Below are 59,487 nucleotides of genomic sequence, written 5' to 3' on the forward strand. Positions count from 1 at the left end.
GCACGTTATAATTATGTATAATGCCAAGTGCTGCATTGATTTGTAAAGTTCCCCTAGGCCTTCATCTGGAAATTCCATGTTTTCCATAAGTTTTCTTTTATTTGTACAGTATTCTCTTGTTTTACTTAAAAATCATGTCGAAATACCATCGACATTAGACTACACAGATTCATGTTGCTTTATAGTTCTCAAGAGTTAACATGGAATGCGCCTCGGGGACAGATATTCAGGCCCTCAAAATTTTACAACTTTGCTGGTATGCTTCTTGAGTGAAATTCATTTAAGATGAAGTTTTTACCATCTTGTTTCTTGAGTGAAATTCATTTAAGATGAAGTTTTTACCATCTTGTTTCTGTGAATATCGAAAATGTGATTTTCTCACAGGGAGCGGCCATTTTGAATTTCAAATATCGGTAAATTGTATCATATGTTTCTCTTTTAGCAAAATTGCTGGCTTTGAGTTTCCTTAAACGAAGTTTGAACACAAGGTTTTAGTGTCAGTTTGGAGACGCATGTTTGCTTAAATTGTCACTTCTGTGGTCTGTGTCAACGAAAAGCTTACCGACAGAGAGGGGAGCTCTTACGCTGGTCATGGGTTTGGCGAATTCAAAGAATGTCTTATTGACAAAGCATTGCACAAGCAGGTGTAAAGCAATAATATTGTAATGCAAGACTCATAGATCTGTAAAATCACCAGACCAGACCATACAACAGCCTTGTACCAATTGCTCTTTTCACCCGGCCAGTGTAGAAGATCAAAAAATAGTACTTACTTTGGTGAACGTTTTTTTAATCGCTTGAATTTATCAGCATTTAACATTTGTAGCTTTTCTGATAAACAAAGATTGCATATCTTACTCGTGTTAGAGCAACTCTATACTGCCTATACCATTGAGATGATTGACCTGCAAAACCAATTCCTAGTTATTATGATTGTTCTTCAGAGTTTAAACACATTTTTGTGATTCCCTACTGTTGCCTTGCCGGTAGAATACATACATAGATGCACAGATAGAGAGATAGATAGATAGATAGATAGGTAGAGAGATAGATAGATAGACGGACGGACAGACAGACAAATACATACATACATACATACATATACATATATATATATATATATATATATATATATATATATATATATATATATATATATATATGTGTGTGTGTGTGTGTGTGTGTGTGTGTGTGTGTATACATACATACATATCATACATACATACATACATACATACATACATACATACATACATACATACATACATACATACATACTTCAAATTAATTAATTAATTAATTAGCAAAAGTGGGTTTTATTGAAAGGCTAAGAAAATCTAAAAGATTGAAATCAGTGAGCGAACAAAGTGACTCTGACTAAAATGAAGTTGTCTTTATATGCTTTTGGAATTTTCTATGTGCCTGCTAGTCTCATGCAAGAAAACGACACTTGTGAAGGTCGTTGACTTATCGGAGTAATCAGTATTGAAATAACTTATTTCCGCTCAGTTCTGGACGTTGCCATCAATTTCTGTTGCGCTTATCGAATGCTAAGTATTCGTTATCTAAAACACGCATCCTGTCCCATAGTGTGTACGGTTCATGGTAAATAACATGGCTTAGTTTTTGACAACGTCAGGTGATTCAGATATAGAGCTCAGAAATAAATAAATGACAAAACAAAATAAAAAAACCGCCATATTTATAAAATTACATCTCTTTACATAACCAATATCATAGCTATGAAAATGCCACCCTTCAAATCAATCAATCATTTGCAGATTCTAAGAAACAAAGAAACTAGTTTGCATCTGGGTAAAACTTTGAAATGAAAATTTGCAAAACGGAACGTCATCGATACATAAATAACGCACATGATGCATAAAGACGACGTCTAAACTTCAAATGTTACAAAACTATACTGAATCTGTGATGTTAGTTTATTGATGGTAGTCGAGATAACGTATCTTGCCAAGACGGTAAGGGTGTCTTGGATGAATTTTGCAAATCGAACTGTGCATTGAAGTGAGTGGCAGCAACAACTGGTGGCGAAGTAGCAACTGTCTGATGGAAACGAGAATACATTGATTGTTGATCTTCACAATAGAAACCATCAACACTGAAAAGTCCTCTAGGTAGAGCAGATGCAGCTGGATATGACATCGGGACGAATGCGTTGTATGGTGACGTCACATTGTAGTATGGATCAGGAGAATTCATTGACATATAGCCGTAACCATATGTTGTCATAGTGACCCGTTCTTGGTCGCGATGACATTTACGAACTCTTCGTCGAGCTCGTCGTCTACGAAAGTCTCCCTTTGAAAAGTCCTCCTGACAAGCTGGGTGAATTGACCAAAAATTGCCTTTCCCATTTTCACTTCGTCCGTTCTTCGTAAAACATTCATTTAGCGAAAGGTTGTGGCGAATGCTGTTACGCCAACTTTTGTCCTTGTTGCGGTAATACGGAAAGTTATCAGTGATGTATTGATAGATGTCTGATAATAACATCTTCTTCTGTGATGTGCTCAGTATAGCCATGGAAATCAGGGCTATATAGGAGTGATTTGGTTTCTTATATCGTTCCGCTATGCTTCTCTTGCAATCATGGCTTCTGTGAATATTGTTGTCGGTCGTGATGGAAAATCCTGATGGATCAGATTGTTCTATACCAGAGTCTAAAGATAACAGTACATGGGCAATATTTTCTGGAGAATCGCTTCTTGTTAACTCTGCTTGGTCCTTACATAACTCTGATGGGTACGAATGAGTGGACGTCTGATTATAGGTTTTACAAAGGCCATCATATACTAGCGGCTCACCTGTCAAGCTTCTGTCACCCGTCAGGAAATCAGTCATCGTCTTGATCGATATTGCACAGATAGAGGGACTGTGCACAGGACAATGACCTTAGATCGCTTAACCGTAAACAGTTATTCAAAGCGAGCGTGTTTTAAGTACATAAGGCACCCAGAGAGTGAGGTAGCCTTGATAACTACTTGTATCTGTGTATCGGAATGTCACTTCTACCTTCACTTCATCGGTTTATATAGGAAAGCCATCCCATGGTTACAAGTAGTGGACACCTTATAACAACACAATATTGATCAAACTACTACAATTGGTTTTATAAAACTATGACGGAATCGAATTGTTCGGCGTTCAGACATCAAGTTGAGTAGATCAAACAGTTTAATCAACGGGTGTAATAAACCCTCCATTCATCTAGAATCATCAGAAGTGCCTTGGTCCCAGCCATGAAAAGGTCTTGAAGTCACGTGATGGTTTACTTTGCTTCAAAACAGTATATCCAATCAATGACATGGGTGACAACAAACATAATAGTTTCTATTAAGACGTTTTGTATTGGATTTAGACTACATTTGATTGACATCCTGAACACCGACTGTTTCTCATATTGTCTTTTTGATAGAAACTGAAAACATTGCACAATAAATCGTAACCACTTGATGTCCTCACACAATAGGTTCCTCATTACTGAACTCCACCTCGCTGTCAGACAAACCCTCCCATATATTTTGGAAGACAATTTACGCCTTCTGGAATTGTACCAACGTATGATAATTTTCATTGCCTTGAGAACTCCCTCAAACAAAATGTTTTCTTAAACTCATCAAACAAAGTGACGTCCTCTTACAGAGATATTCACATCACAATATTGTGAAATTATTCATAACCATATCTCTCCATCGCAGACTTTTGGAGCATGCCGCAATTTGCTAACTTGGATACGAACTCATTACAATACTGCCCTCTTCGTTATGGTTGTTTAAAAAATGCATTAGTTTGGATAGAGAAAAATAACAGCCTTCTCGCTTTTACTGACCAGATCTATCTTTGTACTTTATTGTATTGAAGATGTTTCATTGGTAACAGCAAGGAAAGGTGACAGTGCTTTTCGGAAAGGTGTGAAAACGCAGTTCTCAATTATCTTTTATCATTGGTAGTATTTTTCTCCTTTTCACTCATTTATAGTCTTCTATATTATAGTTATGTGATTCTGACCGTTTAAGTGAACTTTGACTGGTTCAATCTTTTCTCCCCTAGTATATGGACCGGTGGCCTCAAAAAGCAATAAAGTTATTAAAATTATCATAATATTTTTATCCATTTCCATTTACAACAATATGTCTCTCACTATAACTCTTTTTTATTCCAGAGAAATTTCGTACTCTGAGTGGTTGTTGTTTTGAACTTGTAGCAAATACAGAGCAAATGATGGTTTCATATTATTCATATTCATTGTGCAAATAAATAATTGGAGCACTTGCGTAATGAAGGCTAAGTCTAAAAACAAGAAAACGAGACTTTTTGTAGAAATTATAAAACTCGTCTCAGAGTGCATCAGAGAATTTACATGAGTAAAATAAAATTATCTTGTTTTTCATCACTGCTGTTACAGCAGGGACAGATTTGATCCATAGCGATCGTAGTTTGTGTAGAAGATTTAAATAGAAACTCAAGAGTTCGTTTATTTATAACCACCTTGAAAGGCAAGAAGTAGGTGAAGACCAAGGGTGGTTGAAGCCGTATACTTTTATATAATACTTTCCGTCCAGTAGTACTGGGTCTTCTTGACTTTGGAGCGTTACTTTGATATATTTTCTGATGAGTTCATCAGCTCTAATAGAATTACAGCCACTATAAAAATTGTTTGCCTTTACTTCCGGTGTTTCGTAATATTCTAGTTCTGACAATTTGGATGAGAGATATTTAATCATGAGCTCTGTACTTTCCTTACTGAACCTTTCTAGCATTTATAAAAAAATTCTCGATATTACTGCGACTTACAAGTTGGTAATTATGTACGCTGTGTGCAGCTTGTCCCTCAACTCTGCTGTGTCTCTGAAACACGATGGGGTGTCACTTCTGCATATGACCCGCTATACACTCTCTGCTTAAATTTACTAAGTTGAAGAGCTAGTTGAAAACTTCGACAGTCACTCTTGACTTGACTACAGACAAATTGTGTTGACTCTAGATCTCATTCACCATATCACGTGATGTGAGTTGACATAGAAGACCAGGCGGGGTGCATGACAAACATAAAAGAAACGTACAAAGTACGTAAATGTTAAGCACGTTAATGTAATTGTTATCGATTTTGAACTCCATGTGTCAAAGCAAAGTGTTTTGACCCGTCAATCAATTTACACAACGTATGCGTATGTATTACAACCACATTAGCTTTAAAAAAGGAGGAAAAAAATTTAGACCTTCACAATGTAAAACATTGATCATTATGTGATTTCAGTTTGCTTTAAATATGATTAAACATCGTTTCACAATGGAAATTATGTTGCAATTGTTATTTCGAGGTTGATTCGTTTCCTTTTCTGCTTACTGATAACCGATTGGGTAGGGAATTGATAAGCAATAATCCAGAGTTTTAGAAATTCCTAAGGGAAATATTAAAAGTTTGTTTTTAAAGGTTAAAACATTATCTCAGAGCTTGCACCCAGACATTGGATAGTCTCCTAACAAACAACCTTAATCAGTCTAATGGTACTCTTCTCCTGCGTAAGCTCCTATTCAAATTCACCAACCACAAAACAACCTTCATGCGATTTTTTATTCAATTACTTGCATAAAAAAACTTCTAAATGTTAGAAGATATCAGAGTAGGGTAAATCCTCGAAGCGTTTCAGTGTGTCAATATTGACTATATAAAGTATGCACCTGACTTAATTATGGAAGCTCTACCCTGTTTATATATGTTCACTTGGTTTTTTTTATTAATCATAGGGCAATTATCTACATTTTTCGGGGCTATGGAGCTAAACTAATTGTGTTGCTGCAAATTTCATGGTTTTCCACCAATATAGATATTTGATATTTCTCTAGTTCTTGCGAATATATAATATTTGATATAGTAATATAAATATAATTAAACTGGAAAACTGAAAAAAAAACAATCATTTGGTTCCCCTAAAAATTCATAGGCAACTTGCAAGGGATTTTAAGCCACATTGTTTTGATTTCTATCAAAACTACCATGGGGTGATTCATAACTATTAGTAAGTAAGCTACTGTTCAATTTATGAGATAATACGTACAAAATCAGTATCTTCATGTAACTCGAAAATACTGCTGGTAATTTCTAAATGTTGCAAAGGACTGGCTTTTTTACCTGTATCATATATATTAAAAAAAGGTCAAATACGATATCGAAACTCGTTTATTTCAACATCATTTGGAATGACATTTTTCTGTCTCAACATTTTATGGTTGTAAAGAAAATGTACAGTTTGTGTATCATTGGAACACATCTACTCATGTCTTCCTAAATAATTCAAGTCTGAGCATTTCTGAACTCATGTTATAAGATACGCTAAGCTCATTTAATGTAGTTTTGAATCTTATTTCGTCCTTTGTGTTTCCTTTAACCCTTTCACCACCAGAGTTTAGCCCAAACCCATTGTTAGCGATGGTGATTGTGGACCGTTTTACAGGGAACAGGTTAACTGAGCGACAACAGTTCAATAACTACAAATGGAAGGCATAATTATCCTTGACGCTATTTGTCATCACCAAGGAGATCTAGGAAGACTGTCGTAGTATTTCAGAGAATATTAGGAAAATAATATAAATTTTTCGGGCAGTAAAAGCAAAACCAGGTGATAGTTTGGTTGTTATCTCCTTGTGAATCCTTTGATTTGATCAATGCCTTGGTAAGTTTGAACTCACTGAAACTTTGTCGATAAAAAAAGCTTTACATGAAATGGAATGGCGTCGTACTGTAAAGGATTTGGTCCGTCCTTTATCTGTCCTGATCTTGTTTTGCTGCCGTCGTAGAGATGAGACAAAAATGGAGAACAGCGATAAACCGGACAGATTGAGTCGGGGCCAATCTTGTATATATCTTTGTATACGACTAGATTAGACCAAACATAAGTTATTTTTCGAGTATTAGGCAAATAATTCACCATTTGTTATCATAGTTGTTTGACCCTTTCGCAGTATTCACAGTTAAATGATCATTTATGCCACAAATGTCTATGCTGAACAGGATTTTGCAAAAGGCAAGAATAGCTTCGCTCCGAAATGAAAAGCTTTTTATCTAGGTAATCGCGATGGGTGGTGTTGCTAAGACCCTGGTTTCAATGATCAGAGTCTAAATCTATTTTTGATGGGACAGCTGACACACACCGCCCGCTGACACTATTCCGTTAGTTTAACACGTCGTTTCCTATGTTTCTATTGTTCAGGAAGGGACATGGCGTGATATATTCGTTACAGAACTCATCTCAGCGGGACTTGTTTGTTGTCATTTGAAAAGTAAGGGGACAATGCGCACTAAATACTAAATCTGGTCGCATTTAATTTGCTTCATATTGAGTCCTTTCTTTCGGTGAAATGTCAAGAATGAACACGGGCATGTGTCAATAATTTGTCAACATTTCGGAAACGGCATGTTTATCCAAAGTTTAGTAGAATGAGGATGACACGTCTTAGTAAGGCAGCCAGGTATGTGACGAATTGTACGTCGCTTCCAGTTGTCCTAATCGATTACGTTTAATCTACTTCGAAGCTCAGATTTTCTCCATAAAAATGGTAAATAAACTAATTCATCCAAAAGCTTGTTCATTCATAGAAAGTGTACTTTTTAGTGCTGTATAATGCATTCTATCGACAACAGCTTTTAATTTGTCTTTGTATTTCACTTTATTTTATATGTTTGTCACGCCTTTGAATTCTCATGCAAAGTTTCACATATTTGAATATTGTTGTGACGTAAGCATTTCATTTTAACTAGCAGAAGTAGATTCATAAAAAAAATCATTAAAAAATTCACTATGTCCATACAAAGTGGCACACAGACCTGTATTAAATGACACCTCTTTCAATGAAGTGCTTAACACGTCCATCGCTGCATTATTGCTAGCTGAATAATATCCGCCAACACATGGTACCGGGATCATAGCACCGCCAAACATTTTCACTGACAAATGTGTCAAATCACACGATCTGATGGTGGATTTTTCAGTAAAGTGTTTCAACACGCGATCTTTTGTGATTTTCGTTTACAACTTTGATAGAGACTGTCACGTGATTCAATGAGATTTTGGAACACTCCATAAAAACTTCAATTTGACATCATTCATCATTACATATAGGACTTTGGTGTTTGGGTGAAATAAGTTATTCGATTCCGCGCATGTTGCTTTTGATTACAATGACGAAATTAGTGTCACAATTTTACATGACCTTACCCTAGAAAATAACCTACTTAACCTGTATAAATATGTTTACCGGTAAAACGCTAATGAAAATTAGAGAATGTAAATGATCATAAACAAAACACTTAGACAAACCTTTAGTCAAATTGCTTCACTGAAGAAATAATAGATACTCTATCTTTTAGGAATTACACATTGTGCATTTTTATAGTCAGTATTGATAAGTTGAATATAGGAAATGGCTTACGTTAGTATTGATAAGTTGAATACAGGAAATATGCCATACATTAATATTGAGAAGTTTATATAATAGAAATGTCATACATTAGTATTGATAAGTTGAATATAGGAAATGGCATACATTAGAATTGGTAAGTGGAATGTAGGAAATGTCATACATTAGTATTGATAAGTTGAATATAGGAAATGTCATACGTTAGAATTGGTAAGTGGAATATAGGAAATGCCATACATTAGTATTAATAAGTTGAATGTAGGAAATGCCATACATTAGTATTGATAAGTTGAATATAGGAAATGCCATACATTAGTATTGATAAGTTGAATATAGGAAATGCCATACATTAGTATTGGTAGGTGGAATGTAGGAAATGGCATACATTAGTATTGGTAAGTGGAATGTAGGAAATGCCATATATCAGTATTGATAAGTTGAATGTAGGATGAACAATATGTAACTTTTCACAACTTAAATAAACAGTGTAGATAACACCAATCCACTCACTCAAACAGTATTGTTTTCAAATTGATTTATTGACCACAGTGGCAAGACTGCTGCAGGGTGTTCATTATCTTGATTCTCTGATTTTTCGAGTTTTGTTCTGTTTTAGGAGAATTATACAATATGTTATTGCACTTCAAAATCTTAAGTATGCCTACAGACAAAGTCGTCACTGTCCTGACTGGACAGATTCATGAAATGAATTCAATAGAAATTCACGGACGTACGCATATAAATATGTCATTTAAACGAGAAATTTAAGAACGTTGGCAAGAACTCTGATCAAATACATAATCACGCCCAGCGTAGATATCAGGTCATGTTCAGGAAAAATCTTACAAAACATACAATACGACTCAACTGACGAGTAATTGTGTTTTCAAGTTCAGGAAGGTAGGAGAGAGCCAGAATGTCACGTGACAAATGATAATGTTTAAAATGTCGTTTGAATAGACGGCAGATCATTTGGGTTTTTTATTCTTGTAACACAGTAATGCCGACTCTAATCGTTTAATGTGCGAAGAGCGAAACATTTCTCACAACTGACGAAAAACATTGCAAGGTGCGCACTTACATTCTTGAATTAGGGCAGCTGCGCATGCCTGTTAATATCAGTAAAGTTCAATTGCAGGAAATTTGACATAATAGCTAAGTATTCATTTATTCAAAGTGTATCAATGAGTATTTAGGTATGTTAATCTGGCGGGAATGACTCATTATCGATGGACGATGTTCATGTAACTTTATGTAAAGGGTAAATGTCTTACGTACGCAAGTAGTTTCTCACATTGGTCCGAAAGCACTGTCCCTCTATCCATAGAGGGACTGTGGTGAAAGACAGGAGGCCTAGCCTGAGGTAGCGATGTTCACCGGAAGACGTGTCGTTCTCAAAGAGCCTTGAATCCGATCGAAAAAATTTAACAGTTTAATAAAGCGTTACTTGAGAGTTTGGATAAGAAAATATTTGCAAGCATAATATTCCGTCTACTGTTGTAGACCGATAGCTTTGGAGATATTTACCGTTTTCTTTTCCCTGTGAGCAGTATAGCATCCAATGTTTTGTGCATTCTATACAAATTTAGTAAAGTCAGCAAATGTCGCCATATGTTTACGTTTAGCAATACAAATATTGTTTTGCTACAAGTATCAAGTAAAAAAATTACCTACATGGACAGATCCTTATCACCTTGTGATATCCACATACATAGTGCCTGTAAAGTTTTCGACTTTTCATAGAAAAGATTACTCTTCGTCATCATTAGATAAAGTGTAACTGTACCCTAGGTGGTGTAAGTTTTGTGAAACATTAATATCAGTAATTTTCTATTCAATGCACATGGTTTTACGCCCAGAGTTAATCTGTAACCTGATGGTAACGTCTAGTATTGCAACCCTGTATGACATTATCCAGTGTGTCGACACAACAAATCCCTAAGTCAAGGGCAGCTGAAATACTGATTTATAATACTAAGAATAGCATGCTTCGTCGTTCGTTGGCTCAAATGAAAATGATAACTTTTCAGGTTGCCTCTAAAAAGGATACCCGGGCACCCTAGAAACATGTCTGTGTTACAAAGACCTCAGCTGATCGACCTGAGAACATAATAAAGCCGTTGGATATCGCCCTCTTACGGCATTGACTGGAGAACAGTGCGACTTTTAGTAGCACTCTGAAAATAATGTGTGATTTTCATTCAGTCGATAATAATGCTGCATTCGTGTGGATAAAGAAAGATGGTGAAATTATGAAAAAGCTTTTGAAAACTTTCTTTAAAACTTTGACTGGAAAATAATAATCCAAATAAAGAGTAAGGCGATGCCTGTTTGTTGTCATGCGCTTGACCATTTAACGCTTGAATTGTCCTGTTACAATTGTGCTTTGTTCCTTTTCCTTTCCCATGGTTTTCTTAAGATTTTTGGAAAGAGATTTGTTGCCGTTTTGAATTTATAAGTAGTATTACATGTAAAGCCTGGCACGTTCCTACATCATGTATATCATTCGCGCAAATGCAACTGGTATGTGTTGGAGATATACATGTGGGTATCTCTCCACAGTTATTGCAAAGTACCGGGCGATGTATTTCCTGCAAAGTGAATATAACAGCTGAATACGAGTACAGATTTATTCCTATCACAATAACAGCTGCAACCATGTTCATGAAAACGGCTAAAATGACAACTTACTTTGAACGACTTTCAGCAATTTTTCGAATGAAATTGGTATCTTTGCTCTTCTCACGTAACGATATTGGATGGAAGGCTGAAAATCTTATAGTTTTTTCTGAACGACGAGCAGTTGCAGGCTGCCTTGCAGTTCGACGCCCTGTGGCTGTCTTTATCAATCAACTTTGAACAGAATTAGTCAAATATCTGTTCAACTATACAAAATCCAGTACTTCTATGTCATTACCTTTTTATTTTGAAATACACTGGGATATTGTGTGCACCGTGAACAGAGTACAGAACTGTCAGAAGTATTGTGACATGTATTTTAGTCGAAACATGAATTTGGAATACGCATGGGCTGTTTTTGTATCAAGCTCAAACGGTCTCAAATATTCTGCATCGATTGCCCCGCAATCCTTAAACACTGGAAAGCTGCGCCACTTTAATATCAATAATAACCAACAGTTGATAGTCAAATTATATTTATACATTATCCTTTGAACTCTCTGCATGTACACATCCATGCGTGACATTCGACTTCTTTCTGCTCATTTTTGACAGTGAAATGTCAACGATTTGTTGTGTCATTTTAAGGCAAATGCCCTAATTGCTAATACAAATGCCAACTTCCTACATTTTCCAAAAATCATTCTTATTTTTATGATTCGGTTTAGTGTCCTACACGTAAGTGTCTTACAGAAAGGCAGTGGTCTATAGATCCCCAGAAAGGCAGTGGTCTATAGATCTCCAGAAAGGCAGTGGTCTATAGTCCCCTATCAGCATGAAAATGCGCCTATAAATGTGTGTGCTATATATATTGAGTGGACAATTGTCTGCCAGTAAAGCTGACCATAAATTCGGACAGTTTTACAAGCTGGCATTCGTATCACTGCTTTGAATGGTGACAAAATTATGTCGAAGACAATGATAACATGCACAACATAGCTGTAAAATTGGCAGCCAGAGTTTCAGAATTCTGTCCTTTCATCGAGAAATCGTAAGACATATAGTAAAGAGTACATGACGTCAAGACACGGTGACTGTAGAGGTCCAAGGGCGCCTTGGATTATTGTAAAATGTGGGCGTGCCAAGTGTGATTGGTGATTTGACGAATTATGGTCTACCTGCTGCGTGGAGAAGAATGGAGATAGCAACTCACGCATCGAATGCATTCAATGATTGGCACCGTACATCGATGAGGTCATTGTCTACAGATTTCAAAAGAATCTTTGTGTAAGTGTTTTGTAGATGTTTTGCAAAAGGATTTTTCGAAGACGTCAATACATTGCACATGGTCCCTACCATCCTGATCAATTGTTTGTACCAAACAATTACTGTAGTTAAATTCGCCGTAATTACTAACTCCGCCTCCCTGAGGCCTCCCACAACTGAGAATTGTTTTGTCTCAATACAGTGCTTGTACGGCACAAATAAACATTACAGCTCTTTGCTTCAGCCATGTCTAATGGTCATCTTCAGTGCTCATTGATCGACGATGGCCAATGTATGTCAAAGTTTTATAATATTGGTTTCTATTGTGAAATCAAACATAGAAAAATAACATGGATACAAACATGTACCATATAACACAACTGTATGCAGCTAATTAGAAACCTTGTACAGAGATAGAAACGATCATATTCAACAATGTATAAGATTATACATCGAATTGTTTGTGAGTGTAAATGACTTTCAAGTTATCAAAATAAGATTTTCAGACAAGTTTTATTGAGAACAATTGCATGTGAACAATTACATACTTGCCTGACACAGTACCTGAAGTACACAGTACCTGCCGTTGTATGTTCATCTGTCTGGCACTGACCCTGTGTGCCGTTGTACGTGCATTTGTCTGGCACTGTGCCTGTGTGCCGTTGTACGTGCATTTGTCTGGCACTGTGCCTGTTTGCTTGTTTGCTTTCTGAGAACAAGTTTGCTGAATACGCGCCGTACATGAAAACAACTTTGGATTTTTCAGCTGATGCCAACTTAAATGTGTCTATAAAGTGTAATGCCCTTCCTTGCTTTTTGTCCATGATGTTTTCATCAAGTAAATTGTACAAACAGGGCTTGCCTTCTTAATTCTTAAAAACGTTTCGTCAGACATCTTGCATCAGAGAAATGGTAAATGAAACGAAGCAATATGTATGAGTGTTAATGCGGTCGAGATGCATGCACCAGTCATACGTGTGACCAATAATTCACTAAGCGAGAGTTGTACACAAATTGAATGCAATGAGTGTTGCTCAACGCGTCTACCGCCCCCCCCCCCCTTAAAAAATCCCAAGTCTTTCATATTAAAGTCTTTGGCTTGGTATATGCACATCATTTCAATTCATCGGCTTTGGTCTTCACAAGTCTACAGTCCAACACCTCGCATAAGTGATGTTATGCTTCAAGTAAAATCTCGGCAACAGCAACACCTAAGTGATACATTTCATGAGGGTAAGCTCAAACAACTCAAAATAATCATCAGCTTGTTTACGGTACAACAGAAGAAAGGAACCTCAATGCTATAGCCACTCACCTTATTAACACCTTAGGCAAACGCGATAATTACAGGGGCGGTGAGGCATTCGCACCTTTTGTGAGTGATCCTCGTTATCCATGCATACAGCCACCATCAACGTATTCATCAAGCTTATTGTTTATCTTTGTCAATATTTTCCCCGAAGCTTCCCGGTTAAATTTTTACTGGCTGTTCCATGTGTAACCAGCTATGTCAAATATCGTACAGCAGATTTTTCCCGATGTTTTCCCACGGAGTCAATGTAAAATGTTCATAGAAAAATACTAAGAGAACGCGCCAAAAGTAGTTGCTGTTTTGATTTTACATTATCTTTTTATTACGAATTTTAATAGCAGATGGCTACAGCGTGTATGAAGAGGGGAGAGCGATTTAGGTAAATGCGTTGCCAGGGTAGTAGAGATAGCTACTTTTTTAACTGTGTTCTCAATAGCTAGGGCGCAGTAACCTGCTACGGTGTTTTCAAAGTGTGTACAGCGAATTCGTGGCCGAGTATAACAGCAACGACTTGAACGAGTGAGTTGCAGGTTTTGAGAGTAAACATATCGAAATTGATTTGAAGATGTTGTACTTAAGTGTTGTGTAAAAGTTTGGCTGTTACCGGGCAAACCATGGTCACAGTTCTGTGAGAGAAAACCTGTATTGCTAATAATTCACCGTTGAACTACATTTCCCGATTCCCGCCAAGTAATTGTGGAAATCTTTTGTTAGCGACCAGTAAGATGGTCTATTACATGTGAGCAGAACAGACTATTGCTTGCCATAATGCTATTGTTCAGCTCCCCATGTGAAGCTTTCAATGCAAAAAAGGAAGAGAAAAATGTTAGCAGCTGATGATTAAAAGAACTCTGCGGTCTTGTTTTTTCGTATTTGCTCGATAACAAAATTGAAGACAGTTGTATCCGAGCCATCTGCGCTGAAAGTTGATGGGCGCGATACTTTCTCCATACAGCATTGAACCTAAAATTGCGTCCGGCGCCTTTTTAATATGGACATCAAAGTGGTGTGGTCTAGTTGTGTTGACAGATTACTGTAACTCCTGCCGACATCTTCCAACGTTGATTTGAAAATCAAAATTGAAGATCCGGTAATCATAAACCTGAATTTTATTATTCGTCTTCTGATGGTGTGCATTGTGGCTGTTACGTGTCTGTCACTTATTGTGGTAATTTAGCCCTTGCTGCGACCATGTTTTCAGTATTATAGAGGCAAATGACGGCCTTTGTATGATTTTTAGTGCTGCAGATGGTAGGCATTGCCTGTAAGCATTGTTCTGTCTCTTGCTCTGTTGTCCGGTGGGAGAAAATCGAACAGCCGATATGGACTGGCATTTATTGCATACATGGCAATTGTTAATTTCTCACGTGAGATTTTACGGTCAGTCTTATAAAAAGCACACCATAAGTCTACATAGAGTTTGTCACCTTTCCAAGTGTCCATTTCAAATATTATGATTTCCTCCTTCAAAAGTGTTTAATAACCACGGATTTCAACACATTTTACCTACTCCTTTGTAGTAGGAACAAAACAAGAACTGTTTTTGTAAAATATAGTTGCCAGTCTATCCACTTTACACGTCCTTGTCCAGTCTGGCTCAGTATGACGAGTTTCAATAGAAGCTTGACAAACTCTACGCTCGTCTCACTGAGCAGCAAGGCCTTTTTCATCGCAAACCGGTCGAATGCGAAATGAACCCAAAATTGGATAGATCTCTTTCTTAAACTTTCCAGATGACATGACTCATCATTTAAAGCTAGGCACTTTGCATTATTTCCGATGGATTGCAAGCGTTTTTCTAAACACTGCACGCCTTGTTGGCCGCATTGACTTATTGCGTCCAGGGACCATCTCTAAAAGCGGACTCTATTTACAGAAATAAATGCCCACGCCATTGTTCGCTTCTACTTGGCTGCTTCTGGTTTCAAAACATCAACGCTCCAACACGTTAAATTCGAGAAAAGGAAAGGTACCTTACCCAGCTGACGCAAATACTGCTATACGAAGTCGAGGAAATATATTGTATTTCACAGTGAAGCAATCAGCTCCTATCTTCAAATATTGTGAACATTTATTTTTTTTATTTACTCTAAGTAAACACTTACACGGCAAACTTACACACATCCTTTGGTCGGTTTCCTATGAACAGATACAACAAAAGTATCATTTATTAATTTAAATTTGTATAACACCGAATATGCATCATTTGTCTTGGATATTTTACTTTGGTCACAGCGGCGTTTACACTGGGCACACAATTACCAAATTGAAATAAAATTTGCTGTTTTGTCAATAGCGGCTTCCTTTGTCGACTGTGTCATATATTCGATAATGGTTAATTTCCAACATTTGAACCGTTTAATCTAATGTTAAATTTTCGCAGTATAGCTTAAGCGACTGATAGGAATTTTGTCAAAAATGTGTCAATTTCTCATGTCCTTTGCCATGGAAACAACCTGCTTACAACACCACACGACAATCGCTGTCTTCAAGCAAGCTTTTATTTCATTACATTTGGCAAATGAATTTAGTGACGTAATTGAATTAAGCAGCGTCTTTCTGATCTCGCTTATTTTAAGCGAGTGCTTTTAAAAAATCTTGACACTCCGGTTTTAAAAGTCACCGTAAAAAGCTTTCAATTAAGACAAGCCTACAGAGGGAGATGTAGCAACGGAATCAATACGATTTTGTGACATACCACCAACAACGCCTATTAATTTCCTTCGTTTTAAACTTATCAAATATTAATTGCCCGTCTATTCCCCCTCAATCATGATATTTTGCCAGAAAATGGGTCGCACTTAATCATCGTTTACTTGAGTATTAACTAATCAGTGGCCGTCGTCATCAAATGCGCGCTTTCTAACTCCTGCTAAGTTTGCGGTTTACTCGCTAAAAACGTTGGACTTTGAGTAGGGTGACGTGTGTGTGTATGTATGTGTGTGTATTTGTACTCGGCCATAACACCAATCCCTTCTAGGGGTTAGCTGATTGAATTGCCGGACATTTAAAACGTAAAAGGTACAAATCGAAATTTAATTCATGCGCACTGAACTATGTGTGCAAGCCCGGGGGTATAAATAAATATGGTTGTAGGTACAGCTGAGAGCCCGCCTTGCATCTCTAACTGTAAAATGTGAAGTTATTCCCGATTTTGACAGCGAGATGTTTTATGACGATGCGAGAGCAAGCCTTTTAACTATTAATTTACATGTTAAATAGAAACATATACATGGCAGTTAGGGGCTAACACATCTCACAAGTGTCCTCTCATTTGGATCCCTGCACCTGTTCCCACTCACAAATGAACGCTTTCCACTTACTAAAACCATGCTTCATATCATGACAAAGTTGTGAAAAGTCACTCTGGTGCTTACAGTCAAAGAGGTTCATTTTAAAGTCTGATCTGTTGTCATAGTAATACGACTCTAAAAATCTCGCCCAATTTTCTGTCGTTATCACGTTGTTTGTGACTCACACTCTGACAAACACAACGGCTTTCACAAAATATTTGAAAACGTAAGCGTGGACGGTTGCCCGTAAACCGCTTGGGAAAGAGGGCCATTGGAGAATTGTACATGCATTTTTCAACGATAATTCAGCAGGGCTGCACATCAACAACACCGATGTCGTAGGCTTTTAAGACAGACTGACTTTATAAAACTTAATAGATTACGATAATACAATTAATGATATATCAAATGCGTCAGTCAATGTACGAGGTGCGATGGCATCATTCGCATTACCCTATTTTACCGAATTAAAAGGCGCTGTCAATGATTCCAGCCCTATCTTTTGCATGGTAATACCGAATATGCAGACATTGTGAAGCGTACATGTTACCGAGGATCAATCCACTATCCATGTATGTCAAGTCATTTGAATTTCAAAACAACTAGAGTGCTTTTTACTTCACTCGATATCTTTCACCATTTTAATACACGACTCCATCTTGAGTGTGTTATTAAGCCATATCTTAAGTATTTGCATTGCATTTATAGTAACCACGTATGCTCTATTTCACCTGGTAAATTGTCTCCTACGGACATAGTGTTTGAAACAGACTTGCAAAGACTATCACGATATTGTGATCTTTTAGCTTGTCTTTGTGCGACCAACAACCAGAAATATTCATCTTTGGGTCATTTCATATCAAGAATATATGAATACACAGAGGTGTTTGTCTGCGTAGCTTATTAAGCTGAACTAATTCATATATTTTAGTCAGTGCCCGGCAGGTTATCGCCATTTTTCAAGCTTTACTGTTACAGAATAGCACATTTCAAGACTTCTCACCCTTTCCATCGTGATCAAATTGCATGACAAATGTTTTTGTCAAAATGATAATTTTTATGACAAAAACCAAACAGCACGTACAGACCAGAACATGTCCTGTACAACTGGCTTCACTACCATTGACAGGCGTTGATCAATTTTGATAACTCAATTCCGCCCAATTTTCTGCGGTTTGGTGGTGATTCCTATCTTGGTCTATTCCAATGTTTCTGTTACATTTTTACAGGTAAATTTGATTCAAAATATTGATGGTATTAAGCAAATTAAAGTCGAAGTTACCGTTGAGCACGTAGTAGGGAATATTGAGAAATCCCAGTTTGGTTATTACCTATGACGTATGGATTTCTTACCAATAAGCATTCCGGTGACGACAATTTAAGAGCATGATAGCGTGTCATGTTCCTCTAGACTGCCGTATAATGAAAGTTAATCAACCGTGAATTTTACAGACAATAAACTTGCGCCAAACATATCGATTCACAATAAATTTAAAAAATGAGAAAATTTTGCCTTTGCCCTTCTCGACAAATCCGGTTTTTTTTCACAGTGTCTCATCATTTATAACACACAACACGTCGTGTCTATCTCAGACCATTGCTGTGTTTGTAAACTGTTTACCAGGGAAAACAAACCGGTGCCCGGTATTGAGGAACAGAAAACGAGTCTCCACAGACTACACTGTTGATTTGAAGGGCGATATAGAGACGGGCCGTTAGCTCCATTTGGACTGTATAAGTAACAGTATCGTAAAGGTGCATCTCCCTAACCAAGATGTTATCTGGCAGCAAATGGATCGGCAAGAACAACATTAAAATTTCTACTTTGAAAAATCAGGAAACCTTTCATTCTCCGTGGCGATGATCTATAGTGGGCATAGTACCAATAATCTCGCTCAATTGGGAACATTTAGTCGGCGACAGCTATCAATTAGCACATTATAGAGTACATGGGACGCAAGACCTCAGAGACATCAGTAGGGACAACTCATTAGGTCTAACCGAACATCGCTAAATTCTTCTCCGTAAAGGTTGAAGTTCAGATCACAACGATCTTTACTAACTGAATAACATTTGAGGGATGTACTGCGAGAGTGCTACAGCTGTGTTAAAAGTGAAATAGGAACTACCGTGTTTAAACTATGAACACAGGATTAGTGATGGACATGCAATTCAGCGTTTCACTGTATTTGTGGCGGCGAACTCATGAACAATGTCTTTTGGTTCTGTATCTAATACGTGAAATATTGACATCTTACAAGTAATTTGTCAGGATCAAGAGTATACAGACAAAATAGTATGACTCTTTGCACAGACACGTTGGACAAATTTCACTTCATATCTCACCGACATCTTGGCATTAAAGATTGTAAATGCGTCGTCATGTTCTTAAATGAAACACAGTGCAAAACGCTACGAGATTTTGTAAACTCTAAATGGAACATGTTTTAGTGACGACATCATTTTCAAAGTACTGCCGGGACGATAGCCATTCTCGCACTACCTCTTAAGTTACATGTTAAATTTCCTTGTTCTATAGCTTCTAGTCAACTTGCCCACCAGTGCTATTATCCTAATCAGGCGTAGAGTCGGCAGTGGCGGCCTGATAGCAAGCAAGCTGTTCATCTTTCCACTCCATTTGTCGCACAAAGCTTCCTCTATCCGCACTCCGCACATGAAAGTGTCTGTAGACCGACAGCAAACGTATTCTTCATTCCAATTTGTACATCACAAAGCTTGCTATAAACACATAACATTGATATAATTTTCCTCGGCCAAATCTAGTATATATATGGTGATAAAATATGCTGTTTTGATGTGACTGTTATCAGACTTCTTAAATAACTCGTTAGTCTTTCTTTTTTGAACGGTTGTAAAATACGATGTTCTTCTGAAGTCGGGATCAACGACGAAATATTTGTAAGACCTGCCATTTATCTTTATTAGGGGGCAATTAGAGAATACGGAAATATGGTTGAATAAACCGTTGTTTCACGCCTTACCTGAGTATACCGGGAAAATATTCGAGTAATATCAATGGATTGTCTGCGTTATAAACATTGCGATATGAATACATAGCAGATGCCTGTGTGAGGCGATTATTGCAAATGTTTGTCAAAGTGTAACACCTTTATAGCGCTCAGAAAGTGATGACCTTGAAGGTGGACATCTTGGCTTTACTCTGTTTTAACATATCTTCATTACTTAAACTGCTGACATGAAAACAACTGAAATCATAATTCAACCTTTGCTTTAACTATATATTAACTTTATTCAAATTTAAATTGTTTTGAAATCTAAGACTCTCTTTTTAGAACAACATCTATAACCTGAATAGATCTTGTTGCAAATTTCGCAGGCAAAAAAAACCATCCAATTTTCCTTTGTTTGTAACAACTGTCCTCTCCTTGGTCGTCATGGTGGCATTAACGTGCCACATCTCACATGTTACCTTGACGTTTATTGTTTTTCAAATTAATGTGAAATGTTAATTACAAGCTTACAAAAACTCTGTCTCGGTATTTGAGGATCTCGTTGACTGTTTAAGCTATCATGGTGTTATTTAAGGTCACGATCTAGCAGTAATTCGCTTCAATAAAACAATTATTTTAAAACCAGGAAAGAAATGGGAATTTTACGATATCTCGTCCATCAAGGGATATCATTTTTAAAAACACACACAAAGTGCATTTTGCCTCATTGCTTTTAAATTTCATTTTACGTGTGGACGTGTTCAATTTTGTTTATTTAAAAGTCCGTTCGTAGAATATAATTACATTTTTCCTATGACATCATCATAAATCATATAAATATGCCATTGATCGTCATATCTTACTTGAATAAGGAAAGCAAAAATGAAAGTTGCGTTTTCATTATCAACACAAAAGAAATTGTGCTCATTTCCTGTGTCATTTTCCCCCGAACATACACGTATCTCTATCTCTCTATAGCAACAGTAGAAAGCCTGCAAGTCAGAATATCTTACTGGTTCAAAGTCAAGTTAAGGATTTTGTATAATCGTAACTATCATATTGTCATTTATCATATTATTAAAATCTCATCTGAATCATAATTCACACTAACGAATTTGACAAATTAAAATAGTAGTGCGACAAAACGGTCTAGTATAAAAATCAATGTGAGACAAACATGGTAAAAGATACGTCTAAACATAGCGACACCATCAACATGATTTGAAATTTTCATTACCAAGATAATAGTGACATACAGATGTCGCTTCGTTTAATTTGCTAAGAGGGGAGATATTAGACATGAAATAATTTACAGAGTTCTGCTTAGTGTATAGGAGTGGTATATTGTGATAACATTCCGGTCCATTATTTGTCATTCCTGTTCATGATTATTTGAACCAACAGACCGGTTTTGTATTGAAATAGCTTGCAGTGCTTTCCTTCTTTTGTTTCAAAATACTTGATTGTGTTCATAGCGGGGTGAGATGTTCTAATTAATGCACTCCCCTAGCTGTGCGGGGAAATGTCGCATTTATCACACTGTAACAATAGGATTAGAATTAAAATAATTAGAATGAGAATAAGCTAAGCATCATTGAAAGTGACGGCTTCAAAAAAGCTTGGTGAGAAACCCTGACATGACAGTAGGCAATAACAACATGTCATTAACAGTGACGAAAGCAATTCTCTCCAAATCAGGCAGAAACGTTGCATGTTTTCGTCGAATCACGTGATAGATACAACCAAGCGAAAGAAGGGCAGAGTGTACAAACACCACATTTTATTTGTTTTTCGTCTTGTTTCTAAGTCGCAATTTGTTTGGAGAAAAACGTTTGAAAGCCTGGCTCCATAGCTTCCGTCAAATACAATAATGATCAAGTGCATTTACGATGAAGTAAAATTATGGCGTAAGGACCCTGGAGGAAATGTACCTTGGTTGATGAACAAGCGTTGTTAGTTGAGTACTTAGCGTATCCCCATTAAGAGTCAATCAAGTTTCATTGCCGCATTTATATTTCATAAAAATGCGTACACTCGTGTCTACAATTCAGGGCACACTAATTCTATTAGGAACGAAGCCTCTACGCTGTCTTCCGTTTTCAATCTACAAATTTGAGCGGTATTCTATAACCTCATCTGTCTACAGATATACACGGAAATGAACTAATGTATTTTCCTAAACCAATTCCCCTGTTTTTTTTCTTCTTTTTTATTAGGTGTAACAGGTTGAGACAAAAATGTGACAAGCATATGCGGGCGTTATTTGTGGCATGGCATATGCAGACATTCAAGGGAAAAAACCCTAGTTAAATTGATAAATCTTAAACTATGATTCTAGGGGCCTTGTTTGAACGAAGCTTGTTTTCACCGAATGCCCTTTTCTGAAGTCTTTCGAAATTGGTCATCTTGGATTGATTCGGCCGTACTTCTGATGATAAATCGAGACAGTTCACATAATAGAAGATTATCCACCGATGACAACATGCAGATTAATGTGAAATTTCGAGTCAAAACAACGCTTTATGAGAGAGTGATCATCTAGATGTTTGATTCCATACTAAATAGTAGCGAAGATGTGTATTGCCTGAAGTCTCTAGGGTTGTCTAGCTTGCTCTGTATTTAGAGTGCCAATGTTGATATTGAATTTGACAGTGCCCACTTACTGTGATACGTTTCAACTTATCACCATTTGCATTGTCTTTGACATTTTCGTCATGCATAGTGAAGAAGTTTTCGGCAACAGACGTCAGTTTTATAATTCGCCTTTTCTGTATAAATAAACATTCGTGTAATACATACATGGTAGTCTTCATTGAAAAAGCCTGCCTTGCAAAAGTATCATAATTCTACTCTGCTGTACAGGACAAAGGATGTAGCTCCTCCAGATTGACAATCTCTCTACCTTATTCCAGCAGCTCAAGTTCTGAGAAATATTTGATGCTAACTTTGCATAAAGTGACGGTTTATGCTATTCTAGGTATCCTGGCCTGACATTCACCGATTGGACTGACATTTCTTTCTGACCAAAATTCGTCACCTAAAAGTATTTAGCAACACTCTGCCGTTGAATGTGGTGGTGCCCCTCTTATACCCATATCTATTCTTTGAACCGTATTACTCTCAGCTTTGGCAAGTAAACTGAGCTGTCACATAATATAAGTCAGAAGTTGAAGCTTTCAACATCTTTGTGTCACAGAGTCATTCTCCAAACACGTAAAGCATAAACAGTGTCTATGCGTTAACTTAACCACAATTATGACATATATCATTATTGTTCAGTTTACACCACAAATACTTCTCGCAATACTGCAGCAGCACAAGTGTCTAGCATACATTGAGATATCCGCATGCGCACTGCCGAAGTCATAATGCGAGAAACAACAGTGACCACAATAATCACAAACTAGTGTCATTCTAAACCCCTTAGCATTATATACTTTGAATTGAATGACTGTTAAAAGCATAGATCACGTGCATAGGACGACATCATTATTCCATTGTTCCAAATTTGTTTCTGCAAACTGACACCAAATTCACAAACGCCAGGTTTTATGAATGTAGATACAGGATGTTAGTAGATCAGCCAGAAGGGGAAAATCTGCCTTTCAATGAATGTATCGGCTAAAATCTGTATGAAAGAAGACCTCTATCATCAAAATTAACGATGATAAACTAAAAATGCTCCAAGGGATGGTCAGTATCATTCTATACACAGTCATGGAGATTTCTAAAGAGTAGCCTAGCCACTTCCCTTGAGTAAAGACCATTGCTGATATTTTCTATTCCCTCTAAACTTGGCGTAAAATACACATACATACATACATACATACATACATACATACATACATACATACATACATACATACATACATACATACATACATACATACATACATACATACATACATATAAGACGAGTGGAAGGTGGCCTTAAATTCATGTAAAGTAAACAGTATGTGAAATACGACGACGATAAAACATAACTGTCTAATTTACGTATTCAACAGTTCATATCTTGCCTATTTCTTTGCTCTTCCCCTGTGACGTAATTACCTTCAAATTAAATGTCATGGTTTTGCGCGAAATGTCACAAGAAATGTACTCACAAATAATCCAATGTAGACGAAGCTATGTCTCAAACACAAGTCACAACAAACAGTTAACTTTTGATATAATAGATGAAAATAACAATAGGTAGTTTCTGACTTTCAACCTAATAGGACGTCATCTTTCCTAATTCCTTCCCCCTTCAGAGCGTTAAGATTTCCGAGAGGTAAAATTAATCGACAGTTTTTGCCAAAGAGCAGATCAAAACTATGATGTCTCTCTCTCTATTTTCTATGTCACGTCTATGTAGTTTTTAAATTGTCGTGCCATGGTTTTTAGTTCTATATCGTTTTCTGTGTCAACAGGTTTATAATACCGTCAAGGAACTTTCTGGTCGAGTCATTTATCAATTTAGCGTGATGGTGATGACGATGATGATGACGAACGCCGTCAAACTAGAACAGTTTTTGATATGTTATCTGAGAACATCATGAAATATAACATTAAGGTTAAAATCATCTGTGGTAACGCCATGAAACGTTTATCGGTCCGTGTAATGTACTGACTGTGTGTGTCTTTGAAATGCGAGATTAACTAACCCTTCCCTGTCATTACAATTATTACTTTACATTGGCTGTAGATTCAAAATAGCTAGCTAAGCTGTCTGACAAAAGGTTACGTTTTTCTTCTCACGGTAATTTTACGAGACAATTGTGTTTCTTAAAAAATCAATTAACTATTCTCGGCCACGATGAAATTATCAGTTACAGCATGTCTACAGGTGTACATTTTGAAATTACACAGGCACACAGAAAGAGGATCAACCAAGGCAGAGGGTTACAGCGAGATAGCAACATTATGGCACGTAAACCCCATAATACCTTTCAACAATTTAATCGATGGGTTTACCAGTCTAAATTTAAAAATGCTTGATGAAGATTGGCAAAATAACTAAGTGGTTGAAATGAAAAAAAACCCCAAAGTTATCATGTCTTAACGGAAAACAAAATCTTGACACGTCAACATCGTGATTGATTGACAGGAATATCGATGAAATTTATTGTTTATCGGTGGCAGTACACTATCGGCGACAATAAACTGTTTATTATAAATTACCAATTTTAGATCTAAGATCATAAAATGTCCTTTCTTGTAAATTTGAATGGTCGGAAAATTATAAAATTTACATGTTATGCTACTTAGATTTCAACGTTATCAAGTATGAAGAGAAATAAACACTATTTGTAAAGTCTTGCAGATATTTGTATTTCAGAAAACTTGCGGCAGTGAAACAAATTTCATTTATCTTTAAATCCAAATGGCATTTGGCGTTGTATTTTGCACGATTTCGATGAACTGACAAAAGAAGGATTTTGCCGATCTAAAAAGAGCTTTAAGCAATGATTTGCACGCTTCCAATGAGAATTGTAAAATCTAGCAAGCTGTTACTTTTGAAACCCGTTTAGGGGTAAAGCTGTAAATAAAGCAAAGTAGCGGTGAAGTGAGAAGCTATCGTAAATTCTTACCAAACTTGTAAAGTTTCATCATGTCTAACCCGCTCGCATCCAACCTGGTTAACGAACATTTGATTCTCCTATATACAAACAAATCTAGCATGTTTGCCAGCAGGAATGACGGATGGCCTCAGGCTGTCGCCTCAGGCTCAGTTGTGTCTAGTTTACCTTTCAGATAATATACCTACAAATAGTTTATAATTTAATCATTTGGCTTGCCAAGTCCCTTGTTGGCTAATTACATCAACCCTTTTATGTATATTACAACGGTTGGGCAATTTGTTCCTACAAATTACGAGTACACCTCCATATGTTATGAAATTGTTATCAGCTGTTTAGATTTTGCTGAAAACTGTCCCCAAAATTACCCATTTTAAAGTTAAGATAACCCTGTGTGCACAGTTTTCAAGAAAACATCCGTATAAAGGCAGTAGTCACACTGCGACACTTTTTTGGTCGAAACTTCATCACACAGCAGTGTTCTAAGTTGCCGTGTCAAAGTAACATGGCATTTGCAAATGTTTCGGCTGTCACCTTTGAAGTACAGCAAGGCGAGATGTCACAAAGACGATCAGCAAGAGATATCAGCATACTGTAATTTTAATCTAAGAAAAAATGGGGTCGCCAGACAGCGACACGAACACTGGCACCTATGGTTGCCTTCAATTTTCGTAAACATATTGTATAGAGTAACTGGGAGACCGTTCCTTTTAGCTCCAGTGTATTCTCCGATTTTGACTTTTGTGTTTTACAACAATAGCTAACAATGGAGAATTAACGAATTAGGCGGAGTAGGTAGCGATTAAAAACTTGGCAAGTCAATTTCTGCCTGGCCTATCTATCTTGGCTCCACAATGGTAGGAAGCTATTTAAAACTTGGCAAGTCAATTTCTGCCTGGCCTATCTATCTTGGCTCCACAATGGTAGGAAGCTATTTAAAACTTCAACAATCGAAAGACGTAGATGCCGAAACAAACATTATATTGCATTTGTCATAAGCCTGAAGCCCTGTCTTACTATGCTACCGTGCTTTTTTCTTTCGTCCCTGTGGTCCTTAGAGATTAGAGATCAACATTACAATCACTAAAGGTGACAACCAACCCCCTTCAAAACGCTCGAAATAGTTGAAACTTAATACGCAATGAGAAAAAGTCCTTTACATCAAGAAAATACACATGTAACTTTAAAAGAAAAAAAATCGATCTTAAAATGTGATTGTAAATAAATCAGTCTTGAACATAATGAATTCACGGTCCCTCCACGAAGTTGAACCTTTTCGAAGTAAACGAGAATGCCCATGAGCTGAAAGAATGAGCAAGATTTTTCAATTAATAATCAATACTTTGTAACGTCAACTGTCTTCAATTATTGTATCATCACTCGACTAGATATCGTTTCAACCACCATTATACTCACATCTATCATGATCCCAGGGAAAGTTATCACAGTAAATAACTGTCAAGCGGTACTACTTTGGTATTTTTTCTGTAGTCTCAAAATATTGTAAACACATTTGAAAACAAAAGAGAAGTTACCATATCAAATTTTGCGAGTTCGATCAACATTTATCAAATGTTTATCAGTTTGGAAATTTCAGTCCAAAGCTGATATATGTTTGAAGATCACGTTTTGAAGCCAATTTATTGATATTTCATAGTTTTCAGCGGTTTTCTGTGTAATATCCTGTCTTGGAAACCGCAGCGGAAGCAGCGTGTCAGCTCTCACGTATCGGGAAAATGAAGGAGTTACAACCAGAGTTCCGTTCTTCAGATCTCCAACTTAAATGAATAGGTCTGAAATGGCCAGTCTCCCAACCTAAATGAATAGGTCTGAAATGGCAAGTCTAACTCATCATATAAGAGACCATGTAAGATTTGTCAGATCAAAGTATTTACATTTTGGAGTCAACTGTTTGCCGTTGGTTTTTATGTAAGTAACAAAAAGACATCTTTGATAGCTTTAGATGACTCCGAGTGATTAATCGACAGCTTCGTTTTTTAAAAGCAGAAGAATCGATAAAGAACTTTACACCTGGTTCCTTGCTTTTGATTTTGACCTGAGTAAACTGGAGATTTGTCAAGATGTAATCCCGCAGTTGTATCTTGAAGTGGAATGAGTGTCAGCATTAACGATAATACTCATTTGTTTCATTTTTGGACAATCATTTTCAAAAAAAAAAGAGCGGTACAGAGAGTATAGGTTTGAATTTAAGGAAAGTATCACCAGACCACGAAATTGCTCTCTATGAGTAATAAACGGAATCAAAGTTCTACATTTTACGGCTTGAACAGCTAGTCGCATCGACAGTTACTCTCTCTCTGTCATGAAATGTATGCAAAAATGAAACCTTCATCATTTACAAACGGAAAGTAGTTCCCTACTAGCCGGGTTCTGTACCACAAAATAGTTCCTTACTAGCCGGGTTCCGTAGCACAAATCTGACAAGTGTTATCGATGTTTATCAAAAATTATATTCCTTGTCAACCAGTTGATTTTTACTGCTTACGATATTGTCGAATTTATAGCAACCGGATGAATAAACTACCGAAAAGACTTCTTTTAAAATATTGAGCCCTATTTCGTTTGGCGTAATCCGTTAACAAGAATTATATATAAACAAAACGGCGACAAGTTGCGAGGTTGATATTAGAGTTCTGTCACATAAATTGACAGTAAACGTATGAAATCATAGTGCTTTTATTTTCTAGTTTAAAAAATATCAATCTCCAAGTCTTTTTTTCTGTAACATTTTGCAAATGATATTTCGGTACTTTCTTGTAAATTAAATTAAGATAGGAAAAAAGGAGACGTTCTCTTGTACCTGACTGATGTCACGATATAAGTGCAGTACATGTATCTTACTAAGATTCAGATGATTTTTCCCATTCCGTGAAGGAGAAAGGTGTTCACTTAAAACAACAACGCCCTACGATATCAATAGTTATGTTTTCAATACAACTTACACGTTTACAGATTACAAGCACAGAAGGCACAGAGTATATACTTTTAGTCATAATATTGTCGATTTATTGTCGAAAAACAAGATAAATTGCATAAATTAGTGCGAGAAAGGGAAAACTTGCATTGTATAGAGATAGGTAAGCTAGGTAAATACCATGGCAACCAATCGACGTGAAAACAGTTGAATAAATATCTATACTAGTCGTGATTTACTTGCCAATATCAGTATTTACGACATGAAGTAGAGTGTAAACAGGAAGTGACCAAAAACACAGAAACCCCTGAACTACAGATTGAATCCATTTCTCCTCTAATTTATGGTACAGGGTAATCAAACATTTCAAGCATTGAGACATTATCAAACATTCAGAAAGCGTTTAGTTGACTTCAAATTCATAATAATTGTATGTAATTGTATGTTTTTAACGAAGAGTCATGCTTGTGTCGCCTTTTTTCAATGTCTCTATAATATTGTAAAAAATCTATGTTAAAGAACACTGTTCTACATATCTACGTATTAGTTGAACCGTTTTAATACAGTATGCTTAAAGTTATATTCTTGTTTAAATTAAATATCTATGTTTTGTTATTAAAAGTTTTCAATTTTATACAACAACCATTTTATCTGAATGCTGTAATCTTGCTCGACTCTTTTTTACAGACATGCTGGGTTGGGTGTTTAACAGTGTTATAGCACTGCCAATGATCGATAATGGAGAATAGCATTATTGAAAAATGACTGAAAGTGTTGTACAGTTGAAAAGTGACAGCACTTACTAGAACAGTTAATTGTCGAATGCAGTTGCACTTTTTATGACTTAACACTGATGTCCGTTCTTCTATCAATTTAGTTTTGTAACTGTATTTCCTGTACCAATCTCCTTGTCTCTTCTCTCTACCCAGTTCAGCAGAGCCTCCGTTTCGTGTTATAGTTAGCAACCAGACGCATTAAGATTCTACTTTTAGGTTCTTACTGTATGATTTCGCTATAATTCTGGAAAAGGTTTCTTGCCACTGTTGTACGGTGTCGACGCCAGCTGACGGGGTCGGCGTTCCTTGCGGAATCGGTGTGATGACGGTAGAAAATGTGGTACGAGTAGAAGGTGTGACAATACTCCAAGCGCTTCCGACATTGCTTGGCCAGACGCCCATTGGAGAGGGTGCTGGCGTTGTCCACGAGCTGCGCGTATTCATTTCTGTCAAGCTAGGCGAATGTAACGCAGTTTGTGACTGGCAGACAACATTTTCGGCACTCCTTTCTGGTGTCACCGCTCTTTCCCTGTTATCTGTAGAACTGCTTAGTTGCCCAATGTCGTCTTTGAGACTGTCGTTTGTTTCTTCTCGTAGATGGTCAGCAGAATCGTGTGAGATTTGCACCGCCTTATCAGAGTCACTGCTTTCTGGTGCCAGTAAACTCTCAACATCAAATTGTCTTTTTTTCGTCAATTGATTTTGATTGGGGGAGCGTTCATTTAAGCTGTTGCTGTGCATAAATGCCTGGTTAGGCCAATTCAAAGGTGTTGTGTTGGCTGGTGGTGGACTTGGACTGTCTTCGTCATCAGGTACCGTCAATCCCATGTGCTTCCTTACCTTTCTCTGAGCCCGACGTCTCCTAAAATCACCTTTCTGAAAGTCGTCGATGTTGGCCGGATGTATGGCCCAGAAATGTCCTTTACCGTTGGCACTCCGTCCAGCTTTGATAAAACAGTCATTTAATGATAGGTTATGACGAATGCTGTTTCTCCAGCCAGGCCCTCTCGTGCGAAAGTAGGCATAGTTATCAAGAATATATTGATAAATGTCACTGAGAACCAGCTTCTTGTCTTTGTGGCTCAAAATTGCCATAGCTATAAGTCCAATGTAACTATGGTTCGGCTTCGGTTCTTCGTGTATCATTCTCGTTCTCGGGTCGACTTTATTAAACGCCATCAGAGCGGAGAAAGTGTCTGTACCATGCGAATGATGATGTAGATATGGTGAAAGTCCGTGAGTAGCCGGGATGGCAGGGATTCCGTAACGGAAACGGCTGTTATAGCCATACATTTGAGCTCGGTGATATTCGAACGCCGCCTGCGTCATACCGTTTCCCCAAGCTGCGTACATCATGGGCTGATCAGATATTTTCAGGCCGTACGGTACCAGGCTAGTGTTACCAGAAGTGCACATGGTCAGTGTTGACTGTCGCTTCGTTGATCGCACCGATCGCTCGACACTATTTCTGTTTGATTGTGTGTTGTTGAAAGTAAAATGTAGGAGTGGTGTTGGTTGCTTTGTACACACCCCTCTAACCAGTGTAGTTTTGATAGATCATCATCTCGTCACCTCTGATTGGTCTACCATAGTGACATCATTCATATTCAAATTTCCAGGAACTCAAAATCTATAACTGGGCATGTATTTTTGTTTAGCATTGTTTATCAATTACGGTAGAAATGACGGGGACCACCTGCCATGAATTTTAACGTTTGCCATTTGTCGTATTTGGTCTTATTTCGATTTCCGATGGAGGACGTCTCGATTCACTTCAAACTACTGGGAAGAAGTTCGGTAGGTAGCAGCCTGCCTCTCCTGAAATTTAGTTCTGTTGACTTTACAGTGCGCTTGTATGGTGTCAACTCATTGCCAGCCTTGCCATACAGACTCTGTTGTCTGTACCGTGCAGTCATGCGTCAACAAAAACTAACGAATTTGGCGAACAAAGCGCATTAGTGTTTTTGTGTTTGCTAATTATTTTACTCTAATTGGCGCTAATTGCTCGTCACAATTCCTTTTTTTCAATTAAGCAACCTTTGCTTAAACGCTTGTCTATCACTTTGATTGACACTTTTCCATTGGTTTGCCGTGACGCTTATTGTATTCTTTGCTTATCTGCTATCACAGTGAATAGACCACATTATGAAGGGGTGGTACAGCAGCTCGTTTCAAGTGCCTATTTTCCTTTCACCCAATCTAAACAGATTACCAGCGGCTGTTTGAACTCTGTGCTTTCTGACTGAACGCCCATCTTTGATGTTATCACGACCCGAGTAAATATGGGAAAGTGATACTAGTTAGTTTAGGGAAGCAAGCCCCAAATTGGTATTTGTCCTAGCTGAACACGTCGGCTTTTCACTTGTTCAACGGAGTCAGTTCATTGTTTTCATCGACTGACGTTCTGTAATCTAGGCCAGCAACTGTCTTTTAAGCAACCATACTTTTTTACATACTTTACCATTGTCGAATTATATTCGGACAAAAATTTACAGAGCGAAATTGAATCTCTCCTAAACCTAGAAAACAGTCATATCAAAAGTTTGATTGTTCTAAATGAATGTGGTCCGCCTGTCCGGCGCCGGAAATGTCGAGGAGTGTCAAATTCTAGGTGCGATCATCGTTAGCAAAGCAGCGACCCATCTGCTTCTGTTCAGAGTTTGGTTGATTCCACCCTTGAATACTCATTACTCGAATTTCGTCAACTAATCTCCGCTGAAACTCAGGTGGGACCTGAAATGTCTCTCGTATCATCAACTGGGTACTCTTTACTATAAAAGCGACATTTTTTCTCTCCTTGATCAAAGCTCTTTGTGTGCCTTCTTTATACTGTTAAGATAGCCATGAAAGGCAAGAAAACAAGCTTAAACGTGTATAGAAGTGCACATTGCCTATTAGCAGGTTTATAAATCGTCTTTCCGCCATTGTGTTGGGCCTTATTATCCGTAACACCAGCAAGGGGTGATGCTGTTTCTTAGGCTTGTTCGACTTAATTACTTTGTTGATGAATTCTTTGGCTCTAAATGTTATTACAGAGAGAATAGAGAGAAAAGAAGATTGCTGGAGGGAAGTTAAGGCACGCAAAGAAGCTTGTGAAAGGCACTGGAGAACACACACGGCGCTTCAGCGACTGGCCTCAAGCTTGAATCGCTACGCTGTGCCATTTCATTAAAATATGCATACTCGATTTATAAGAGAAGAAGCCTCCAAAAAAAGTATTTTGTTTGGTAAAAGTCACGAGGCATTGCTGTTTTTCAAAGCAAATTTCTTGGAGATACTGGATCAGAATTCACATGATGTTGTACTAGCAACAAAGATGTAATAAAGGGTATATGAATTCATTGTTGTCATTGGTCTATTTTCACCGAAACCAGTAGACAGTGAAGTCTTTTACATACACAGGTATCATTGAATTGAGTAATCATCCTATCAAATCCTTCTAAATAGTCACCTCATATCCCCCTAAGCTCTTCATCAATGGTTGCATCATGCCCCTTAAGATTTTCATCAACATTGATGCTTAATGTGGCTGAAAATCGAATTATCAATGATTACGATCCTGCCACTTTTCAGATTAGAAAGAGATGATCTGAAATCTGCTTCAGTCTGATCCATGTCATTTCCTCCTTCCTTCTATCCTTCTACAAGGCTCTATTCAAGTTTTCCAATTTGGTTTCCCTAGGCTTTCCAAGCTCATCGCTATATTCCAATCACGGAAATTCGACTCTTTTCCTAGGATATTTCTTTCTTTCATCCAGGAGTAACTCTTGATCCTTTGTCGTTTACAATAATATTTGTGAATCTCCAAAGACTACATGACTGTTGCTCATGAAATCCTCTAAAATCAAACTGGGGTCACTGAAAGACTTGCTTCTATTTTTATTCATGGTGGTTTCAACACGAAGCTGACGGAATACAGCCTCTAAAACTAGCTAGGAGTCTATGTAAATCAGAAAGACATTGATCTTAATATTGAATTTCTCCACGTGATTAATTTATTTAGTAATTCAGAATGAATTGGACAAAAGTCTAGTAATGTCGTTGTGAGCAAAAAAGAGCTATGAATGTTATGTTCTCATGGTACGTTCGCCCTCTAGTCAGACTGATTCATAATTTGTCATCTCTGTATACCAAGCTACTCGTCAAAATTTCCAAAACAATAACGTTCACAGTCTTATTCCTGATTGATTGGAATGATCGGTTGAAAGTTGCTAACCCTCTTGTGATGTAGTTCGCACTGTAATTTCATTGAATCTCCTTTCTTTGTAAAAATCATTCACTTCCCTTGTGAACCGACACTACTGTCCAGTCAGACTGTTTCATAATTCGTCTTCTCTGTTTGCTTTAATTCTTAATAGAAAATCACATACCATTTGTGATACAGCCTCCTACCCTTAATGTTTTAAGTGTTTCTATTACAGAGTAACAGAATAATGTATCCTTTCTTATACAAAAATACTTTAATTTCAGTCTTGCAGAATGTTTTATTCATTTGAAATATTTTTGCTTTCAGCATAGCGTTTTCACCATGCAAGATAAACGTACCGTAACAGCTACCCTGACTCTTTTCACACACAATCCTGGAGTTCGACTTCAATGGAAATAATTATACCTGTATATGAATTTAACTGCTCATATGAGGAGATTTCGTGATTTGTATGGATTTTACAGTCTCGTTACATTTCTTAACTCGAACCTGACCTCTTTTTGCGAAATATTAGTAACGTGATTCATGGTATTCAGATGTTTTGCCAACTTTAAGTGAATGTTTAGAGCTCAATGAAAATTATTTTGAAATCATCGTATATCCGACAACGGAGTGATTCTCGATTACCCATCGAAGACTGTATTTGAGAGAACGAGCAACCGCTTGTTATTAATAGAATAAATGAGAAAACTCTTTGTTTCCATACAATAAATTTCGCCAATAAAGCGAAATTTTAAATGAGTTGGAATAAATATGTCTTCTATTTTATATAAACCGACAACAACCATACCATTATCGTAACGCAATTGTTATCATATTTAGTATTGTTGTTGTTTGTTGTTGTTGTTTGTGATGTTGTTGTTGTTGGATTAATTTCATGTTAGAATTGTAATTGGGATATTCGCTTCACACGCTGCCATGAAAACAATACTTGAAACGAAAATGAGAGTAGGTATTTTTTGCTGATTTGAAACCAGAGTTGTAAAGATATTTAAAGTTTTACGGAGTCAAGGCGTGACTTTGATGTGTGCAACGTTATGGGGAAACTTTACAGCGTCGTAGCGACGGATTTACGTGAGCAATTTGAATATATACTTTTGATTTGGACTCTGGTAACTGCAGAGTTGTTTATACGGAACAGAAGTGCAATAAGACGACGCATTGCATTAAGAAGAGGAGCGTTATTGAGCTAACTCTTATTCCTCGCTCTTTCTTTAGAATGTCAGTATATCGGTTGAAAAAACTTTGACTGTCATCCGCAAATCATCGGACGTTGAAATTGCTTTTAAAGGTAGGGGACTCGATCCCAGAAATCAAGTTTGTTCTAGTCTGTAAGGGAATTATGAAGGTGTCATAGCCTTTTGTTTTCCATTGAAATTGTAATCTAGTAAGTAAATTTCCTGACAAGACAATCTGACGCCTGAACCATGCCGTTAACATGACACCGACAAACACCGAATGTGCTACTTAATTAAAAATGATATGGTTAGCCCAATCTTTCATAAGTTTATTAGGGTTTATAATTTAACCAGTGTTTGGAATGAGTAGAAATTATAACTAAGATAATTTTGTAACTTGCTAAGTTGTGAATAAGTACCTATGATAATGAGCTCGCAAGATCACTTGAGGAGATTTCTTGATATCCATAATCACATGAATCATTTCCCTTCAATAGATATTTTTGGAGAATTGAAGCCGCGCCTTTCAAGTGTTGTTCGCCATGACTGGACTTCATGGTTTGTATAATTAATACTTGATGTGTTTTAATATATGATCATTGAATCATTGATTTATGGGGACACACGTGAACTTGGCGTTAACAGCGTTGTCTCAAGAATGAAACATTGTTTGGCGACTTAAGCATTACTTAGTAATTTGTAGTTTGAGATCCTTAAATTTCTTAACCTTATAAAATACTCAGTGGAGGTGGCTTGTCGAGGTCGCCCGCTGTCATTTTGCACAGAATTGGCCGTGACACAAAGTCGACGACTTTGTGTCATCGAGTTGTCTACCTTTAATACTCTTATATGATTAGCTTGATTTAATGATTAAGATTATATTATCTGTGACCTATTTAATACGACTAACGATTTCACAGGAAAATAAATGAAAGCTGCGTAAAAAGAATAAAAGCAGCCATAATATGAAAGACAGTAATCGTAATTTGTAGAATTCGTACGTAGTGGCTAACTTGTGAGTAGAAGATTTCATATATAGCAAGTGCTGTCTATGTGTCTTTATTTTTACAGTATTTTTGACGAAAAATCTACTCACAGACCACATATGAAGCTTTAACATTCTCTCTTCTTGTATTAATAGATTCATGTAAAGCGTAAGTGTTAATTTGACGACCAATTCCGTGACGACCCATTCCGTGATAAACATTTCACGGACAGCAATATTTACGCACGTTCTTTGCAAGCTGTTTTAAGTAGAGCAGCTAACCTTTGTCTGTTGTGCCGAACATTGTTATTTGATGTGAAATATATTGTATATTCACAATCGAAAATTTATGGTTTGCGCAGTAAAATGTGAAGAGCTGTGATTTCTGTGAATCCAGTTTCCTTATAAACATGACATTTATGAAACTTACGAGAAGTAATAGAATAATCTGTTTTTCTGCCAACGTTGCCGTTATAGACATTTTCGGTTCATTTCAGTTTGGCAAGTTAGTACCTGTCTCACGTTAAATCAAACAGCTTCCCATAATTTGACATTTGAAATTGTCATTTATACTTGCAATTTCAAATATTTCAAACTCTCAGATAAGATTACAGTTTGCCTAGTGTTCTGTGAGAAGACAAACATTTTTGGTTGCAGGAATGTACATAATGACCCTAATTTATGAAAGTAAGCGATTTGGTCCTGGGAATTTTCATCTGTACCACACGATGATCAAGAAATACGGCGCCGTGCGTATGCTCTGGACTTGCAATTACTTGGCATGGTTCTTGTGACGCTGGCTGTAATCGCGGTGGACAGTATTTTAGCGTTTCATTTAGAGTCGCCTGGAAGTCTAAACGTAGATGTAGTGTCAAGACCACGTTTCATTGACGCTTGATGCGTCTTTTAGCCAGTGTATGAATCGAAGACGTCAGCTTGTGATTTTTATCTATTAAACTATCTTAACAAAAGCGTTTAGTTTACGAAAAGCTAAACCAGAACAAGCCAACAAAATTGGCGCAGGCGCCAATAGTCTTGGGCCTGATTGCTCGTGCCTTTATTGCCTAATTGCTCCTTCACTTTTCGTGTGCTGATGGGCGGACTTCATTTCTTTATCAGATTCAGAAAAAGGACTTTAACGCACCCTCACATCTAAAAGTAAAGTACGTCAACTAATGGTAGAATAGTAGAAATCGTTATGTCTGCTGCATCAATTTACAGGCGAAATGTCAATATTCTAGCAGCAGACCATGTGCCGTCTTTGCATAAACGAGTAAACACCAGCATTATCATAGACTGAAGGTGAATAAAGCAAACAGGAGATAAAATATCCACCTTATTGTCTAAATATTAATAGCAACTATGAGAGAAGTTGATTAGTTTTCTTGGAAGTGACACAAGAAAGACTGGGAGATGAGACTATCAGACATTTCCGAAAGTCAGTCGTTCCCTCACCTCAAGTTGTTCAACTCCTCACGATCAACACTGATTCTTATGTGTGTGCATCTGTGTATATATATATAATATCACCACCGAATCAATCTATGCAGTCTATAGTTATCATCAAACTCTTGCAGCGACAGACAAACAGACGAAGTCAACAAGCGAAGCAACGTTGTCCCCAAGCTCTTCAAAAGTCCACTTTTCCGTCCGTTTGTCTTTCTTCTATCACTCTTTTACTAAAGTCAGTCACATGACTCCTGGCATAAACAATAGTGGCTGATTTATGAAAGGCTGTACTTAGGAATGTCTGTACCATGTCTCTCACAGAATACCACTTATCGCTTTAAAATCCTACACTCAATCATTATAAGACGCTAAAAAGAGGATAAACACTCAAATTTCGTCAAATCATTCATGTTTCATAATGCTACAGGATAAAATAATACGCAAATTACATAATGATGTTTTGCGAAATTGTCGTGGTAGGACAGTATTGCAGTGTTACAAAGTCCTTCATTAACACTACTTCCAACAACTTGCTCTCTGTCTACCGATATCTACCTCTGTGTACCTCATGTCTGTCTCTACAATAATAATTCTAATGATGAAAATAACTTTATTCGCTCTATGGTCCCTAATGAGGTAAGAGATGACATCAAAATAGTGAAACTGAGAAAATTACGATAAAAAGGATCTATATAAAGTCAACATTTGCTAATAGGACAAAAGATAACAACAGAAAAAAACCCAGAAAACAGAATCTGTCCATGTCTGTCTGTCTGTCTGCCTCTCTCTCTCTCTCTCTCTCTCTCTCTCTCTCTCTCTCTCTCTCTCTCTCTCTCTCTCTCTCTCTCTCTCTCTCTCTCTCTCTCTCCCCACATCCCCTGGGGTAATTGAGAACACTTCATCTATATGAATAGGTGCTAAAATAAAACCATCGTGTCAACCGCTTTTCTCAGGCTCTTTCCGACAAGTTTGTAACCAACCCGTCTTTGAATATTAATTTCAAACAACACAAATTGGACTATTGGACCATAAGCGGACCTGTACTGTCTCTGCATCGTTCCAAATATGGTTGACGTAATACACAGTCAATGGGATTATCCTTTGTTGTGTCGAAATATGCATATGTCTTGCCAACTATTGCATACATCTAAGGATATGTGACAATAGGCCGTACGATTTTTCCCTTGTCAATATGATATAAAAAGATGATGAATTGTTTATAACTAAATAATGTAATGTATAGTATCATCGGAGTAAACAGAATTACATGGCAAGCAATATATTGAGATGGCAGACGGCAGACTGTACCATACAAGTGTATAAGACTGGGTCCTCTTTACAATACTGTTATTGCATTACCAAACTGATTAAATGGCCCGATCCGAGCCTTTTGTTGAAACAATACTTGAAAAAGTCAATTTTAAAACTATTTCACATTTCAAAACTACCGCCGATATTTGTCGAGCGTAGTATGTAGAGCATATCCATGGGTAGAGTCAGACCAGATTCATTATTATCTTCTTAATTTGGTTTGGCCATCGACACAAATGTTCATGTAAGTTTTGCACAATGTAAGTGTGTAAGGAATTTAGAGGGTGACTTTTGAAGAAAGTCTGCCTTTTCCCGTATTTACGACAGTCACCTTTGGCAATCTTTCATTATCCTGTTTTGTTCGTAAATGGAGCTTAATGGTCATTACTAGGACTTCAAATAATTTAATGAAAGGTTATAAATTCTTCTACACATACAAATTTCTATACATGAATTGCTTTGTATTAATCATTCATATCTGAAGTTGTAAGATTTGTAAATAACCTTTCTGTTCTCACATACTGACAACTACAGTTTTAACGAGAACAAGACAGATACAATCAATATAATTCAATGAAATCAAATTGAGAGTCCATTGTCCATTGTGACTATGGTTGGCTAAACTTCAAACAAAATACATTCTGTTCAAAATCTTAGACTCCTTCAATAACAATGTTCAATTTACAGCTAGATCGTATTCATAAAATTAAAGAGATCACTATGTAATATTAAAGAGATCACTATGTAATATTAAAGAGATCACTATGTAATATTAAAGAGATCACTATGTAATATTCTGCAAATCGATTGATTCACTTAGTCAATATTAACTGTGCTTTTCCCTACATAGATGTCTTTTTGACGTATTCTTTCTGAGATGAAAGTCTGATTGTTTGCCAAGACATGTCATTTCAGGTTTGGCCATATCATCTCATCTTGATAATTTGTGAAGTAAAATCATTGGTATCCATATAGACAAGTACATATCAAGGGACGAATCGATTGAAATTAATATTTGAAAATGAAGACCGATGATAATCGTTTCAGATTTAATTTTCACAGAATCTTGAAGTCGTAATCGATTAGATAAAGTCTTCATGTAAGTCATTCATATTTAAAATTTGAAGTCATTCTGTTTGCCTGCCTGCCTGTCTGCCTGCCTGTTTGTCTGTATGCCCATCTGTGTATGTCTCCATCTATTTCTCTGTCTGTCTGTCTGTCTGTTTTAGTTTATTGTCATTTACAATCGTACAAAGTCAATTTACAGATGACATAACAAGTAGCAAAATGACAATTTTTGGAGCCAGAAAAATAGCTATCAGCTAATCGAGTCCGGCCCCATCTCTAAAGTTTACATTTTATATTTAGATATTTAAAAGCGCTCAGTGAGTTATATTAAACAAGAGAAGAGAAAAAAAAAAAACCCAAAAAAACCACTTTTACATAACTTTGTAGTCTTGTAACAAAAGTTGTCTTAATGATCTTTTAAACTGATTTCTTGATGTGCTCATCTTAACGGTATGCGGTAAAGTATTCCAAAAAGTTGCACCGATGTAAGAAATCGCAAACTGGCCTGCAGTGGTGCGCATTTTGGGCAAGGGTAGATTGGCATCAAGTTTGAATCTAGTGTCATAACAGTGATCAACCGTCTCAAAATATTCATTCAGAAAGACAGGAACATTCTGATGTTTTAAATCGAAAATAAATATACAAACAAGTAATTTGTGGAGTTTATACACATCTAGTATTCCTAAGGTTGAGAATAAGGGTGAAGAGGGTTCCTGGAACCCAGAGAAAGTAATTGCTCGTACACACATTTTTTGAGCAATATGAATAGGCTTTAGGTACGATGAAAACGTACTACCCCAGACTTCAAGTCCATATGTTATACTCGGCAAAATAAAAGCATTATATAGTGAAACCATAATATTTCTTGGTACATAATTTCTTAATTTGAAAAGCATTCCAACTTTTTTCCGTATACATTTATTTACTTCGTTAATGTGTGCTTTCCATGTGAGATGTTTATCAATTATCACTCCAACAAAAGATGCCTGTAAAGCCTCGTGTATTGTACTATTTTTTACAGACAGAACACCTTTGATTGATAACAGTTTACGCCTGCTGTGAAAAACTACATAACTTGTTTTGGCAATATTTATCGTCAACATGTTAGCATCACACCAGCGTGTAACTTGCCTAAAGTGATTATTAACAATATGTAAATCTATATCGCTTTTATCTGATGGAAAAGTGTGAAACAGATTTGAATCATCTGCAAATAAACGGAAATCAAAATAATTGGAAGAATTCGGTAAATCATTTATATAAATAAGGAACAGAGTCGGTCCAAGTACCGAGCCCTGGGGAACACCACACTTTACTGGTAATTTTCAGATGTCTGAAATCTGTCTGTCTGTCTGTCTCTGTCTCTGTCTCTGTTCTCTCTCTCTCTCTCTCTCTCTCTCTCTCTCTCTCTCTCTCTCTCTCTCTCTCTCTCTCTCTCTCTCTCTCTCTCTCTCTTCTCTCCCCCCGTCTCCCTCAACCCATAGATCAATGAGCCTTCTAGCTTGTTGTATCAACGTTAAGATAGGTATTCTTCAGAATGATCTAAATTGCAAATTCGAATTTTCGTCATCCCGAGATTGAATCGATCCCTTGACCAACTTACATTTCTTCCTTTTCTCTGATTGCCTATGAGAGTAAAGAGTTCTGTTTCTGACGTAATGTTTAAATAGTATATTTAGTTTTTACGTTCAGCATTTAAATACAGATATCAAGGGAATAATCAGCTTATTTGCTCCGATTTCTACATACTCAATTTGGTTATCTGTGTTAACTCTACAACCTAGGCTTGTGGAGTACACATCATACACAGATGGTCGCATTCAATTTAAATATTTTTTTCTGACACATTAATTTTCTTATTTTAGGGAAACATACATAAATATCCCTTTGTACGATAAAATCAGTTTGGAAAGTTTAATTATGAGCGAGGGAAACTTCATGAATTTTAACAGACCATCATTGTATCGCCACTGCACTGCCGTTTCACAAACCATGATATGTCGCATTCTGAGTAAAATGAATAGGTCGTGACCCTCAGAATATACTTTATTTTCAAACAAGACTTTCTGAAGTCTGTGTATTATATACATTGGTGAGCGCTGTACAGTGCGAGGCGCCGGCCTCTATAGGTGATGATACTTAGCTCGACTTGAATTACCCCTTTTTTAAAGCGTTCAATTTTCTCACTTTTTCTGTCGGTGAAAGGCAATGAAAGGCTGACGGGTATATGTGGTTAGATTGCAGATGAATCTCCCATTAAAGGAAAAGGAGAAAATAATTTTGGGTTTTCCATAGAGCGAAATGAGATAATAGGGTAGTGCAGAAGTAGTTATGCGTTCATACAATGCCCAAAGCAGCGACTCTGACTCGAACGTCTGAAAAGCAATCGCGTAATTCGTTGCTGTCGAATAGGCGACCCCGAGAACTCACTAAGCAGGGGTCTAGGTTTCTCCATCTATTTTGATTCCAGATAATTTGTTTTCTCCAACAAAAAGAGTAAATATGTGGCCAATTACCCGACACGCAGCGGCTCATGACAATGGTGATTATAGCGATGTCAATAATGCTTTGTTAATTTCACTGTATTAACAGGAAAAGTGATTGCCGACATTAGATCGTTTCTTGCCGCAGTTGTTACGTTCAGGATGCGAAAGCATATTAAAGCCTGAGATTTCGATAAGTAAACCGTTTTCTAAGATATTATACAATTTTAAGCGAAAAGACCTGAAAAACAATTTTTTTGCCGAGCATGGCTGGCATTGCTTCATTGAAACATGTACACGAAATACAATTTAGTTTTAGGTATACACAAGGCAGGGCTGACGTTTTCTCTGAATACATAATAGCACTCATGATTCTCTGTATCATTATTTACCAATGTAAATTTTATAGAGTTTGGGGCAATACAACTCAGTCCAGCCGTTTTCGTTGCCTGGAGTCACTAGCTCTGTATACGCGGTCAGCGTCTCAACTAGGCTTTATTTCTTGCCTGTGCCTTCCTTTTGTAATTGCTCTGCATATAACTCAACGAAACATAATTCAGCTTGAAAAATTGTCGTTGACTGCAGAAAAAATGAGACATTCAACGGGAAAATAGATATTTGTATAGTTCCCCGAGTCAAAATCCAGTCGTTATTTCAGTTAGCTGAGCGAATTTAATGATGATAGGGGGAACGGATATGATTTGAGCAGAGATTTGGAGTAATTGCAACCCCGTATAGAATATCTACCTCCTATAGTGCCCGTCATTAGGTTAATAGCGGCACTCATCTATCCCGACATTGTTCAACTTAATAAACAAAATTGTAAACGACCTATGAACATATGAAGGCGTAAGTCCGCATAATTGGAAAATCATATTTCCTCGTCAGTGTAGAATCGCATTCGGAATTGTACGTGGAGTATGCCTGGATGGATTGTGAATAATAGCAATTTGTGTTTACGCTGACTCACTCACCATATTATCAACAGCAATTACCTATTGTAAGTCTACTTACCGTGAGCCACCCCGCTAAAATAACCTATATTAGGAGTTTTCTCCGCAGCGTTTAAGGGAGTACACAATTTTGCACGAATTTGCATCCATTTTCCCGTCGTCTAATAACTATAATTATGAACTGTTTTGCCACATTACGAAACGACTCCACTTTCCCATTTTTCCTTTCACACGGGACTCTATTAGTCTATCGGCAAGGCATTCAGTCTCCTCCATTAAACACTCCTTATTACATTTTGATGACTTTTTGATTAGGCCAAAATTAATGTGACTAGTTGCCTGAATTTTAACGCTAATGAAGATTTTGATCTGGCAGGCACAAGCTTGCTAAGGAGGAGTATAGATAGATGCGATGTTATAGATGCTCTCGGTGTATCTGGTAACAAGAATTATAAAGTTGAATTTCTCATGAAATGAATTACCGTACGAAACATTGAAAGGTTGTAAGTGTATGGCTTTTCAAGTGATATCTGTTATGTACACTCGGCTTAACCGCTGTTTGCAGCGGCTTGTTTACCGTAGATTAGTTTCTTTTCATAATTTGGTGTCGCTAAATGTCTCTGTATGTGCTGCTCCTCACAGAATCTCGAGTTGACAACAAACGAATCCTCGCCGCCATTGACCGATGTGTTCACAAGACATGGCTAATTTCTGACATTAACAATACTCTAAACAAATTCGTTTCTAAAGACTCAATCAGTTTACTCTTCAGGTGACTTCATCTTTCCTCGCAATTAGAGAGCTGCGACTCGTATCTACCTAGTCATTCACACAATATTCACTCCCTTTATTTCCTCGCACTTCGAACTTTTTTTAACTAGACCTGTTTAAGGTGTGTCTTCAATTCTATGTTTACCACAGTTAATGCATTATCTATTCAAATGCTTACAATTCAAACGAAGCCAGTGCTTCCCTTTGCTTTTACAAGTCTTCAATGCAGTATGGCTCATTAGTCATCCATAGCTAGAGGCCAAGAAATCTACTGCAGCGACGTGAATTTTCTACTTACAAGCTGGCCTATTTTCACAGGGCTGACTCCTATCTTGCAGGGATCCTTTTATGCCCATTTCGCTCATTTATTTCTAATCGAGAAGCCTTTGTAATCTCTATAGATGATAAGTTCAGCAGTTATAAAATGTTTCCATTACCAGGGTTACCCAAATTTTGATATTTTAGAGAGCCCCCTCTGTGAGTTAGGATAAATTTGACACCGAAATAAAAAGAAATGTAGTCATGCTGAGCGTATTGCTGAAAGATACAGTTGGAGAACAGGAAAGATGGAACTAACGGTTTGTACGAACAACCAATAACAAGCTCTCAAAATAACATGTAAAATACTTCTCTTAGCTCACATACTGTCAACTTTAGCGTTATAAAACATTTTCACCCAAGTAAATGATTTGTTCAGATGGTTCTTTGACGACATTTGCCGGCAGACCTTTATTGTATACAGAGAGTGGGGGTGTTCAACTGTTGAAATGATTTCCCTGATTAAACGACATTGCAAAGCAGCCTGTATGACAACAACGTCATTTCATATCGGATCTACCATAACGCTGTGTAGTGGCTTCACATATGTTGATAAATAATCACGCTGAAATAAATCGTTTCAAAAGTTACTTAGGCAAAAACTGACCTTTGAAATTATTCGTCTATCTAAAATACTAATGCATCGATGGCCATATATCGTTTGTCCATGTACAGACGCAAGGTTTCGGCAAAATATCTCTATGGCAACGTTTTTTGATTACAATCTTGCAATTTCACTGTCGTCACAGCCATATGATTGAGGGTTTTCCCTGAATCCTGATAAACCAACAATCGCCTCAGCTTGATGATACGCATGTCCTGTGATTTGATGTTGGTAATCTAAACACAATGATAGTATCTGCTAAATGTGTCCGTTTTGAAAAACAAACCAAATCACTCAGCATATGATTGCAGAAATTAATCCAATCTTTTTACATATGCCATTCAACTAAGGTTGTACGTGTCTCCAAATTGTCTCCAAATGGATTTAACTTTTGCTCAAACTTTCTTCGAGGTTACTTTCAATTATTCTCTTTCGTAATCAAGAATAAACGTCAGGGTAACTATGCAATTTGTTGAACTAGAGAAACAAATTACCAAACACTTACTGATATTCAAAATGGCTGCTTTATAACTCTGTCGGGACTCTATACATAAAAACTATAAATATTTTCCATTTTCACAAAAACAAAACGGTGAAGACTCTCTTTACTCCACAAGTTTCAAAACGAGTCTGCGCAAGCATACCATTCAATTATTGGATCATTTGAGAGCCTGAACATTTGCCCCGGAGCGCGTTCTCTTAGCCGAGTGTAAAAAATTAATCCAAAAACTACAGAATCGATGTGTTCTCGCTCTTGAAAAGCTGGCATCGCGATGCCACTTCTTTGTTTATCCGCTGACAGTAAGACATTCAAAGACTTCAGTCGTTGTTCCTTATAATACTAAATAAGTAACAGTGATTGTTGACTGATGAAAGTTTAGATGACAGTGATAGCAAGATTAGATGACAGTGATAGCAAGACGTGATGACAGTGATAGCAAGACGTGATGACAGTGGTAGCAAGACATGATGACAGTGGTGTCAAGACGTGATGACAGTGATAGCAAGACGTGATGACAGTGATAGCAAGACGTGATGACAGTGATAGCAAGACGTGATGACAGTGATAGCAAGACTTGATGACAGTGGTAGCAAGACGTGATGACAGTGGTAGCAAGACGTGATGACAGTGGTAGCAAGACGTGACGACAGTGGTAGCAAGACGTGATGACAGTGATAGCAAGACTTGATGACAGTGATAGCAAGACGTGATGACAGTGGTAGCAAGACTTGATGACAGTGGTAGCAAGACTTGATGACAGTGATAGCAAGACGTGATGACAGTGGTAGCAAGACTTGATGACAGTGATAGCAAGACTTGATGACATTGGTAGCAAGACGTGATGACAGTTATAGCAAGACGTGCTCGTCGTTGGTTCACCAAAACCAAGCAACACTTTTCATATCGCAATGACCATTCTTTCTTTAAAGATGCGTACTCTGACATAGATCCCTCTTCTCAGTCATTCAAAACATCTAAACCACGTTTTCGGTGAAGCGATAGGAACCATTTATGTGTCATACAATTAGCGGTTCTGAAAATAAATTATTGATCATCAGCGTTGTAAATAGCATTTTGAACATCAAGTGTCTTTTGTTGACAAGCAGGTATTGCAGGTGATGTTCAACGATCGCTCTGTTCGCCCAGGACTCAAATGTGTTGTTTTATGATTCATAGAGAAATTCTATTTCTTTAGTGAAGTCTTCAAATTTTGGATGTGAGAGGATAAATGACTACTTTGATTACTGAATGAATTCTAAGTTCAGTAGATGGATGGATGGATGCATGGGCGGATGGACGGATGGATGGATTGATTAATGAGTGGATGGATTAATGAGTGGATGGATTAATGAGTGGATGGGTGGATGAGTGGATGGGTTGATGGTTCGATGGGTGCATGTATGTATGTATGGATGGATGGATGGATGGATGGATGGGTGGCTGGGTGGCCTAATGGATGGACAGTAGAATGAACGGTTGGATGAATGGATGGATGAGCGGATCGACGAACAAACGAACAGATGGACGGAGTGGAAAATAAAAGGATAGCTGGACGGACGTATACACGGATTAAGGGACGCGGGGACAGCTCAACGGCTAACTTAATGGTTGGATATATCAATAGATTATAGAAATTAATAAAGTCATTTTCTATGATCATATGATTCGCTCAAAAATTAGGTCACAAAATCTAAAGGAACTGTATAGTTGTAATACGTATTGATTCCATAACGTTTGTCAAGTCCTAAAGTGTCCTAAATTGATTACTTTCTATACGGTAATGTTTTCAAATTCCCTCAAAATAAAGTAGTGTTGAGGGCGTAGAATCCATTAAATGTAATGAATTACCCAATGATTTTTACACGGAACACGTGAGTTCTATGCGATGAATTGACTTGGTTGTGGGAAACACTGCCCGACCAAAGCTCTCATATCTATGTCTGGGAATATCTTCACCATTTATTGCACAACGCTCGTCATATTAATTCACAAATAACGAATTTCGAGTTTAATTCAACTTTTATGATTATGGCTCCGTGTAAATGATAATGCGTAGTATTGTAGCTTGCCTCATCTTAAGGATTTCAGACCCAGATGTTTGATTGCTCACACAAACCCTAGCTCCAAGGTCATCCTTGAATTAATGCATACAACACATGTACCAACTCTGAGTATCTATGGCACGTCTAATACGCGCCGGTATTATTTAGTTACAATGTATGTGAACATGCTCTTACTTCAATTAACAAAAAGCGAAAGCAATAAAATTAGCTAACTGGAGACAAATCTCAGATATAATACACTAATACTGACATACGACAATTTGTAATATTTTAACCCGATCATTGGTCAGTCACTTTGCAATTGACCAAACTAATTCGACTTTAGTGAATAGAATTAACTGATGCGGCGGAGAACTACTAATTGTAGAGTATAATAGCAGAATCGATAAAGTGGTATTAACTTAGTCCATTCAGGCTATAAACTAACAAAAGGAACGCTTTATGTCACATTGTTCATCGTACATTCCATTTCAAGTCTCCAATGAGTCTAAAACATCGACCAATTACCACGTTTTAGTATCTTACTGATGAACTATCAACATTTGCCATCTATCCAGGCTGAGTTTCATTGATGTCAGTATTAATTGAAGTGGACGTAAGAGGAAACAAACCGATGACATGACAGACAGTAATAGAACAGCAACGTTTTCAGTAAACCATTGTGTGGATGAGAAACCTTAGCTTCAAATTAAACAAGAAATGCGTACGTATGATGTTTCGCACATATTTTATTCTTGTCATAGAAAACTACTTGCAACACAGAATTCGATGATGTTGTACAATGTTGTGCAAGGGGTTCGATTAATTTAATCATCATTACAAATGATGATGGTAGGTAGTGACTGTGTTGGACTCATCATTGCTTGAGAACACTATTTCAGATCTGACTTAATTGAAGCATAATACCACATATAGCACTGTAATTCTCCAGACTCCTACAACAGTAGTGATTGACGAACAAACAGTCGAGCACGCATACTGTTCATAGATGATGGAAGATCACAAATAAAGGACTTTGCTTAAAACATCTCTCGCATTCCTCTCGTCATGAGTTAGAAAGTGACGATGACATTGCTGTTTTAAAGCCGTTCAATTTTTAATCCATATCTCGAACTTCCAAGAAAAAGATTATACACATATCACAATGTCTATTAAACGGGTCTGTAAATAAGGTGACCTTTATGCTTTTGAATTTTATCGGAATTTTGCAAATATACACAGTATTAGCTTCAAAAAATTTGATCATACCATGAAGAGAACAAAGAGTGGTCTGCCTTGATTATTTTAGAAATGGAAATACAATTTGAGTAAACTTGGATGGCAAACTTTGCAGTCTATGCTTCACAAAAAACACTGATTTTTTTCGGCTCTATTCTCTCGTACTCGATGTCTCCGTAAAACACTACTGAATGTTAGTGACTTGAACGTCTAAATCTACAGTTATTATATTACAAATGTGCATCAGGTCTAAGATGACGTCACAGTATTATGTGTGATTTCACCTTTGTATGAATGGGTGTGAGATGGTTGTGTAAAATACTGAATTGAACTCCACAAACATATACGTTACTTGCAAACCAAAAAAACATATGGTGTACGTTGATTAAAGGGACACACTCAAGTATGATAAATATATACAAAGTTTGAAATATATCTGGTTGGTTTGTTAAGTCCTGCTTCAATAAACTTGTTATCAATTCTACTTCTTTGACTTCAATGCTTTTGGACATCGAAACATCACACGAGGATCCTCGGTATTGAACTTAAACTTATCTATAGCATTTGCTCTTCTCATCATCGCAACATTAGAGGTTTTAAGGCGTCTGAATTTCGGCATGATGAAATACCAATCATATAATAACTCGAGTTTTATTAACTTATATAAAGAGGTGACGTTTGTATGACGTCCTTTCTTTTGTCGTCGACTGGGCTTTTAGTGACGTGGTTTTTTGGAAAATTTTGTTATTGATGAAAGGAAATGCGACATTACAGACAAAGAAATGAAAGAAATTCGAATGAGGGATCTTTTGAGAATTCCAGAGTAGCGAGATCAATTGACATGATTAATTTTCACCGTAAAGAGAGTTATAGAGTCATTAAATTAATTTATTCAGTTATGTAATGACACATAAATAAGTCTTTATTTGACATTTTATGCGATCGACTACAACACAAGAGTAAGCTTAAGAACATGTAAATATAAAAATAAACAATAGTCGTACTAGTACATGATCAGTAAATTCATAAGTAAATGTTACTTTAACAAACATTCACTCAATATGAATTTGAAGCGTCATAGTGTCATAAATACCAAGTATTTCTTATAAAGCAAACACTTGTTAATCAGCTTGAAATGGTAGAAACTGCAATGTTTATATCAGATAAACTTTCTGTAATTTCTTATCCATGTGAACCCTTTAATTGGCTTGTTATCTTGGCTACAGTTTATTGCCTGCAAAATAAATCACAAATATCAACGACACCACATCAGTCTTTTCGAACTTTTCAAAATCAGTAATAAATGATGATAATGAACTTATAAGCCATAAATGGCGATGCAATAATCATTAATCATTTGCTATGAACAAAACAATAACCAAAGGTTATGAAAAAATTAGTAATCACTGGCTATTAACAAATAAGAAATCACTGGCTATGAACAAATAATTAATCAATGGCTATGAACAAATCAGTAATCACTGGCCATTAACAAACCAGTAATCACTAGATATGAACAAATCAGTAATCACTGGATATGAACACATCAGTAATCACTGGCCATTAACAAACCAGTAATCACTAGATATGAACAAATCAGTAATCACTGGATATGAACAAATCAGTAATCACTGGATATGAACAAATCAGTAATCACTGGCTATTAACAAACCAGTAATCACTGGATATGAACAAATCGGTAATCACTGGATATGAACAAATCAGTAATCACTGGCTATTAACAAACCAGTGATCACTAGATATGAACAAATCAGTAATCACTGGATATGAACACATCAGTAATCACTGGATATGAACAAATCAGTAATCACTGGCTATTAACAAAGTACCAGTAATCACTGGATATGAACAAATCGGTAATCACTGGATATGAACAAATCAGTAATCACTGGCTATTAACAAACCAGTAATCACTGGATATGAACAAATCGGTAATCACTGGATATGAACAAATCAGTAATAACTAGATGTGAACAAATCAGTAATCACTGGATATGACCAAATCAGTAATCACTGGATATGAACAAATCAGTAATCACTGGATATGAACAAATCAGTAATCACTGGATATGAACAAATCAGTAATCACTGGATGTGAATAAATCGGTAATCACTGGATATGACCAAATCAGTAATCACTGGATATGAACAAATCAGTAATAACTAGATATGAACAAATCAGTAATCACTGGATATGAACAAATCAGTAATCACGGGCTATGAACAAATTAGTAACCACTGGCTTGGAACGAATCAATAATCACTAGATATGAATTGATCATTTATCACTGGCCATAAGCTCATCAGGATAAACAGATGAACTGTCGGACTGACCAGACTCCAAGGAATCAACACATTTTAAATATCGAAAAAAAACAGACGCACATATAGGATAGCAAGGGCATTGAAACGAGGAGAATGCCAATGTGTAATTGTGATAGACTTAGAAGTTATATATAGACATGACAGTTCCAGGGAGCTTGACATTTCTGTGATGGTAGTGTATATGTGTTTATTCTTCTTCTTCTTCTTCTTCTTCTTCTTATTATTATTATTATTATTATTATTATTATTGTACTTGGGCCTCAGCCCAAGTGCATTTGTTTTCATTCCGTGGGAAAAAACTCTGTAAGGTATAACCATTTCTGGCTGAGACCAGGGAGGGCAAATGTCTTGGCTTCATCTTTCTTGGCATAATAAATGGCGTAATGATGTTAACTGAATGGAAGTGCTGCTCTCAGCCAGTCTTGAATAAGTGAGATGTGAATATTAATGCTTCTCTATCTGAGTTTTTGCCACAAAATCTTCTGAATATAATCAAAATGTGCATCGAAATGCAACAATTAATGCACCCTCCGTTTCCTAGGCGATGGCACGACCCTTGCTACACCCACTGGACGAGCCAAAGTGGGAGGGGTAATTTCAGTTTGGTCGAACAAGAGGGCTCGAGACCAGAATTTAACATTTAACTTGAAACATGTTTAATCGCTGACAAGATGTGGACTAGTGTTAATCAAAGTATTAAGTGTGAAAAAGAAAGGTTTTATATCCCGGACACAATGAAAAACATTACGACTGGAAACTGTACCCCAGTTGAGAATAGTAATGCCCACAGCGATGGAGAACACTTATCCTTGAGCTGAGAAAACCACACCATCATTTCGAAATAGAGCTGCAGATTCGAGAAGCTCGTTCAAAATAGCTAGGTACACCCCATATATAAAGGGGTGGTTTCGAGTTTTGAGGGCAAATTTCGCCTCCTTCATATAGAAATCGTACGTTTGTTTTTCCAGCAGAACACACCATTTGACACAAAATTTGCATGTAAAGGGTCGCCAGTAAGCACGTGGTCAAATCTGGCATAAGAAACAATATGAAATGTTGGGTAAAGCCAGTCAATATAAACTGATTTGAACTTTTGTGTTTTGTAATTTATACCACTGCAGTAACATTACCTTTTTTTGACAACATCACACAATGTAATACGTTTTGAAACTGAATACTCCGACGTATTCTGTGTCTCCTTTGCTAAAAATACGGTATGCCGATTACCATGTAAGGAGATGATGACGTCAAGACAGATTTGTAGTGCGTTTGGTCCTCGATGGTGCACGAAGTTTTGTCAAGGTAGCTTGTGTATTTATTTCCTGAATGGGAGAGATTAGGGTCGATCTAAACGAAGGCCGAAGAATGTTATGATACTCTAAGCGAGCTGAACTCTAACGCGAATGGTTGGATAATTTGGAGGATGTATAGAATGATCTCGTCTCATTAAGATTATTTGGCGGTCAGTATTGAATTTCAACTGCGTCACAAGTTTGTGAAATGATTATTCGTCGAACGGTCAACGAACGATATTTTAGAAATCTGGAGACATGGCACATCGCATTTTTATTTTAGTATTTTACATTTTACAAAAGATTTAAGAAGCAATGATTTTGTCGAAAATTCTGAAAAAAATATAGGAAGATTTGATCGCGAACACATTTTCACTTGGGGGTCAACTAGCCCTGCGTACGATGCTGTGTGTTCCGCTACAGCTAATCGCCCCGCTCGCCACAGCCCTGCAAAGACCCGTACGTAGGTTCGGTGACTTCAAATCCATTTTGGGACTTGACGTAAAAAGCCAAATTACTGCCGAAATTCAGCGTTCTTGGGCCCAAGTCGCATCCCAGCCTACCTCAGCTACTCGATCGCTTCCAAAAATGACAGTCTTTTATTCACTTCTCGTAAATAACCGTCGATGTCGGCAACTCTCGCTACTTTTAGCCCTGCGTACGATGCTGTGTGTTAGCTGTAGCACATAGCATCGTACGCAGGGCTAGGGGTCAACATGGGGTCGCAGCCATGTTGCCTCAAAACTTATTTCTGTCTGCACTCAAAACTCAAAAATGTCGGATATGAACCTGAAAAATCGATGCAATTTTGTCAAACTTCGGCGAAATTTCAGCCTATAGACAAAATTTCATCTAGGTAAGGTTTTCAAGCGACGGCGGCAGACCGTACGGGGCTCTGGATATGAACCTACCGCCGGTGTAGCTGTAATAACTGTTGCGTTGTTTTTAGTGCCCACGGACGAAGTCCTGGGGGAGTTATAGGTTTGGTCATGTCAGTCCGTCCGTCCGTCCGTTCACGCAGATATCTCAGATATGCCCTGGTCAATTTCTTTCAAACTTTGCACAAGAATAGTACCCAACCCCATACAGATGCACGTCGATTTGTTTCACAATGCGATCGAATTTGCCATGTTAGAGGACTTTTTAGTTTACACCTCCATAGACTCCCATGTATAAGGCAGTTCTCCACAGACTCCCATGTATAAGGCCAAGAAAAATAAAAATTTAGTTTCTCATCGTATTCATATTGCCTAAAGGATGCAGTGACACAGTTTTTTGTCCCCACGGATAAAGTCCAGGGGGCTTATAGATTGGGTCATATCCGTCCGTGAGTCCATCAGTGAGTCCATCGATTCACGCAGATATCTCAGACATTTTGACAAAATATCATGTGACCTTGGTGACCTTTGACCTCAAATATACATTATTGTCCATAACTCAGTAACCACAAGTGCTAAACCTTTCATATTTGGTATGATAGGACACCTTATGACGCCACATATTGTACCTCATTAATTATGCGCATATCTTATTTTGAGCGAGCCAATAGAGCTAGAGGTCTGATTTTTGGTATATAGGAATAACTTAGCAATACAATTATTATGACAAAATGTCACGTGACCTCAATGACCTTTGACCTCAAATATACATATTTGTGCATAGCTCAGTAACCACAAGTGCTATACCCTTCATATTTGGTATGATTGGACACCTTATGACGCCACATATTGTACCTCATTAATTATGAGCATATCTAATTTTGAGCGAGCCAATAGAGCTAGAGGTCTGATTTTTGGTATATAGGGATAACTTATCAAGACAATATTTTTGACAAAATGTCATGCGACCTCGGTGACCTTTGACCTCAAATATATATATTTGTCCACAACTCAGTAACTACAAGTGCTACACCCTTCATATTTGGTATGATGGGACACCTTATGACACCACATATTGTACCTCATTAATTATGTGCATATCTCATTCTGAGCAAGCCAATAGAGCTGGATATCCGATTTTTGGTGTATAGGGATAACTATAGGGTAGAAATCTAAATATGCCCATCTAAATATTAGACATCTACCATCGAGAACAAAAGAAATTTGCTGTAATTTGAATATTTAAGGAGTTTAAGCAATTTCCACTATAAATAAAGAACCCCTGCCTCAAACTCCACAAAAGTTGCTAGACATATTTTGCCGTTGTCATGCCATTGCTTCGTTTAATAACCAGTCAATCAAATGCCTAATTGACAGGAGGAAATTCAAGACCATATTTGAATAGTAGTATATATTGTCCTCAAAATTACTCTATCACGGCCCAAGTACTCATTGCCTTCAGCAATACTGCCTTATTATTATTATTATTATTATTATTATTATTATTATTATTATTATTATTATTATTACAAGTTTAGGGGCCATAAGTATTATATAGAAATCTGAAAACAGTTCATTGAAGCTCTGGGACTTCTGAAAAAAAGGTGTTGTTACTCCTGAATGGTTGCCATGGAAACATCTCACATTAAAATGAGTGTGATTTTTTTGGTGTGCTAACCAGAAAACCCCTTATTATCAATTTTTTACATCAATTAATAGTTCTTTAATAGGAATTAGGGAAAAAGTAACATTTTCGATCCCAAAATAGTTACTATGGCAACTCGAAACATTAAAATAAGTCTGGCATTTGTGTTCTCTGACCCGAACTTTCCCCACTAGATAATTTTCATATCAATCAAAGTAACTTTTCATGGGATATTTGAAAAACTGGAATTTTCAACACCTAAAATGGTTACCATGGAAACATGGGGCAGTAAAATCGATATCATATTTGGTCTTTTCGACCCAAAATACTCTTATGGTGAAATTTTCACGGAAATTGAACCTATTATTATTCGTGTTATTATTTCTATATAATACTTTATTAAATACTTTATTAATTATTATCATCAGTATTGTAGAAGTAACCTGACAACACCAAAGGAAAAATGCAAAATACGAAAATTACTGAAAAAATTACAAGTCTAGATGGTCAATCAACGAATCAGGTTGGATTAATGTGGTTACATTCAGAAGGTGATATGACTACCTGTATTCAGATAATATAACTCTAGGTTGTTGATCAGTGTAGATATAAACGAATAGACTACTTGATGATCTCAGAGGATCCATTGTGGAGTACTGTGCTCAGGTCAATACACCGACAACGAAAATGTCATAATTTGTGAATGTACGCTTTTGGAAAAAGATAAGTCTACGTGGAACCTTTAAAAAAGAGTAGTGTTATAGTAGTAGTAATAGTAGTATTATAGTAGTAGTAATAGTATTATAGTAGTAGTAATAGTATTATAGTAGTAGTAATAGTAGTATTATAGTAGTAGTAATAGTAGTATTATAGTATTAGTAATAGTAGTATTATAGTAGTAGAAATAGTAGTTTTATAGTAGTAGTAATAGTAGTATTATAGTAGTAGTAATAGTAGTATTATAGTAGTAGTAATAGTAGTATTATAGTAGTAGTAATAGTAGTATTATAGTAGTAGTAATAGTAGTATTATAGTAGTAGTAATAGTAGTAGTATTATAGTAGTAGTAATAGTATTATAGTAGTAGTAATAGTAGAAGCAGTAATAAATGCAGAGGAAGTAAAGGTACTTTCAGTGGGATTTAGAGAAACTATTTTCAGCCCAAGATTGGTTGTCATGAAAACGTTTGTGATTGAAACGGAGATAATTTTTGTTCGTTTAATCAAGACAGTATTTAGTCTTAAATATTCGTGGAAATAGAACAACTCGATATCCAGTTATGATAATTTTATGATAGCTTCTTCTTCTTCTTCTTCTTCTTCTTCTTCTTATTATTATTATTATTATTATTATTATTATTATTATTATTATTATTATGTCATATGTTCTGTTTGTACGCAAGACGCTTGATGCACCTTTGTAATCCGTACAAGGTACTTTGAAGTGCTCTATCCAAGATAATACACGCTAATCATTGAAGTAGATATTGATGTAAATATTCATTTTGAATGGGAATTCGAACGTCTAATGTGAATATTTGGATCATACCTGGATTGTAAAATATAATCTGTCAGTTGTTTGAGTTAAGATAAAAGTAAATGAGCAGATACAATAGATTAAGCTGTCTCAAGTTTTGCCAAGTTGATACAATCAAAAGTGAATGACACCCGTCATTGTTAAAATCACCCTTTGTACAAGTTTTACGCAAATTTGAAACTCGAACATCAAAATACTCAACAAATACGCTTTATTGAAACATTGTTATCAAAATATGTGATTGAAACATCATGACAGAATGATAATGCAAAACAAAATATAATATTCTTGATTGTAAAACATCAAATTACAAATTCAAATTAATTTCTTGTGGTGCAATAACGGTATTAGGATGATTGTCATGTGACCCATGTTTGAACAATGACAGGTTTGTGGCATGGGAACAAGTGATCTTCATGTCTTGGCCTGACACTGTCATTCAACAATATCCTTATATGAGAAAAACTATCTTTGCCATGATATAAGTCGACAACAGAACAATTATAATATTTCATCCTGTTCTTCCCGTTATGTAAACTATACAGCGCCCTCTTGAGCTGATGCTATTCGAGTGACGACAGCTGACTTACATAGACAATCAAGTAGTGAAGCCATCCCTGTAAAATGTCAATCACGTGGAAAGTAAATTTTCGACATATGTTCTTATTCTCCATAGATAGACAGACATATACTTGGTATAAAACGAAAGGCAAATAGTCTGAGAGATGCAAGACGTCACGTTTTGTATGGGCCCCCTAGGTCGTTGTCGGGTTTTTAATGGACCTAAATTGAAGCGAATAAACAGCAGTATTTTTACTTTTTTCATTTTCCGCGAACGAATATATCTAGCGTACCATTTCAGTGGTCTTTATCAACTGTGCGTATCAGTACTACCGGAAACGTTGGTTTACAATAATATTGATCGGCGTCATTACACTTATTTATTTTATAATTGTAATTCAAGTATCTATGATGGTCTAGCCCTGGTATTATTGATCATATCCAGAGATGACTAATACATGCATCTCTAAGAGTTTATATTTTTACTATTTGTGTGACTCGAGAACATTGAACTTGAATTCATATTTATTGTTATTTAAATGACCAGCGATAGATAACAAATCTATACATCTCGTCTTTCATTTCGTTGATAAAAAAAGAAGAAGAAAAAAAATTACATATATATATATATATATATATATATATATATATATATATATATATATATATATATATATATATATCTGTCGTTTCACATTTCGTGGAGCAATATATTATTCCATTAAGTTTAAGGGTCACAATAGCATGTACTCGTTCTGTCGCTAGCCAGCTAGATTTTGCCATGGAAAAGATGTTTTTGAATAGTAAGTCAACCCTGATGTCAAAATCTTTGCTTCTGGACCAATGCTGAGTAACGTAGATGGAGGAAGACTGCCAGAAGAAGATGCATTCATAATAAATGCATTCTCTCTTTTCATATCATTTGTCGTGTAGATAGATGAATGAGAGTTAGACCATACAATCACTTCCTGATTCAAAAATTGTTGACTACGTTGATATCAACATTTAGACTATTTTTCCTTCAAAAGGTCACACGTTACACAAGGAGAAAACTCCCATGGATGTCCCCATCTCTCAAGATACTTCCTGATGATCCAGTCTATTCATGGATTTCACATCCTAGACTTCTCAGTCGCCTTCAGTAACTATAGTTACCATCTACAGCAACGATATCTCTAAAACCATGTCTGTGATGCTTAATTACAGAAGAAGTTTGGTTCTTTACGAAAATTTAGATATTATTAGGTAAATTCTTAAAGAATTTTACCAATCATAATGTGAGATATATTTCCTCGTGCCATAATTTCCAACCTGTTCCAGTGTAAATTCAATTAAATATTTAGTCTATGATTGGATAATTCTTAAATTTCAGTTTTCAACATGTCTGTGAATCTAAAGTTTAATATCGACTAAACTTTTATCTGCCATCGATACCATTAATTGAAAGGCCTTGGTCAGGTTCAAAAACCTGATTCAACGGCGAGAGGGGGAGGGAAAGGTTAATGGCGAGAGGGAAAGGTTGATGGCGAGAGGGAGGGAAAGGTTGATGGCCGGGGTTTATGGCGAGAGGGGAGGGAAAAGTTGATGGCGAGAGGGGAGGGAAAGGTTGACGATTGTCGGTCGCATACTGTACTGATGATAGGTTGTACAGATTCATTATGACCGGTCAAACGATATGTATTTACTGATTGACAGTCAGTCAGACAGACAGACAGACAGATGGAAATATACACAGACAAATAGATAGATAGATAGATAGATAGATAGATAGATAGATAGATGGATAGATAGATAGATAGATAGATAGATAGATAGATAGATAGATAGATAGATAGATAGGTTCGATCGATCGGTCGGTGTAATAGACACTCAGTCGATGAATCATTCCATAGTTAAGTCATACCTTGTCTCAATGGTAACGTTTGTATTGGAGCCAGCATCTGGCAACTCATGTTTCCGTTTTACAAATCCCCAATATTGCAAAAGACATTATTGAAATTAATTTTCTACTTCGTCCAATCAGATTAAATTAAGTTGAAAAGTATAAGAGGTCGTTCAGTCCGTAAAGAGATTATTTTCTAGGCTGGTAGGATATTCCAAATGCGGCTATCACGATCGTAATGTCGCTGTCATGTACATAGATTCGTTCTGGGCTCGTCTTGTCTTGATACTCAATCAGATTTGAACGTTAAATGATATCTTTTATGGTCATTATTAGAATTAGAAAGCGCTCATGGATCAGCTTTCTCTTTCTGGAAGCCAGTTCAAGATTTTTGTTCGAAGCGAACTTAAAGTCACAAACTTATATGAGAACTTTAAGCAGTGACCAGAAACCTTTATTAATTTCTATGCATGCACACAGAATAAGTTGTCCGAAACGCTAAAATAGCGTCAACTTAAAAAGTAATTTGGTTTTACACATCAGATTTCCACTGAAAGGGATGAAGAATCTTAAGTAGAAAACTTGATAGATAAATGACTCCAATTATAACAATATAATTATCATTTCAGCAAGGAAACTCGTTCCTACAAAACGTTTGCCATATCGTGACGATTAGCGTCAAATGATCTCTCAAATGTATTAATAATCTATGTTCAATACTATTTGATTATTTCTTTCCACCTATCTTTCCTGGTTTCATTTATAAGACGATCTAAATTTTACTAAGGCAACAGTGAAAACACGCCGAAAATATGTAAACATTACTTTTGCAAGTCATCCTCTGCTTTAGACAATGTTTTAACAAATGGGTCATTAAATAGAGAAATCTGGATTTCATCGTGTCATAGAGCATGAGACTAAAATAAGAGTCTGAGGGTCGAAGGTGTTTTAAAATAACTGAACTCAGTTTCCATGAACTTCCGTGATGTTAAAACAAATCGTACGTCTTGGAAATGATCGTCGATTAATTTCTGTCGTCAATTACGTTTAGGGTGTGAGGCTTTGAAA

General features: G+C 36.7%; 2 protein-coding genes across 2 annotated transcripts; both read right to left on the minus strand.

Moving 5' to 3' along the window:
- Positions 1-1,296: 1,296 nt before the first annotated feature.
- On the minus strand, positions 1,297-3,066 carry LOC139122103 (forkhead box protein D3-like). Its single transcript, XM_070687493.1, has one exon. The coding sequence runs from the start codon at positions 2,857-2,859 to the stop codon at positions 1,936-1,938; it is 924 nt and encodes a 307-aa protein (XP_070543594.1). The 5' UTR covers positions 2,860-3,066; the 3' UTR covers positions 1,297-1,935.
- A 25,394-nt stretch (positions 3,067-28,460) lies between these two features.
- LOC139122104 (forkhead box protein I1-ema-like) lies at positions 28,461-30,695 on the minus strand. The gene has a single exon (XM_070687494.1). It carries the CDS (start codon positions 30,584-30,586, stop codon positions 29,369-29,371), a length of 1,218 nt encoding a protein of 405 aa, XP_070543595.1. The 5' UTR covers positions 30,587-30,695; the 3' UTR covers positions 28,461-29,368.
- Between the last annotated feature and the right edge of the window lie 28,792 nt (positions 30,696-59,487).

The sequence above is a fragment of the Ptychodera flava genome, chromosome 21 (genome assembly GCF_041260155.1).
Source record: "Ptychodera flava strain L36383 chromosome 21, AS_Pfla_20210202, whole genome shotgun sequence".
Lineage (NCBI taxonomy): Eukaryota > Metazoa > Hemichordata > Enteropneusta > Ptychoderidae > Ptychodera > Ptychodera flava.

What these genes read in the sequence shown, in the direction of transcription:
- LOC139122103 (XM_070687493.1), bottom strand. Translation starts at nt 2,859, where the DNA reads ATGACTGATTTCCTGACGGGTGACAGAAGCTTGACAGGTGAGCCGCTA.
- LOC139122104 (XM_070687494.1), bottom strand. Translation starts at nt 30,586, where the DNA reads ATGTGCACTTCTGGTAACACTAGCCTGGTACCGTACGGCCTGAAAATA.